Genomic DNA, 72,089 nt, shown 5'->3' with positions numbered 1-72,089 from the left:
AACCAAGTCTAGTTTGTTAAATTTTAGTTACTAGAAAGTGTTTTATCTCTTTCTCTCGTAACCATTTATAACTTTAATGCCTTATAGTTTAATTCACTTCAACTCTCTTTGTTGTTAAATAGTTTTATTCTTTAATAAAAACTAATCCAGAGTTGTGTTTAAATGGAATTACCCATATAGTTCAGGTTAAAGTGCAAACTGAACTATATGTTTGGATAAACAAACATATAAAAGCCGTTGGATTTTGTCCCTATACAGGGGCAATGAACCTAAACTATCAGATCTGTCCAGGAGAGGCTGGACAGTGTAAAACATGTTCTAGGGGGAAATTCAGGACTGGGAGTGTGTTGGGTAGTAACATGCAAGTAGTAACCAAGGCCGCTGGAAGCCAGAGTATGGGTGGTGTGCTGCTGACAGGCTGCTGGTCAGTGGCTATACACAGATACTCAGAGAAGTGACCTTCATTCTGGAGGGCTTTGTGAGTGGCCCAGGTAGAAGCCACAGCAACAAAGCTTTATGAGGCACCCCAGGTTGCAGGGCAGGTGGTGACACAACCCCTCACAGTTCTCAGTTGCACCCCAGTATGTCATAGCTCATTAGTTCTCCCTGCCTCAGGGAGCTTCTGCCTGTGGATAAGGACTATGCAAGAGTCCTGGGATTTAAGAATTGTATTTCCTGCCCCAGATTGCAAGCAGCATCCCTCTGAGCATGAGCTCCAGAGCAGAGGCCAAAACAGTTAAGCCCAAGAAACCCCTCTCATGAGAGCAGGGGACATGACCATAGATATAAGGACAGACCCCTGTCAAGATCAGCATTTAAGAAAAAGGATCCCTCCTTGTCTTCTTCCAAGTCAGGTGTGTCCTCGTACGTGGTCCAATGGAATTAAGTCCACATAATTTTTCCATCCAAGAAGGCAAGGCATAGAAGAAGGATCCACCAGGACCATCTCAGTCCCATAGGCCAAAATATTGGCACTCACTGGTCCTGTCTGGGTGCTCCACATTAGTCTCCAATTTGATGATTCTGGCACACAATGACTGGAATCCTCTGGAGGACCATTGGACACCCCAGATTTTTGGATCCCTACTTCAGGGACACCTCAAACTCCAGGAAGGACTTAAACCTTTACTTCACTGGAGTATATTTTTGCTCAGCCCTACCCACAATCCCCTTTTCTATCTGGCCCAGTCACCCTTGAAGACATTTCAATGCCAGAAAACACTTTAAAGAGACAAGGATCCTCCCCAACCACATCCACAAGTCACAGTATTATTCCACTGGTAGCACCAGTAGAACAAAAGCCTATTTTTTCATCAGATAAATCCAATGTTTCAGATGAGCCTTCCCCTTTTGAGGGAAACAATTCTGGACACAACCCAAAGGATGTCTTAGAGCTGTCCTTCTCTTCCTGGTTATGATTACCAGGGGCCAGTTGGTATCCTATGCCTTAGTCTCTCCCCCAAGCCAGTTGATCCTTCCTACTGGCCTTATTTGGACCCATGGCATTCGTATAAGGGATGACCCAGATCTGTGAAAGACTTACACTGACTCTCCTCTCCCAGTCGATACAAGCCAGCTCTATCGGAGTTTGCCGAGGAAGAAATTGAAATAGATCTGCCATTTCCTCTGATCCCAACAGATATGTCATCCTCCTCTCCTAATGAGGCAATAGTTTCATCATCTCCTTCCCTGTCTGTTGACTACAGGCAGTACCAGAAACTGTTATAGATGGCAGCAATGAAGTCCAGATACCTCTTGAGGAAGTACAGAACACACTATATTGTCTATTCGGTATCTTGCAAAACTCTGACTCTAGTAGGATGGCCCTCCCAGTCAATAAGGCCATTTTGGAAACCTCCTGGTCCATAGGCATACCCCTGCCTCCTGTGCCCCATCCTGAAAAGGGCTGAAAAATGTTATTTCATACCAGCTTAAGGGTTAAAGTTTTTATTTACCTACCTAGTACCCACCTGCTCAGTGATGCAGATGGTACAAAGAGGATCTAGGACCCCAAGACTATTCCAACAGACAAAGGCACTAAACTGCTTGATCTCTTGGGGAGGAAGGTATTTTCATCAGCAAGTCCCCAATTCAGACTTGCTAACTACGAGGCACTGTCAGCAAAGTATGATTTCCTAAATTTCTGGAATTCAGATATAAACTTCCCCAGGAAGACAGGGCTCAGTTCCAAGCCCTCATTGATGAAAGCATATTGGTGTCAAGATATTACTCCAAGGAGCAGTGGATGCAAATGACTCTGCAGTAGGACCATCACCATGGCCATAGGCATGAAGTGCCAATTGTGGCTTCACTGTTCGGGATTCCCCAGTGTGAATGTTCTCATTGGATAAGGAGATTTGATTGTTTGGGCATTGTGTTTTTGTGCTAATCTGCTTCTTTAGCTTGCAAGGAGCATCTTCTGTGAGGAAAGGCAAAAGAGGTCCTAGAGAATGTGTACAGAGCAGAGAGATGGACACACAGGCTTGTGAGGAGCCGCATCTGTAATACTGAGGTTACAGAAGAAAAGGTTTATTGCTAGAGCTGTAGTCATCTTCTGTAGAACAACCTGAAGTGTTAGCTATCATCTTCCCCATCACCAGCGGCCAACATTCTGGCACCTCCAAAGGACTATGTCTGTCTGTCTCTCTCCTACCGCCCCTAGGCAGGGATGCCACTTTTATAATCTGTTATGCTGATGCCATTATGTTCAATGCATATTCAGTAGGGGATTTTTCCCTTTTCCTTATTTGTATTTCCTCACCTTAATAATGTTGGAGTGTCTTTTTTTTTTTTCCCCTATAGGTTAGTATAACCAACTTATTGTCATATATGTCAATTTGTTACCTTTGCCCTTTTGTGATTAGATATCACATTTGTTATTTCTGCCCTAACTGGTTATTTCAGTTCTTTCCAAGTTGTGGTGTACCTGTTAAGTTTAAAGGGGTATGAACTTAGGAAAGCCCCCATGCCAACCTGCTTAACATATCCTCCCTGTTATACCTGAATCTTATGCTTTAGCTCATCAACATCTATCTAGGTGAAAGATCCTAAACACATGTATGCTAATTTTGCCCTAGCTCAACATATAGGGTATGGCCTGTCAGTCCCTTGCATTACAGCCAAAATATACTCTAATATAAACCTATTATAATAAAACAAATAATCAAACCCATAAGAAAAGATATATAGGCAAGCAAGCAGGCTAGCCTCAGATGTATCTCATATACCTATTATGTACATCAGTTCATTGCCAGGACATTTCTGTGGTTGAATCATGTTCCTGTGGTCAGAATTTCCTCTTAAACTCTATTTTCAATACTTGGGGTTTTCTGTTGGGCCATTTATCTGTGCAAAGCTTATCTGTTCAAAGTTCATAGATCTGAAGCTAATGTCTTACAGGATACGGTCCTGTAGGTTTCTTGCATTACTGCTGAATATAATGCAAAACAGAATATGAAGCAAAGTAGGGAATATAATAAAGGAAAGCTAGCCTACTGGGCTACAGAGAACAGTTACTGTTGCAGCCTTAGAACTAGTAGCCTTTCATTATTTATATTCAATAATTGGGCCCAATACATTAAAATATTTATAAACACTCACTGTCTTATGTGAAGTCCTTCAGTGTAATTTCCAAAAGTCCTGTGTAGCATAGGTTTGCAGCTTTTAAGGGAGTCTTTTCCAAGGCCTGTTCTCCGACAGTCTTGAATGTAGCCAGATTTTGAAAATACTCTCTACACGTCAGCTGAGCCAGGTGGGACACTGAGGATCGGTGCAGTGGATTTTCCCAAATTCAAGAGGAGTGATGGAGTGGTTGTCCAGGGACAGCATTGCCATGTAGGCACAGAACTCACTTTCCAGTTTTGCACTGTCCTTGTTAGAAGCCACAAAGGGGGAGATTACATGAGCATACCCTTTAAATTTATCATTTGAGGCCACACTTTTACAATGAGGGCCAAGTAGCCAAGTGACTTTCCAGAATGATGATTTGCTGTGAAAAGCTTCAGGGGACATACTGTGAGTGACATTTCTTTGACAGCTGTTTGTTAAAACTTTTGAAAGCTTTTGCAAGGTTGTCCTGCTCAGCAACATAAACATGAAAAGATTTGTTTTTTCAGGAACATCCCCAAATGTACTTTTGTGAGAAAGTTCTGCAGAGATATTTTTCACCACAGTGCCATACACCTTTGTATTAGAAAAATGTGCAGTCTGTTTAAAGTATTGGATTCTAATTTCTTCTGTGCTTCATGTAGTGATTGAAACACTTCAATCAGGAATGCACGTATTGTATGAAAGCTTTGCCTAATTTTTTGCATATCCAATTGAGATTTCAGCTTTTTGGCTTTCTCCACTGTTGAACTCTTTGTGATCTAAAAGTCGCATTAAGACACCCCATGATGTTTAAACTATTATCTGCTAACAGCTTGAAATGTGTATATGGTAGGTGTGAGATTCATCTGTATGTTCAGATGTGCATGCACTTAAGAGCCTGTGTATGTGCCTGTTTATTGTGTGTATCTTCTAGACTAATATATAACCTTACTTCAAGATGAAGCTTTCCATATGCACACAGACTAATGTTATTGTAATACCTATATCTCATGTAATGTATTCTACTTTCCTAATAAAAGAAGTTATTTTTTATATATTTGAATGATACAAAAGTAGGGTAAAATTGAAAAAAAAAAAAACCTTTTTGTAAAACATGGATTTTTTTCAGTAAAAATGGTTTAAACTAAAAATGAAGGGGCTTAAATAAATACAAAGTGTCATTTTGAAACAAAATCAAAGCATTCCACTTTCACATAATTTTGATTTTTTTCCATAATATGACATTTTGTCAAAAATCAATGTGTTCCTGAGGAAAGTGTCAATATTGATGAAATGGTATGTTCTGATAGAAAAAAGTGTTAGAAAAATTGTGACCAACACTATTCACTGCAGCATTCTGTATGCAGGGAACTTTTCAACAGGAACATAGCCACTTCTATTTAAATTGTTCAGCTGCAACACTAGTTAGCATGATTGTGTGAAAATACCCTTAAAATTGTCATAAGTAGAGCTGGTCAAGAATTTTTCCATCAGAATGATTTTTCAGTGGAAAATGACCTTTTCCCAAAATTGAAATCATGCTTGGGAAGATTTCAGTTTTGTCAAAAAACATTTATTTTCCCTTGGGAAAAGCGAAATGATGGCTTCCTAGCTACCTACCTGGAAGGGTCTTGTCAATTTCACTTCCTTTCACGCAACCTGCTGGGGGCAGTATGCCTGGCTGTCTGCCAGGAAGCCAAAACAAAATTCTCTCAAAACAGGATTTTTCTGGAAACCCCTTCCTTTAAAATATTTCAAGTGTTTGACACTTTTTGTCCTGATTTGGGATGCAAAAATCCATTTTTTTCCATGGGAAGGGTGACATGTTGGATCCCCCTTTCAGGGTATTGGATGTGCTGGGGTCCTACTGAGCCTGCCTATCCCACCAGCCCGGGTTCCCCTTATTCTGTGCTGCTGTGACAGGCTCTCAATATTTGTGTTTGGGTTATGGGGGACAGCAGCAATTGTTAAGTCAGCTTGCAGTTTCTCAGTTTCTACGTGCACTTTAGCCAAAGGCGGAAGGATTTTGTGCCCTCCTACTAAAAAAAAAAAGCTCTGCCATCTGTCCTAGCAGTATGTCTTCCTCCTGAACTAGGTCTCTCCTGACCACAGAAATTTCTGCACCAGTATCTCTCCATCCAGGGAGCTCTCTACTATTTACCTTGAAAGCCTTTATGTGCTTCTTGCCAGGCTGTGCAGTAGCCATCTTTACAAACCCTGCATGATAAGTGGCAGTTGTCTGAGGTGCTTCTGCGCTCTGGGTACCAGCATTTCCATGAGTTGTCTGCTGCCTGTTCCCATTCAGCACAGAGCATTTATTCCTCAGGTGCCCAGTAGAATTACAATGATAGCACCTTCTGGGGCTCTTCTGTTTTTACAGGAGATTTGGGATGAGGACTGGTGGAATGAACATGGGGAGGTGAGCGTCCAGCCTCCCATCTACCCTCCTTCTTCCCAGGAGTAAAGCAGGGACCAAGCTTAAACCCTTCTGCCTATGATTTATTCCTAATAAATGCTTGGGATTGTTCATAATTATCCACAAAAGTTGCAAGTTCCTTGACGGGTTTTACACTCTTTTACATCATCATTAGACATATTCAGGAACTGTTCCTGAGCACCTAAATCACACATTGCTTCAAAGCTTGAAATGCCTTTTCCCCTGACCCACTTATCCAGTAATTCTCTCATTTGGTTCACATATGCCACATTACTCAATCCAGTCCCTCTCTTAAGTCTTTGAAATTTAACTTTATAAATTTCAGGTGTAATCTGATACAGTTTTAAAACAAATTCCTTAAATTTACCATAGTTTGAAGCATCATCAATTTACATCTTATTGAATATATCTAGAGCTCTCCCAGACAACTTTGCAACCAAAGTAGTCATCTGTTGATCCTCAGGAATCACATGGAGCATACACAGCCTTTCAAAGGTGATGAAGTATTCAGCAGTGTCCCCAGTCTTGCTGTACGCAGGACACAACTGCTCCCATTTTGTGGATTTTTGGAGAGGTGAAGCCCCCTAATGTGGGGCTCTGTTTTCTCCATTACATCAAGGCCAGTTCATTCTTTCTCTCTTTTTCTTTCTCCTCCATTTCTTTGTTTTTTAGTTCCAGGGCAGATTTTTGCCTGGCTGCTTCTGCCTCCATTTCTTTGTCAGGCTCTAGCTGTTTGAGTTCCAGGGCCCTCTGATGTGCTGCCTCTTGTCTGGTATTTTCTGCTTCCAGTAATTCCATACATCATTTGTGTTCTTTTTCATTTTCTGCTGCCTGCAGTCTGCAGAGCTCCAATTTTGCAACCGTTTCACTGTTTTCACTCATCTTGCTAATTTTTTTTTCCTCTACTTCCCTTACCTGAAATAAGCAAACATGAAATAACAAACCAGGAACCACTTTGTCTGTTCTCTAGCCAAAACACTTAAAACTCACTTAAAACCACCACCAGTGTTTCCGAGCAATAAACTGTGCACATTACCCTGCTTGCTGTGCCACTGTGATGGCTTGGACCCCCCTTTCAGTGCCAGCAGATGCGCTGGGGTCCCACTGAGCCCACCAGTCTGGATTCCCATTACTCTGTGCTGCTATGACAGGCTCTCAAGCCCCCTTCCAGCACACACACAGATAGGAACACACCCAGCTATGGAATTACACAGAGTCTGTGATCAGCTCTGGGTGGGAGGACTCAGCTAGGGAATTGCCCAGCACTCCTGTGCACACACCCTCTGGACTGTAAACCCAAAATTATATTGTCTTGGTCTGTATAGAGATCTATATAGTGTAAGCTAATGAAAATCGTCCTCTCCCTTAATATGGAGGAAGATATGCACAGCTCTTTGCCCTGCCCTGTTATCGATGGCACAAACTGGGTTTTAGAAAACAAAACAAGTTTATTAACTACAAAGGATGGATTTTAAGTGATTATAAGGGATAGCAAACAGGACAAAGCAGATTACTGAGCAAAATAAAACAAACATGCAACCTTAGCTTAATTCACTAAAGAAACTGGTTACAAATAGTAATTTCTCACTCTAAATGTTGTTTTAAGCAGGTTGCAGAGTTTCTGAAGTTTAGAGTTCCAGGTATTTCTCTTCAGAGGCTAGACCCCTGTCTCAGCCTGGGTCCTAGTCCTTTTGTCACACCCCAATGGCCCCCTCCCTCAGGGGGTCTCCTTGGGAGGCAGCTCAGCATTGTATGTTGCTAACGCTGTTTCAGGCATTGCAAAGTAACCCTCTGGGAAGGGTTAAAGTGAGTGCGGAGTGAAAGATTCCTTTGCAGGTTGCGAGAGGCCAAAGAGGGAGGAAGAGAGCAGAGATTGGGTTAATTCAATGCTTCAGCTAGCTCAGTCTGAAAATAAGACATTGGCCCCAGTCCAAGGTCACGGCGCTCAACAAGAAGTCTGTAGCTGTGTTCATATCTTACCCAACCCCAGTCAGCCATGAGAAAGGAGAACTAAGCTGAGCAAGACTGCAGAGATTGCAAAACCTAGTGAGACGGCGAAGGCCAGCAAGGGGGAAAACAAAGTCTCACATCGGTGTGTTTTGGGAAAGCTGAGGAGGCCAGAGAAAGCCGGTTTGGACTGGTACAAAGAGCACGGGGGACAAAAGTCCCTGAATGACATGCCCCCAAAAGAACCCAGGACTTAAAACCCTCCTGAGAGCTGAAGCAAGTTGGAGATCAACAGCAGACCCTGGAAAGCTTGTGCACAAGACAGAACTCTCGTCCACCCTTCCCCCCACTCTTCTTCTGATGTTACACCCAGGCTTGGCCAGCCTCAGGTCATGCAAGTGTGAGCATGAAAGTGGGTTAGGGCTGGGGCACTAATGCTTTCTTCCTTCCTTTGAGTGATGTGGGGGCATTTCCAGCACTCACCACTGTTATTTTATTATTTTATTAATAAAGCTTTAAAACTTAGACCCTTGGTGTGCTCCTTCATCTCCTCCTGTAACGATCCTGCGGCCGCAGCCTGATCACCTGACGCCTCATGCAGATTGGTAATAGAAATCTGTCAAAGTTTTAGTGAAGAATTGCGGGGGGGGGTTGCGGAGTGCACCAACTGGTTTGCCCTTGGTATTTCATGTTCGCTCTGCCCAGCACGGCTGGTATTTCGTGTTGAGGATTTTATGATTAAAGGTGTGCCCCACTCTCAGCCATAGTATGACTGACAACTGGAGGGAGGTTTAGCATCCTCTCTCCACCCCGATCAGTGGGGGAAGGGTGCAGGTGGGTCTACCCCCAGCCGTAGAAGTGCCAGGCAGTAGGAGGAGGACTTAGAGATCATCACTCCGAGCCAAAGAATAAAATCCTCAGTGCATACACCCTCAGCTGTAGCATGACTGAGTGGAAGAGAAAAACTTAGGGTTTCTCACTCTGCCCCTGGGGGGTGGGGAGAGGGGTTGTATTTGGTGTATAGGCCCTCCATGGTAGAGGCCAAGTAATACAGAGGGAGGCTTAGAGTCCCTATCTCTGGCCAAGTGGGGTAATGTTGGAAGCCATGGTGCCGGCATGGGCAACCTGAAATCTCAAGTGACTGGAAAGACCTTAAAAGTTGTACTAATGGATTGTGACAACATGTTCAGGAACCAGAAGGCTACAGGTGTGGACTCGGGAGTCCCGCAGTCGTGAGCAATGGCATCATCAAAAGGTTCATGGCTGGACGCTTGGGCATTAGGGAGCACGGACATGGGAGTCCAGCTACCTGGCCCTCTGGAGTCACAGGAGGCTGGTGAGCTGGATGCCCGTGCTACGGAGGAGGCAGAAAAGAGGGACGGGACCCTGTTGCCTCTTTCACAGGGGGGTGAGGACCTCTCCCAGTTGGAGAGGGCTCTCACCAAGGTAGGATATAATCCCTGGGGTTCTGTGGCGGATCTCCAGAGAAGTGTGTATACTTAGCAGAATTTGTTAGACCTGTATGCCGAGTATGAAAAGCAGAAGGGTAAAAACCTAGGGGCAGCTGTGGGATTGATCTGGACTGCAGCATCCATGTGGTATCAAACATTGTTGGGACAGAAAGAGGAGTTGGGGAAAAGGGAAGAAGTGTGCACCTGACAGCTAGTGGAAATTGAGCAATTAAAACCGTAAATTACTAACCAGGCGGCAACCCAAGCCTATGTCCAGGACAAATTTCAGGCCTTGAGACAGGACTACCAGGCGGAAAAAGCAGAACGCACCCGCCTGGAAGTACTGGCTAAGCAAGTACCAGTACTTCAGGGACTCGTCAAAGATTTGACCATTCCTACCCAGAATATGCCTTCACACCTTTGGTCTCATAAAAAAAAAAAGTGTGGACCCCTGCTATAAAAATCCAATCAGGCCTTTGGGAAGGCTGCCTTTGGGATTGTGTGGTCCATCGTGACGTAAGGGAGGTAATGCCCCCCAATGACATGGCTAAGTGGTATGTGCTAACTACATCTTCGAACTATCAGCACATATGGATTGCATCCTGATCACCTGATGCCTCAAGCAGATAGGTAATAGAACTCTGTCACACTTTCTCCTAGATCAGTCTTAGGTGTTTACAACAGTCATCCTGGGTGGGATATCAGTGAAGAACCAGCGACCTGGATTAACGCACTCTCCAGCCTTAAATAGGATTTATATATGGTGGGAATCTTTTGTTTCCCTATTTGATCCCCACCCCTCTTCAGTGGAAAAGTACCAGGAGTGTCCAAGATGGTATGTCGTACCAGGTGTCATCACATGACCTTGTAGTGTTAAAGCAATCATGAGCCAAGGTTTTTTTGTAAAGTCCACAGGAAGGAACTCCAGGAAGATAGAAGATCAGCATCTTCAAAGACCCATTGTCTTTCCTAATGGCCCATCCAGGCTGGTTGCTTACTGTCTGGTGGGTGTTCCCTAGGTATAACCACAGTTGTAATTGTTACATAGGCAATATTCCTAACTCCAGATACAGAAATGATACATGCATACAAATTGGATAATCACATTCAGTAAATCAAAATATTTCCAGTGATACCTCATATGACCCATCTTGCATCAAATACATCTTAGTTATGCCATATTCATATCATAAGTATATTTCTATAAAGAATATGGGCATAATGTCACAGGAAGGAATTTCCATTTTCCAGACCACTCTAATAATAAATAATGTTTAGTCCTTTACTAAATAAATAAGACTAGGAAAAAACCAAGCTTTGCTGACTTTGGGAAAAAGCTTTAAAAGAAGAATTCTCTCCTCCCACTCCTACCCTCAGTCCTCTGTAGGATGAGAGCAGCTGTTCTACTGCCTTTCATCTTTATTAACTTTTCCTTTTTTCTCTAGCATTTTGTTTTCTCTTTTCAGCTGCCCCCACCTCATCTCAAAAAACAAAATTGACTTTTGGAAACGTATTTATAGAATGTACTTCTGGGAAACTACACTACTTTAATGACAGGTTTCAGAGTAGCAGCCGTGTTAGTCTGTATTCACAAAAAGAAAAGGAGAACTTGTGGCACCTTAGAGACTAACAAATTTATTAGAGCATAAGCTTTCGTGAGCTACAGCTCACTTCATCCGATGAAGTTGTTAGTCTCTAAGGTGCCACAAGTACTCCTTTTCTTTACACTACTTCAGTATTTCAATTTCTGGATGTGGCTAAAAGGATGGCCTATGCTCCTATCGCTGGGACACAAAAGCTCTGAGATAATTGTGTGGTATTTCCTGAAGTTCTCAAAACAATTCAATGCTAGAGCAAGAGCTGGGATAGCCTTGAGATATATAGACATAAAAACTTGCACTTCTCTTGCACTGCACATCCAAGGAGCTCTAAGCATTTCACAAACATTAAACCGGAGGACTTCTCAGTGTGGTTGATAATACTATGATCTGAAGTTTACATATGGGGAAACTGATGCACAGACTAGTTACTTGCCTACACTATACAACAAGTCAATGTTAGGGAGCAGTATGAGAACTCATATTGTGCCTGATTCTTGTCCCTTTGTTCAAGTCTCTAAACTGTTCTGCCTCCTTCCACCAACCACTAATGCACTTCATTTTAATTTTTTGCATTCAAGAGGCTGTGTAAGTGGCCAAACACCATTTCTTAGATGAATCAAAAAGAAATGATAATGGTACCAAATAACTGGCTCCTTCACTCTTGTGTCATTTGGTGCACTGGCCTTGTGCTAGTTTTCTCTGTATATTAATGAATTCTATCGCAAGGGAATGCAGACCGGAGTGCCATGCAAAACTAGAACCACCAACCTATACCACCTTGCAGTCCTATAAAGCAACAGCAAAATGATTAGGTGTTGTGCTGATATACCTTTTGCTCTTGTAATTTGGGTCATTCTGAACATACTGCAGTAGTTGTTTCATTTATTTCAGTATTTTGAGTAAATTTATAGATCACCTGTAAAGAAAAGGCTATAGGGATAGCCAGTGCTGCTGGAACTTTGAAAAAGAACATTTAACATTTTGTTTTCCAAGATTAAGGGTTATTTTTTTTTCCAATAGCAAACCGTAGGAAGATCTTATAAAACAAATGCTTGAATGCCAATACATACTTCTAAATAGCTCTGTTTCTTCGCAAATAGTGCCACCTAGGGTAACTTACCATTGAAGCAATATATCTACACTGAACTGACATTTTGTTATCAAAGGGATCCACTATCTTACATGCGTATTGACCTTTTCATTAAATGTAAACAAATTGAATTACTTGAAAATTCTCAGAACATTCATTGTGTACACTCAGAGTAAACACAGTGAGTCTGGGGAAGACACTATATTATTCATACTGAGAAAAACAGGCTTAATATTTATTTTAGTGCAGATCTCAAAGCACAGATTGAGTCACTGCTAGTGCTGGTTGGGAATTTTCTGATAAAACATTTTTCATCTAATGCTGATTTTTTGGAACTGAAACTTTTCGTGAAAGTGTATCAGTTTCAAGGAAACTTTTGTCAGAGAGGTTTCTTGGGACCGGGTTGGAATTTCCTGTCAGGACCAGAGAATAACTCATATCGTGGTGGTTAGAGCACTCAACTGAGATGTGGTAGACCCAGATTCAAATTCCTGACTCATAGCAGGGACTTAAACCTTGGTTTCCCATATCACTTGTGAGTGCCTAGCCACTGGGCTGTTGGCTATTTTAGACTCTTGCTCTTGTGTTTTTTCATGGAAAACTTCTAAAGGTCTCGTTTTCATTCTGCATTGGAATGAAAACCATTTTTTGAAAACTTCATATTTTTCATGGAACAGAATTTTTGTTTTCTGGCCAGCCCTAGTCACTAGGGTGTCTTTGTAATTATTTAAGGCTTACATAGCACTTTTCATGTCCAAAGTCCTTTACAAATATTATCTAATTAAAGTCTACACTCCCATGTAAAACAAATGCCACATGATTATGGTTATGTATCCAGTGTTGTAAATATTGGCTGGCAGGCACATAAATACTGACTATAAGTACTTAACTAATTGATTTGTAAATAAGAATTTCAGTGGCCAAGATTTAATGCATCAGGCTCACTGTAAGCACTGGGTTGGCCGCCTCCGTGATATAAGGTACTGTTGTGAGCAGGCAGATATCTCCATAATGTTTTTTTCTGATAAGATGTGGCACAAATTTGCTTGTGCAACATCAATTCCTCCAAAATTGCCCCTCCACCCTCATTTTAAAAGCTTCACGAGGGTGGGGGCTGTTTGGCTAACTTGGGCAAATGGGGTGAGCATGAACATAAGGGAAGGGAAGAAGGCTGGCTTTCAGAAACAAGTGGCTGTTGCCATCCCATGGCTCCTGGGACTCATGTGAATGGGTGTTGTGGGTCTTAGGAACCCTAGTATAGTAGCTGCTGCCTCCTCCCCCCACCAATACTTCCAACATTTCTATCTAATAAGATATATAGAGCTCCATTAATGTTGTGTTTAGATGATAGGCACAAAAACTTATACTTCAGCACAGTCATGGTAGAACTATATGTCTGTACCTTACTGGGTGTGATTGCATTCTGTAGAGTAGGGTATGTTTTCATTCAGGTGGTGTATCTATGGGGAAATAAGTCTCACAAGTTACTTCACACATGTATAATATTATACAGGTTGTTCAGATGCCTTTGTAATTATAAAGGCGGGGTTGATAGCATTAGCTATTAAGGGAACCCATTATAGCACTTCCCATTTGCCAAACATTAAACATGGGCTGAAATTTTCCATGCCCGGTGTTTGCCTCAGGCCGCACTCTTTAGGAAAACATCAGCCAAACCAGTTGAACTGTTCCTGGGAATGAGGCTAGGGAAGAATAAGTTGTTTAGCTCATGTTAATAAGTCCTTGAGATTTTTTCTTTAAAATGTCAGCAGGGGCAAGGGTAATAAGGAGTGTTTTAAATATATTTGGAACAAAAAAATCCCAGCAATAGTACTGGTCCATTACTAGTTGGCAATGGTAGAATTATCAATAATAATACAGAAATGGCAGAAATGTTAAATAAATATTTCTGTTCTGTGCGTGAGGGAAAAAACCAGATGATGCAGTCATTATGATGTGATAACACTCTTTCCGTTCCACTAATACTCAAGAGAATGTTAAATAGCAGCTACTAACATTAGACAATTTAAAATCAGCAGGTCAGGATAACTTGTATCCAATAATTTTAAAAGAGTTGGCTCTAGAGCTCACTGTACCATTTATATTGATTTTTAATAAAGTCTTGGAACACTGGGGAAGTTCCAGAAGCCTGAAAGAAAGTTAATGTTGTACCGATATTTTAAAATGGTTAATAGGAAGACTTGGGTAATTATAGGCCCAACAGTCTGATATCTAGTTCTGGCAAGATAATGAAGCGGCTGATACAGGACTACATTAATAAAGAATTAAAGAGGGTAATATAATTAATGCCAATCAACATAGGAAAATGGAAGATAGATCCTGTCACACAATTTTAATTCTTCTTTTGATAAAATTATCAGTTTGGTTGATAAATTTAATAATGTTGATGTAATATACTTAGACTTCTATGAAGGCATTTGACTTGGTAACACATGATATTTTGATTAAAAATATAAAATTAACATGGCACACGTTAAATGGATTAAAAGCCAGCTAACTGATAGGTCTGAAAATGCCCTTGTAAACTGGAATTATCGTTGAATGGATGTGTTTTTCGTGAAGTCTGGCAGGGACTGGTTTCTGGCTCTATGCTATTTAACATTTTTATTAATTACCTGATAAAGCTTGAAGATGACACAAACTTGGGGCAGTGGTAAACATTGAAGAGGACAGTTCACTGATACAGAGTGATCTTGGTTGCCTGGCAAAGAGGGTGTAAGCAAACAATATACATTTGAATCCAGCTCAGTATATAGCTAAAGAACAAAGAATATAGGCCATACCTAGAGAATGGGGAATTCTATAACATGAAGCACTGACTCTGAAAAAAATTGGGGCATTGTGGTGGATAATCAGCTAAACATGAGTTCCCAGTGAGAAGCTGTGGCCAAGTGGTTCTAATGTGATACTTCAATGCATCAAAAGGACAATATCAAGTAGGAGTAGAAAGGTTATTTTGCCTCTGTATTTGGTACTCACGTGACTGCTGCTGAAATTCTGTGTCCAGTTCTGGCATCCACAATTCAAAAAAGATGTTGATAAATTGGAGAGGGTTCGGAGAAGAGCCATGAGGATAATTAAAGGATTAGAAAACATGCCTTGTACTGATATACTCCAGGAGCTCAGTCTGTTTATCTTAACAAAGAGAAGATTGTGGGGTGTCTTGATTACAGTTTGTCAGTATCTACATGGAGAACAAATATTTAATAATTGGCTCTTCAATCTAGCAGTTAAAAGTATAACATGATCCAAATAGCTGGAAGTTGAACTAATACAAATTCAGACTGGAAATTATGTGTACATTTTTAACAGTGAATAATTAACAAGTGGAACAATTTTTCAAGGTTGTGGTGAATTCTCCATCAATGACAATTTTTAAATTAAGATTGGAGGTTTATCTAAAAGATCTGCTCTAGGAATGATTTTTGAGAAGTTCTACAGTGTGTTATATAGGAGGTCAGACTAGATGATCATAATTGTCCCTTCTGGACTTGGAATCTATGAAATGCTCTAGTGCACCCATACTTTGGACGAGAGACTTGAAATTCAGCAGGGGGGTGATCTTTGTGTTAGGTACCTTTTGCCATCCTAAATTGCCAACTTTTGCAACAAATGAGGCAGGGATTTTTCTACTACTCACCCCTGCTTGACTCATTTTCAAAATAAATACATCCTGTGTTCTGAATGAGGCAGGGGTCCAGTGGAAAACATAGTATGTGTACATGTAATTAAAGATTATATCATAGTCCATATGCACTAGAGGGCCACATTAAGGTTGCACAGGCAAACTCAACTCTGGCATTTCCTAACTTTTGAATGCTTGACTTTTAAACTTTAATATTCTTTTAACATAATATTTTGTGTGCAATACAGTAAGTTGTGTGTATATGTGTTATGCATGTAACATATGTATATACGTTACCTTGAAAGTCTAAGGGCTTGTCTACATGGTAGGGTAATGTACTCTCTGGAGGTGTAATTTCTAAGATGTACTAAGATGTTGTGAATTAATTGGTCCATGTAGATCCTGCTGTTGCACGCTGAAGTTCCCCTAGTGTGCTTTAACATAGTACTGTTCCAAGCATATTACATTAATATGCACCAGCAGGCTGTACACAGACCAATTAGTGCACAACACATTAGTGTGCTTTAGAAATCACGCCTCTGTAGAGTGTTACCCCACCATTGAGACAGCGCTAAAATTCCTTTTCAGGTCCTACACCAGCACTCTCAAAAACGCATGGCGGAGGGACATGAATAAGGCACCAAAGCAACCATTACTGTGTCCTGTAATGATACCATGCAATAAATATAGAATTATGATTAATATATTTTAGTAGTTGTGGTCCCAGATTAAGTTGCACTGATTTTTTAAAACATCAGATTATTTTCAAATTTTTTATTGTGGCATAACTACAGCTCAGAGTTAAAGTTGTTTGAGTGCCTTAACTGTATGTTTCTTTCCTTAATATGTTTTGATTTCTTTTAAGCATAACCTTAATTCTGAATTTCCTGCTCCTCCTTTCCTAGGAACATTACTAGCAAATGTCCCTTATTTCAATCCCATATTACTTGTGTTGCACACCACTTTGGTGTCCCCTCATTTATTATTGAAAATTATTGACATAAAAAATAACGATAATTAAAATGAAGTAACACAAGGTATTTACACTAAAAGGAATAAATCTCACATTATATTAATATTACTGCATGACTAATGGTTTTGCGTTCCCATTTTGGGTCTATGTCACTCATTGTGGCCAACTTTTAGGCCTTGGCAAATTGAGAAGTAAATCTGGGAGAAGCCTTGGAGATCTCAGACTCAATGAGGTATAAGATTTCGTTTTCCCACTTGATGTATTGCAAACATATACTCAATGAAAATAATCCTCACAAGTTCCCTAGTGTACATTAGAAATCCTGACAGAGCCGTAATGACAGCAGTATCGTTAACGCCACCGCCCAATATTCCTCATTTTATAAAATTGACTGAGTTTATTCTAAATGTTAATAATATGCTGTCAAAATACTTGTGGTTTAGATTAAATAAAAGTGAAACTATTTTTTTCAAATTACACATGAAGCTATGACAAGTTCAGATTTCAGAGTGGTAGCCGTGTTAGACTGTATCTGCAAAAAGAACAGGAGTACTTGTGGCACCTTTGAGACTAACAAATTTATTTGAGCATAAGCTTTCGTGAGCTACAGCTCACTTTATCGGATGTTTTCTTTCTGCTCTCTGGAGATAAAATGATATACAACGCTCTTCTCCTCTAAAATCCATCATCTCTTATCACAAGAGACAAAACTGTGAAAGATGCAATGAACTTTGATTTTGCCATCTTAAAGTGCTTCTCAGAAACCATACTTAACCCATGTTCCTTTGGATTATGTTTGAGCAGTACAGCAGAGTGCTTTTCCCTCAACTATATCTACAGGAGAAAACAGAATAAATCAAATCATTGTCATTCAGACTCTTGGGCTTAACAACAGCTTCACTGTAAGATTACAAGAATTTCAGGAAGATTAAAGTGTTCACTTAAAAACAAACAAATAAATAAGGAAATAAAACAATCTCTCCGTAGGAAAAAATGTAAACATTGTAAATAGCTTCATATTTAGTCTTGTGATGGGGCAAGGCCAGATGGCTATAGAAAAGTAGTGGGAATAGATATATTAGCTCCAGGCTAAACAAATCCCTGGTACCAGGATAAGTGAAATGGCAGCTGCTCCAGGTCAATTAAGATACCTGGGGCCAATTAAGAACTTCCCAGAAGGCAGGGAGAAGGCTAGGTTGATTGGGACACCTGAAGCCAATCAGGGGCTGGCTGAAACTAGTTAAAAGCCTCCCAGTTAGTCAGGTGGGAGTGCATGTCAGGAGCTGTGGGAGGAAGTTGCGCTGTTGGAGAGACTGAGTAGTACACACCATATCAGGCACAAGGAAGGAGGCCCTGAGGTAAGGGTGAAGTGTAGCTTGAGGAAGTTGGGGCTGCTGTGGGGGAAGTAGCCCAGGGAATTGTATGTGTCATGTTTCTAAAAGGTCAGCTACCATAGCTGATACTATTAGGGTCCCTGGGCTGGAGCCCGGAGTAGCAGGTGGGCCCAGGCTCACCCTCCCCTGCCCCCGCTTTACCCCCTGATTAACCTCTGAGACTGGGAGACAACAGAGACTGTGCAAGGAAGGATAACTTCTCTTCACCTCCCTCACTGACTTATGATGAAAATGACTCAGTAGACTGTGACCCTTGTCTCTAGAGAGAGAAGGGTTACGTGGAGGGTCACAGTGAGCTTCTCAGGCTAGCAAAATCCGCCAGGAAATATGGGACCCACAGAGGCAAGGACAGAGCTTTGTCATAGTGTTTTATACTAGACATTAGCTCCTGCACGGCAAACTTTGAACAATACCAAACTGATGTCCCATCTTTGTTATTCTGCACAAAAAGATAACACAAAACTTAAAAATAAATTGTGAATAGTGTCCTGGGGGAAATATTCCATGATTAATTCAAGCCAATTAAAACGTATAGCCATATTAAAAGGAATTTGAATCAACTGCACTGCATTACATTCTCCGCAATTAGTCCCACAGCTGAACAAACAAAATTAATAGGCAGTTCCATCCAAACTGGTCATTAAAATATCAATGGCCTGATAACTTAATCATAAACAAGCAAAAACTGACTCTTCAGATCTTCACTCATTATGCATATTCACATTGTTGTAGTCATGCTTCCATGAATTCCACAATTCCATGGTCGTACAATTGACTACTTTTGTAGAATTGTGCTCCAGTTATTTATGAGCAGAAGAAGCAAGTTTCTGCTATCACCCCCTATGATTAGGAAGACAACTTTCTGTGGCCAATGGGAGCTGCAGAGTCAATGTTCAGGGCATGGGCAGTGTGCAGAGACCCCTGCTCCCAGGGAGCCTGCCTTAGCCCTGCTGTGCCACTGGACTTTAAGTGACCTAAAATCTCCCGGTTTGGTTTCAGCAGCCTCCGGGAGATAGAGCCAGATTCTGGGAGACTCCCAGCAAAACTGGGAGGGTTGGCAACCCTAGGTGCTGCCTTCAGAGCTGGGCACCTGGAGAGCGGAGGCTACTGGCCAGGAGCCCAGCTCTGAAGGCAGACCTGCCACCAGCAGCAGCGCATAACTAAGGATAGTGAGGTATGGTATTGCCACCCTTACTTCTGTGTTGCTGCCTGCAGACCAGGGTTCTCAGTCAGGATCCGCCACTCTCTGGCTGCCCAACTCTTAAGGCAGCAGGACAGAAATAAGGGTGGCATGGTATGGTATTGCCACCCTTACTTCTGTGCTGCTGCTGGCGAGGCACCACCTTCAGAGCTGGGTGCCCAGCCAGGAGCCGCTGCTCTCCGGCCGCCGGCTGCTGGTTTCCAGCCACCCAGCTATGAAGGCAGTGCAAAAGTAAAGGTTGCAATACCGCAGCCCTCCTAAAATAACCTTGTGACCCCCGTGCAACTCCCTTTGGGTCAGGGTCCCCAATTTGAGAAACACTGGTCTCCCCCATGAAATCTATATAGTGTAAGGTGAAAGCACACACAAGTCCAGATTTCATGGTGGGAGACCAGATTTCATGGTCTGTGACGCATTTTTCATGGCCATGAATGTGGTAGGGCTCTATCTATAGGGAAAGGGCAAGGGGAATATGGGCTATCAAAGAGAAGGGGAACAATTGTAGCCCCACCTACTTCAAACTCAACAACACAAATGACAGTTCATTACCTCCCAATCCCAACCCACAACTCAGTTGTACAAAAGGAAGCTCCTGAATCAGATTGAAGTTCAACGAAGATAAGACAGAAGTGAGGCTGCCTGGGGGGTGGGCACAAGGAACCGGGAGATATGGCTAGGATTATATGTGCCCTTTCAACTTTTGGTATATAGTTGTCACTTGTTACTCAAATTCTTAATCTGGTGGTCTTGTTGGATCCCTAGCTGGGGTTAGATGATCATATAGCAGCAGGGGCCAGGAAGGCTTTTTATTCTATTGCTGTCTCTCTCGGAGTTAGCGATGATTTCTCTCTGATGCGGACTGTGCATTCACAATCCATGTCTCTGTCACCTAGAGATTAGACTACTGATATGTACTCTATGGTATCTGGGGCTACACTTTCATCAGCTAACAGATTGAAGCTAGGACACATTGTAAAGCCTCTCTCTTTTCACTGGCTTTTTTTGAGGGGAGGGTGAGCTGAAGATCAGGATAGATCCATTGACATTAGTGTTCTGTGGCTGGAGTGTGATTTTTTTCCACTTTCTTGCTGGTTTTAGGGAGGCTGCTGCATTTATTTTTATCGTATTATTGGGTTTTTTAGTATATAGACCCCAAAGTTACCCAAGGCCCTGGATGAATGCATTTTAATGCTTGTGTAAATCTAAATAAATTAACGAATTAAGTAGTATTCTCCCAGCTAATGTCCTAACTAGGACTCTGATTCAGGAAAGTACTTAAGCACATAAGCAGGTCCATCCCTATTCAGGAAAATGCATAAGCTTATGCTTAACTTTAATTATGTGCATGAATCCTATTGACTTCACATGTGCTTAGGTGCTTTTCTGAGTAGGGACGCTTTCCTGAATGGGTATATGTGCAAAAGAGGGACCTGAATAGACCTTTGAGGAACCTATCAGGGCTAAAGGACACATCTATGCAAAACTAGCCCATGCACTTCTGTAGCTTTCATCATCCTGGTCCTGTCTCAGTGTGTGTGAATCACTAGGCAGTAAGCAGCATGGTTAGGATTACAGATATATATATTTATTCAGGGACCTGAATGTCAAGAGCAGGACTGCTCTTACTAGCTGATGATTCCACAAGTCAGACACTTTCCTTGCATTGCCCATGACTCTATTTTATGTCTCACAGTAGATACCAAGATGGGACCCCAGGTCCTGACAGAAGGGCCCAAATTGGCTTTGCTGTCTTCTCTCCTCCTCCTCCTCCCCATCAGAGATGCATCTCTCTGGGCTCATGGCAGAGGGGGTGACCATGTGAGAGAAGTTCTCTGCCACCAGATTGCAGATGTTATTTCCTCTGGGGTACTGCATTGCTGCATTCTCCCCAACTATAGTGGACACTGCTGCTGCTCCCTTGCTTGCTGCTGCTTCCTTCTCCTGCCGCCGCATGTCCTGATACACCTGGTGCATGATGAACTGAGTTGTGTTCCTTGGTGCACGCATCCCTGGTGCACGCCAGCCACACAGGTTCATGGGTCGCAGCAGTACAGCTACAGCTGCACGCATACTTGCTGGTACACGGAATTTGGGGACCCAGCGGCGCCGTGTTGTGCTCCAACGCTTCACTTGCTTCTTCTTCCAGGATCCCCTGCTGTTGCCTCCCCCCATCCACCAACACCGCCTCCTTCTAGGGAGTTTGTAGTGGTACCACCTAGGAGAGGGATGGACAGCCCTTGGCTGCCTCTCCCCAGTGCCATAGTGGCAGTGGGAAAACCCTCCCAGGCTTCTTCTCCCCCACACCAGGGCCTTGTCTGCTGTTGCAGGCCACTGATCTTGTTGACCCTGCATAGAAAGCTGCTGCCACAAATGACAGCTCCTCCACCGGCTAGTCAGGGATATGTAAGGATCCTGTTCCACCAGATACTTCTTCTTTTGCACCACCAGCTGCTTCCTTGGCTCCACCTCCTCCTGCAGCTGCCAGTTCCCTCTGTACTGTTGATTCCTTCTGCTACCGCCAGCTCCTCCTGGCCTTAACCAGCTGGTCTCCTGCACCTGCTGTCCTTGTCTGCTGCTGTTCCTTCCAGCTTCTCCTGCCTTGGGGCCATGCCCAACTCTTATAGCGGCTCGTAACATGATGAGCCCCCGGTGCGAGATGCCGCTTGGTCCCTTGTCCCTGCACAGACTCAACAGGCCGCGGGTGTAGTGCCACCGGGGCTGGCGGCCTCCTTTTCCCTCAGGAGTCCTGTCCACACTGAACGTAGCATCCCAGTCACCGGGGGCAACGGGCAGCCAATCACAAAGCAATGGGCGGGGCTGTGACTGAACATTCCACAGGAATTTTTGTCCACAGGGTTGTTTTTCTTGCCTAGGAGGCTTAAGGAGAGCCAAATCCCTTGTCTGCTGCCTGAGGCTGCAGGGCAACTGCACCATGTTCTGACCCCACACCCCTGCCATGCTTTGTGGATGGGTTTTAACTAGAGATGGGCTTGAGACAAGATGCCTGATCCAAATACCCCAAACTCTGGGATAGGTCAAACCTAGTGTAGCAGTTACCCCTGAAGTCAGTGGATGCTGGCACCTGTCATGTGACAAGGATATTAACCTTTGTGACTTTGATACAGGTCAGAAGGCTGGGGCTAAGAAATAAAATTGGGTGTCACCCCTTTATTACCTCCAGGCCCTAGCCCCACTCCTAGCTTTAATACTAGTCTATGTTTTGCTACATATACTGAGATTTCCATCTGAAGCTCTCAAAACACCTCAAAAATAAGGATGAGTGATTGTTATTATCTCCATTGTACAGATAGGATGTCTGAGACACTGAGAGGTTAAGTGACTTCTCCATGGTAACAAGGAGCAAATGGTTGGGACAGGAATTCAACCCAGCTCTCCTGCTTCATGTCCCATGCCCAATCATTGGAGCATGTTGCCTTATGTACTCTACCTTTAGGGATTTCCAAAAATAAAACCTGGCCATGTGCTAAAATGCAGCCCACAAAGCTCTGTAATGTGGTCCTGAGATCTGCCTCCTTTTGAATGCAGAGAGGTAGCCTTGGGATACTAAAGGTTACAGCATATCTCTGCCTTCTAGTTATCTAATATATGCCCTCCATCTGTATGCCTCTTCCTGTGGGTCACTAGTTTCATGGTACCCGTGTAATTGTAGTTGTCATATGTGGTTATTATCACAGAGGGAGCTGCAATCTCTGAGATAACTAAGACAATACCCATTGAGGGCTTTTGAATATTATGCCTCAGTATTATCTCATTGTGGGAAAGGTGTCATCACGATACAGTTGTTGTAATCATTTTCCTAACCTAAATAGTTCTAGCAGGCTTTTTCTTTATTTAAATACTAAATCAGAAAAAAAACAGTTAAGAATGGAGCATGATTAAAATACTGTTTTTGAAACAGAGTGTCACAAAAGGAATTACAGTTAGTCTTTTTTCTTTTGGTTTAATAAACAAAATTTCATACTGTGTCACCTTGCTTTACTCTCAAACCAATTCCATGTATTCCATTAGTACTCAGTAAGGAGGCCACGGTGAAAATTCTAGCAGACTGATATTCTGGGACTACAAAAGGAAAGATGCTTTCAGTGATGAGCATAGCAAGCTTGAATGAAGGACAAGTACATTTATCTTTAATATAAGGCTTTGGTATAAAACAAAGTTGTATAATGTATCAACACACGATGGCAGTAGTAGTCTGTAAAATAATTAACTGAAGATGTCTAGAGAGACAAAGTTGGTGAGATAATATCTTTTATTGGACCAACTTCTGTTGGTGAAAGAGACAAGCTTTTCCAGAGGTCTTCTTCAGGTTACCTCACCCACCTTGTCTCTTTAATATCCTGGAATCAACACGGCTACAACAACACTTCATACAATGTATGGGACGTGAAACCAAACCTCATTTGCTTTTAGTTATTATGGAGACAACCACAACAAAAGCTTACATAGCCCAACAATTACTGGGGTGAGCTGCAACTAGGGTGGGAGAGATGTTACATTTTGTTTAATGCAGTTGAGTGAGGTTCAACTACAAATATGGTCTCTGAACTAGACTCTGTTGTGTATTGAACTAGTCTGGAGATGCTCTGATATATCATTCCAGTATCTGTGACATGTCACATTAATTATAGCAGATCTCCCTATTCATTCTTTATTTCTCAATTACATTTAAGCATTTAAGCATTTAAGGGTCTGACCAAAGCCTATTGAAGTTAATGGATGTCTTTCCCTTGCCTTCCATGAGCTTTGGATAAGGCACTAAGAAAGTTGCCAGACAAACAGGTCTTCTTTATTCACAGAACAGACTCCATTTTCCAAACTATATTGCTAACATACCTTAACCCCATTTCAGAAGGGCCAACTATATGGGTGAGAGGGTAATTCAGTAGTCATGATTATCTATTAAGATGATGATTTTATTTTATTTTATTTAGTCTTTGCTATTTACTTGTTAAGTGCTAGCATCTTGGGCCTCTTCAAAGTGGGCTAACAATGATGACATCTTTGCTGATGGCCTGCTCACTAGGAAGAAGACTTCTAACATCAACCCATTCCATTTAAATAATCCTACAGTTTATGGTGGTCAAGATTTTTATGTCACTACTGAGCAGAGTCATTTTGAACCTCTGATAATGATAAAAGACTCTGTTTCCCTTTAGCAGTTGTCCTACAAGAATGTAGTCCCTTGTCCTTTCATTCTTAATAGTTTTCCAGGCAACTGCCACAATGTTGAGTATTCAGCAAACAGAAGTTCCAACAAAGCTTTTGTTCACTGTTCGGTATTTTGGTTTGGCATACAATGGGTATGTATGTTTTTCAATGTGATATACAGAGAGGTTTGATATGCCATTCCGCTCATGGTGTATTGAAAGCTGTACACTTTTCCCCCAGCCACTATGTTGAAAATTTATCCCTTTGTGTAAACACCACACTATCAAGTTTACCAGAGCAGTTATTTAATGTTCACCAGGCATCTGATCATTGGGATCTTATATTTCTGATCCAGCTGTTCTTGCTATACTTTACTTCTGTAGATTAAAGAACCCTTTAGTGCCTGGTACCTTCTCTTCATGGCCAAGTCATGGCCCAGATTAAAGAATTGTGGGTCCTTGTGCACTATGAGAAGGGGGGGGTCTTCAAAGGAACCCCACTCCATACTTAATCCACCTCATACAGACCCCAAAACAACCCTCTCTCCCCCACCAATCCACAGAACCCTGAATGCCCCTCTCACCCCACATTTACCCCAACAACCCTTCACCAGTCCCCACTTATCCTGACAGGCTCTACACACATCCCAGCAGCCTGAACATATCCTACTCATCACAGTCCCCAGCATTGCCCCTAACATCCCCTGCTTGCCCCCCACCTCCCACTCTGCAACTCTCCAACACTCACCTCATAGTCCATCAACAATTGCCCCCCACCTCCTCACCAGTGCCCTGAGAGCTTCCTGGCTACTCACCTGTGCCTCCGCAGCTCAGTGTTCTGCTCCTATCTGGAGCTAGGGTGGCTTCTCCTGATCCCAGGTGCTCAGCTCTATCCATTCTCCTTACCACCCACAAAGGTCCACACTGCTCAGGTTTGGCCTGCCCACCCCTCCCTCTTGACGGGGGGCGGACTGGCCAAATTTGAGTGGGTGATCTGGTGCATGGAGTCTCCAAACTGCTCAGAGGTTTTTTCCTTTGGTCGGGGGCCCCCTGAGATGGGAGCTCTGTGCAAATGCAGCAAGTGAACACTGGTTAATCTGGGATTGCCTCTAGATCTTCTTTTTGATAAACTGACTAGATTGAGCTTTTTAAGTCTCTCACAGTATGGCATTTTTCTGTGACTAAAATAGTTACTAAGAAGCTATTTATTTGCCTCTGAGTGTATTTATTTGCTGCAGTACTAGCAAAGAAAGCAGAATATGCTGAAGCTGCTGGAGCCCTACATAATAGATCCAGCATTTCAAACGGTGAACACTGAATTTGCTTTAAAAATATTCCCATGATTAATCATAAATATTAGTAAAGTTTGAGTGTCTGTAACTGATTTTTATGTCATTGTTCTATAAAAAACAAAGCCGGAAACCATGAATCAGAAAAGACGGGTGGTTTGTATGCAGTGACAGAAAGGGAGATTCCTATTTTTCATATATTCAGATCTCAGTAAATGAGTATGAATAACTCATTCCCCTTTCTTCCAACACTCTTCCTTTGCTTCCTCTGTTTCCCCTGGACCGTCTCTCTAGCTAGAACAGCCAAACAACAGGAGGGACTGCATATTTTTCAAAATTTTTAAACAGTATTATGAAACTTATTGCACTTCACCAGTGTAATTTGACCTTGCCATTAGTGTTTAGTAGTGGGAAATCGTAATTGCCTGTGTGAAGCAGATAAAAATAATATTAAAAGATCGTTTTTCCTAACATTACTTTCCATTTGACTGCCAAAAAATTACATACAGCTTATGTCACAGTTCAGGGCAATTGCACCAGTATTCTCCCTCTATGATCCACCAAGGGCACCCACTTTCAGGGTTCAGGCTCCTCAGCTGTCCCCTCTGTTTGGTGGTGGTGTCCCACTACTTCCTGACCAGTTTTTTTTTCCAGGCTGCCTGTCTACATTGTGAATTTCCCAGCAAATCAGACTACCTAAACAGGCCTGCTTTATGCTCTAAGCAGCATAATTGCCCATAGATGTAAATTACCACACAATCTTTCTAAGCAAGCACATTTATTCTTAAAGGGAATGCATTAACAGAGGGAACATACTAAAACAATACAAATATGCTAATAAGTTTACCGGTGATCACCCCAACTCCAACAAGAGCTCCGGCAAGTGTCCAGTCCTTCAAACCCCGCCAAGGTTTTTTTCTGTGGTTACAAGTTCATAACCACCTTGTCTCAGAACAAGCACCCCCATGAATAGATCAAGTCCTTCCAACCCTTCCCATGAAGAATTGGGGTCTCCCCCCGCTATTCTTAGTTCCTGGAGCTATGATCTCCCTCCCCCATGGAATTAGGTAAAATTCCTATCCCGCAATGGTACCCAAATTTAAAACAGTGAGATCTCCTCAAGATATGGGAGGAAATCATCCTATCTGTCACAGATTGAATAATGAATGACAAGGTGGGTAAAATGAGCCACAGGGGCTAGACAAAATGGCTGCAGATCAAACCAGTGTGGAGTCCCTATCTTGTAAAATGCAATGCATCTCTGTTTGTGACCCTTGGACTACCAAACGCAAAGCAGCTGATTAAGATTTTTTGATCTGAAGTAGGGGGAGATTTTGAAACTGTTGACCCACCACTTGTTGTCTGAGACAGCAGGGCCCTGTGAGGACAGAAAGAAGCCTCACCAGTGGAAAGGCTGATGCTATAGCACATTTGGGGGGGGGGGAACATGTTTAGCGGGCTGGAGAATGCAAAAATAAACTATTTTCCTGTGTTCCGTTAGATACCAGGATTTGGAAAACTCTGAAAAATTGAAGTTTGAGCAGAAGTATGAAATGAGAACAGAGGCTGCAATCCTGAAGAATGTATATCCTTCCTATCTAGCTTTCAGAAAAATACTTTCAAGCTTAGTGGGGGAGTAGTGGAGGTAGCCTGCTATGACTGTCCAGCATTAATTTTGGCCCTTCTGAATTCATGCCGTGCACATACAAACCTACTGTCTATGTCCCCAGTATGCCTACTTCCATGTTGTGGTTCAGAGAGCATGGGAAAGGGAGATGCAGTGTTCCTAAGTGCAGACTTTCCATTGCCTGGCTCAGCCGAAGTGTACAGTTTCAGCTGCATTTGACGCTTACATGGTGCACATGCTCATTTAAGCTCAGGTGAATTTTCATACTAAATAAATGTTAGTTTTTGTAGGTGGGAAGATATTTTTTGTTATTGGCTAGCACAAACTTTTTTTCAGAAATATTTCAAAAGATTTTCAGGGTGTCACTTTTCTCTCTTTATCCTTCTGAGTGAACAGCTTCTTTGAATCCATCAGGTTGTTTTTGACCATCATGTTCCAAAGTGGAAGGTATTAAACATTCAATAGAAAACAGATTTCTTCTAAATTGCCAGGGTGAGAGAATTTCCAGATCCTAATTGTTGAGACTCCAGGAGGAATGAAGAAGAATTCAAAGAAATAGCTATATATATTTGGAGACTTAGATCATATGCCAAAACTGAACTTATTCAGCTACAATGTTCAGCATGACTATCAAGGTACCCAGGTAAAGTTCTTCAGCTTCTTTAACAGATATAAGTTAATGTTCAATATTTTCCAAACATGAGGATTTTATTATTGCTCTAAAAGAACTGGCTAGCTTAGCAAAGATAAAGAAAACAAGGCTTTGCGTTTCATCAAGATTATAATGTCCAATTATTACTACAAAGGCAATAAGAAGAATTTTATGTATATTTATTTACTTGTGTATGTTTATTCTCCGCATTTTGGTATTGATGCAAGGGCAGGTTCAATATTTTCCAAATATTTTGGAATATTATTAGGATTTCTCCAAAACAATCTGGTGCTTTAGAAAACAAGTAGAAAGCAAAGATTTGTATTTCACTGAGAGTATGAAGCCAATTAAAATGAAAATGTCATGGATATAGATCTTATGTACATGCATTTTGTGTTATTCATTTATTGTGTTATAATTAATTTAAATCTATATAAAATTATTAAATTTTAGCATGCATACATTACATCTGATTGCATCCAAGTTATACAGTTTCCGTTGTTCTGTTCCCCTCTTTCTATATATTCAATGCAGTTGTTGTATTGAATGCACTGGTATCTATAGCATTGCACAGCCTATATTTCAGTACATCTTTTAGCATTTCACATTATCGTTTGTCTTTTTCATTAATTTCATTACTGATTAAAAACCTGTTGAATGATCTTTGAAAATAATATGCATTGGGCTTTCTGTAGCAATGACTTGTTCATTTGTCATAGACACTACTATGTCAAATGACAGTGTTGGCCACTGTCGAAGCTTAGATGAGACTACCGATTGGCAAACGGGGTAGGCACATGTAAGCAGAAGGAGTCTTACTCAAGTTGATGGGATTGCCATCCAGTCTTATGTCTTCTAGAGCTCTACGGGCATAAGCAACATCTTTCATTTTGCAGAAAGTATCTTCATGCATCTCCTGAATGTTGTTGTTCTAAAAAGAAAAGCAAAAATATCCAGAAAGACAAAAATATATGTTTGACGATAATTGTCTTTGAAAATCAATGTATTGATATGTTTTCTGTGTTGTAAAAGAAAGTAACACAAGCACAAAGGACCAGGTTGTCTCCCAGACCCAGTGCCTTTTCATGCTCACAGTGCAAAAGAGACAGATTCTGGCTGCAGATAGCCAACTGACAATTCTCCCAACTAGGGGGAGCTCTCAACTGGTATAAAACTGCAGCCTGAAACAGCCCCTTACACTCTCTGGAAAAGGCCAAGAAGACAGGGTGGAGGAAGGTGGGAAGGTGAGAGACCAGAGCAAATCCAGCTGGAAAATCATGTCCAGCAGAGGTCAGCCCAAAGAATCATGGAACTATAATCCGTTCCTTGACATCCTCAGACCTCTCAACTTGCCAAGGCACAAATCTGGAATGCAATGTTTGTCAAAGGTCCTAAATAAAGGGTTTACATACACACACACAATTCATGCAGGAAGCTTAAAATTCAGTGGGATTTATTCATTTAGTGTAACTAACTCTTCCTGTAACTCCAGCTTTGTGATTCTTTTTCTGAGGTAAACAATTTTCACCAATAAAAAGATAGGACACCAAATTTGTGTGGGACATAGGTTATTTTAGAACTAAAATGACATGTCTAAAAATTAGGAGCATCTAACAGCTATGGAGAGTCCCTCCCACAGTTTTGTGCCAGCCAGATACTGGTGCAGAAGGGAATCCAGCTTGTTGCCTGTCTGTATAATTGTTCAATATGTAGTGGTGTATGTAGCCCCAGTTTAGCAATTTGAAACCAATAGAATGGATTAACATTGTTAGAATACATTTATTCTATACGGGTCTTTATTTCTTAAAAGGTCAGAATCAAAGTATGAATGTGCAATGGGGTGTTTATCCCAAAGCAGCCCAGAAGGGATTTATGAGGCTGAGGAGAGGCCAATTAATCTAATAGGCTGCACCTGGGGATGACCCAGGCCTTGAAGGGATGATTGAAGATGGAGCTCAGCTGGAGAGGAACGGGGGGCTGGTATAAAGCTAGTAAATTGACAGCAGAAAAGGGCTGCAGGGCAGAGAGTCTGATACTATGGATTTCAGTAGCCTGCAGCTTCTCCCTGGGAGGAGAGAGTTTGAGCTGGTACACCCAGAGAGTGGGGAGCTAGAAGTTGTAGGAAGGAATCCAGGGAAAGCAGACTACAGTTGCCAGGTATAGGGTCCCTGGACTAGAACCTGGAATAGTGGGTGGCCCTAGGTTCCCTTATCAGCCACAGGACAAGTGGCACAGACCAGGCAGCAGAGTGCAGACTGCTTAGGATAGTTGTCCAGTGGGACTTTCCTACCCTGGAAGGGGAGAACTATAGTGACCTGGCTGGAGGGCTAAAACATGAAGACAGAGCACCCTAAGACACAGAGAGTAAGAGAGAATGGTGGCAGGGATGCAGCAAGCAGTAGAATAGGGTGTTGGATCTGTAAAGAGCTAATCCTCAGAGCTTCCAGGAGGAGGTGCCACCTACTGGTGAGTAAAGCACCCCATGACAAATGGTAAAATGGTTTTGCTAGACTTATGTTCTGAATTGTGGGCCAGCTCCTTCTTTGGTGTAAATCAAAATGGCTCCATTGCCTACACTAAATCATATCAGTGGAGAATCTGGCCTTTTATGTTTGAAAATATTTACATTGCACAGATAAGTTTTTTAATGATTCATATCCAGATGAACTACTGGTTGGATTATTCAGATTTCATTTTTGTCACCTGACACTGAAATGAGTAGAAAGAGTGAATCAATGAGTAGAGAGAGTGAATGTATTCAATACCCTGATTAGCCTAAGGTTTCAGATGTCCCATGATCCATTTGGATAATAAGAGTTTACCTGAAGTTTTAAAAACAAACAAAGCACTAATATTGGTTTGCTCTCCCAGTTATATCTGTTCTGTTTTGCTATTAAAAAATCAATTGGTTTTGTAATCTACCTGAAGATGAAGAGCTTGGAGGCTTTCAGGGAGTGGGAGTGGGATGTGATCCAGGTTATTGTCGGTGATGTAAAGATGATGCAGATCAACCATATCCTGGAAGAGAAGGAAGGGGAGTGTTTCCTAAAAAAACCCTAGAATTTTGTAAAATCTCCAAGAAGGAGACAGTAAGTTTTACATACACCTTTGCAATGAGAAACTGAACTCACAAATTCCTTTTTAAATCAACATGACTCTAGGTTTAAAAAAAAATTACAATGAAATATAGATAGGAACATGCATTGCCAAGATGAGTTACTATCAGAGATCAGCTGTCTTGGTAAAGCAACTGAGAATGGCAAATAAATATTTAAGTGGAGTCTTCACCTCAGCATTGTTTTAAAAAGCACATACTACCTGTCACAGCTTCTGCAGAAAGCCCTTCCTTTGACCCTGGTTTTTTTTGTGTTTTTTTTTTTTTTTTTTTACTTTGAGGAGTCGTCAGATTATTGTTTGGCAGAAATCACTTTTGTTCAAGCAAAATGTTTCTAAATAATAATCTTTACCATCCTCCCCCAAAAGTAAGATGGACCCCTGCATATCAACAGTGGCAAGTCTGGGAGAAGCAGTATCTTCTAATTACACCAAGGTACAGAATATCCTGAGTTCCCATCTCTTCTGATCATCTTGGGGATGTCAGTAAACCTCCCTGTCTCAATTCCCCCATCTGTAAAACAGGCATAAGACTACCTACCTGTTTCACTGGCTATTGTGAATTCATTAATGTTTGCCAAGCTCTTTCAGACCCTAGGGTGACAGGTATGTATGTGGGGAATAATGGGGCAGATTTTCTCCCATGTCTGAGACCCCCTTGAATGCATGAGTGAGAGGTCATCAGGGAGTCTGGGGACTGGGTTGTGCATTTCCCATCTCACCCTAGGTACTAGGCTGAAAGGGAGCAGTTGGTGCAGGAGCTGATTCTGCAAACTTTGTTATGCTGTCTGAGAGCCACTTTTCCATGCAGGAATTCATAGCTGATCAGGTACAGCTAGAATGTAGCTCCTTTGGGACAACTGGACAGTGTAGAAGAGTCAGATCAGGCATGAGAATCTGGCCCACTATTTTTATTATTTAGATGTATTAAAATAGAGGCCTGGATTGTGATTTAGTGATGTGCCTGGAGTAAAGGGCAGCACATGATAGCTTTGCTACCAGGAGGATGGGTGTCACTCAGGAAATTGCAGTCTACCTGCTGCTCCAGAGAAGGAGGTAACATCTATGCACTGCAGTGTGCATTCCACAAAGTGCTGGTGTAGCTACGCTGCTGAGCAAATTGGAAAGGAGAGCCAAGGCTCTGCCCACCCATAAAGGTGGACATAGCACCTCTGTGCTCTGGTCAGGCCACAATTTCCACCAGAGTGGAGGAGAGATTTTTCTGTCAATCCCAAACTCACTTTAAATGCTTCTTCCTTTATTCCTTTGCGGCCAAGCCTGTTGTTACTAACATCAATGAATGTCAGGGTAGACGGTAACTCGGGGAGCTGCCTTATCTTGTTATCACGGAGCACTAGCTCCTGAAGCTGGGGCAGCTCCCTGAAGGCATCTTCATCGATCTCGGATATAAAATTTGATGTCAAATCAATCCTCTTTAAATTGTCTGGCAGAGAAAATTAATAAAATATTTAGAGCACTCCAGAATTTATTTCGGACTGTCTTAAAACCTAAAAAGGAAAGGGGGGGAAAAAGTAAATGCATTTTAATTACATATGAACATCCCCTTATATGGTATTTAATTACACACAAGTACTTGTATGGGAGAGCATTGATTACTTCTCCCAGAGGTCTTTAATAATGCAGTAATGCCAATTTGAGGCTTGAAGAACTTTTCCTCTTCTGAAAGGGGCCAGCTTCCATTAATAATGAGCGCAAATGCAATTTATGGGAGCTTCAAGAGCAGAACATACTTCTAGGAGGTCCAGTAAGGTCCTTTAGTGGGGGGTGTTCCACTGAGAGTGAAATTACACATTTGGAACAAGTTTTATTCTAACAAGATTCTGAAGAAAGCTGGTTTAAAAAAAAGTGAGTATGAATAAAGATTCTCCTTTTGTTCAAAATTCTTCCTATCTGAAAAATTTCAGAATGAAATGTTGTCAAATTCTCAATCTTCTGAAATTTTTAAAATTTTTCAGGGCAAAATATTTTTCATACTGGAAAAAGGAAAGGAGGGAGGTAAAAAAAGTAAGCATTTCCATCCAAACACTTTTATTACCCACTGCCTCCTTTTTTCTACCTTTTTGCAGTAGAATAGAGTAAAAAGTGATAACGGGTTTTTATTTTTGTTTTTTCCAGCAAAATGAAACAATTTTTCATAAAGTAGTTTTTCTTTTGGTCAAAAAATGTATTTACCATTAAAAGGTGTGGGGGGGAGTCACACAAAAAAAACAGTAGGTTGCTTATGAGCCTGGTAGTGTCTCTGGATATTGTAAACATGTTTGAGATGGGCAGTCTTACTCAATAAGAATAAATAGGGCATTTTCAGATTAATAAAGTAATGATATAAGTTGGTGTGTTATATTACACGATTAATTTTAAGTGCACTACTTTAACGGTTCAGTACTGGTGTTTTACTTTGCAAACAAAATCAGTCAGGACAAAATTTTCAAAATTGGGTGGCTAAAGTTGGGTTCCCAAAAACTGCCTTGATTTCAGTGGAAACCACTGTGTACTGAACATTTTTTTTAAATCAATTGTGGGGGCTCTGAACTTTTTTTGAAAACCAGGCCCCTTTAAGGCCTCATAAGTTGCTTATCTAAAAAATGGAGGGACTCAATCACTAGTTGATTTTGACAATTTAGGCCTCAAGGAGCCTAACTTTAGCACATTTTTGAACATTTTAGCCTCAATATTTCCTTTTCCGTAAGGTTTTCCTGTTCATACCAGAGCAAACCAATAAATATCTTTAAATGAAGAAACTTCTTTAAGCTTTTACATAGATTCCCTTCTTACTCTTGCTAATTACTGGATATACTACCTAAATGATGATTTTCAGAGTAGCAACCATGTGTTTGAGCATAAGCTTTCGTGAGTTACAGCTCACTTCATCGGATGCATCACTCCGATGAAGTGAGCTGTAGCTCACGAAAGCTTATGCTCAAATAAATTTTAGTCTCTAAGGTTCCACAAGTACTCCTTTTTTTTTTTTAAATGATTGCTTTCTTTAAAGAAGAGAACTAACCACTGCACTTTAAATTCTCTATGGGTTTTTTCCCCTTTAACGTTAATTAGAAATGCTAGCAAGTGCACAGGTAAACAGTCAATTATTTGTACTGTACTATTTGCACTAATTCTAGGATTGAATTTTAGTGAATCTATAGTCAAATTACTGAAGGCTTAGGCCTCAATACAGCAAAGCACTTTACCAGATGCTTAACTTTCAGCATGTGTCCCACTGACACTGATAGATTTGACATATCTTGTATGACAGTTTACCACTTAAAATGGCATGAAGCAGAAAAGGAAAAAAGAAAGGGAAACCAATTGCATCAGAACTGTCATCCATACTTTGATTAGCAAAGTCATTTTTGTTGATCTTTTTGATTCTGTTATAGCGAGAGTAGAAATGGGTGGTTTTCTTGGGCAGTGGAGGAACAGCATCGAGTTCATGATCATCACAGTAGACTGTGGTCCCCAGACATGTACACAGAAGGCAAGTCGGAAGGCCTATGAAAAAATTAAAGGAAAGTAATTATGTGAAGAAAAATGTGCAGTGAGAATATTAAGATTGGGCCAGTTTTATAAAAGCTGTATTATCTAAGAGTTAGGTATTATTAAGAAAATGGCAGTGCTTAATTTGTTCCAGGGCCTCCCAGGGCTGAGGCCTGGCACCTCTAGGCTTGGCAGTTCACAGCCCCAGCACCTCTGGGCTTGCCGCATCAGTTATGAAAGTAAAAAAAAAAATTGCTTGAGCCCTGGCACCTCTTTCATTACAGAATAAGCACTGGAAAATAGCACATTGTACAATAATTATAGAACATATTATGTTTCAGATATTCCTTCCAAACTTGAAGCTTTTTAATATTGTATACTTTAGCCTGTTTCTCTTATTGATGATAGAGATAGAAATTAAAGGAACTGTAGCTGTAAACATGTATTTTTTAGAAAATAAAATGAATAAAATAATCCTACAGTAGCTGACATTTTTATTCCCTTACTTTTAAAGAAGTATATGTAGACATGGGATCCTAGTCACAAAGGGTGAGATTCCTCCATGGTGTAAAGAGTTGATGGGAGGCCTCTATGGCACTTAAGCCTCACACAAGGGATGTGCAGGGGCACAAGGGGGTGGCCCATGTGCAGGTGGGTGCCTGAGCACATCTACACACAGAGTAAAGAATCTTCTCAACTGGCTCATTGATGAGTGGGTCAGCTGAGACGGTGATGAAAGAGGCAGGCCAGGACCAAGCCATGGGAACTGGTTGGTTTTTTTATGTAGATCCAGTAGCTTCAACATCCTGGGTGACCAGTGCAAATGGGGAGTGGCTGCTCCTCCAACCCACAGGCTGGGAGAGCAGTCACAAGAATGGAGGGATCCATCTCCATCTACTCTCGTTGCTCTCTCACCTGCATAGAGACCACAATTCACAAGATGCAGTAATGGACAGTAAAACCAAGTGCGTGTGTGTGAGGGGAGGTGATTTTGCCCTTTATTTGTTGAGATTGTTAATGCCTCTAGAAGGGAGAATAAAAGATGTTTAGCTTTCCTTAGGCAAACTGGTCAGTTGCTGCCCTGTCTCTAAACTTCCTCGTTTGTGAAAAGCAACAAAGAGGATTTTGGTGAATCAGTTCTGATGCCAGCTGGATTCTCCTGATTTCCCTGTCTCTGTTTGGTCTGGCTTTCTGCTAGTGGCAAAAGAATCAGACAGCTGCAGCGGCACAGGAGCTAGCAAACAGAGCTCTAAACAGGGGAGTTTGAGTGGGAGTTTGCAAGGGGAGTTTGGCTTGTGGTGCTTGTTTGGGGTTTGCTTTTGCTGGGGGGGGTGGTCTTTTTGGTGTGGCTTGTGTTTCCCAGATTAACAGGATTTAGGTGGGAAGGAGATGACAGATACAGAGGCAGCTGTAGGAATGACTCCTGTAGTGAAAGACACATTGAGGATGACTGGATGTGGAAGCTGTGGTATGTACATGATCCTGGAGGGGGGAACCGGTAAGAGTTTTTTCTGCATGAAATGCCGCCTGATCGAGCTGATGGAGGAAAAGATCAGAGGTTTGGAGATGCAGGTGGAAAGTCTGGTTGAGTTTAGGAAGGGGTTTGAGCAGATGATGGAGCAAAGATATGAGGTATCTGAAGGGAAAAGCTCAGACTCACAGATGGAAGCAGGGCTGGGGAATTTTGAGGAGAGACTGGGTGAGGAAAGTGGTCAGTGGAAACATGTGACTCAAAGAACCAGGCAGAGAAAAAGACGGGCTAGTGAAGGAGAAATAGAGCTTAGGAACAGGTTTGCAGAGTTGGAAAATGAAGAAGGGGCTCAGCAGGTACTTGTGAAGGTGGAAGGGTAAGGAAGAAGAGAAGAGAGGCTAGTCCTATAGGAAAAGGGAAAGAGTCAAGGGAGACTACAACAAATATGAGCCCCAGGAGGATACAGGATGGGTTGAAGAGGATTGTAAGGGAAAATAGGAATGGAAAGAACTTGCAGCCAGAGGGAACAGGGGAGAGACTGGAGAATAGCACTGTCACCAGGAAAAGGCAGGTCTATTTGATCGGGGACTCTTTATTGAGAAGAATAGACAGGCCTGTAACTAGAGCTGATCCTGAGAATAGAAGGGTGTGCTGTCTTCTGGGTGCTAAGATACGGGATGTAGACCTGAGGTTGAAAAGGATCCTCAAGGGAGCGGGAAAGAATCCCCTAATTATCCTTCATGTGGGAACAAATGATACGGCTAGATTCTCGCTGGAAAGTATCAAGGGAGACTATGCTAGGCTGGGGAAGACCCTTAAGGAAATTGAGGCTCAGGTGATCTTTAGCGGGATCCTTTCTGTTCCTAGAGAAGGGCAACAAAGGTCTGACAAGATTATGACTGTCAACAGATGGCTTAGGCAGTGGTGCTATAAGGAGGGCTTTGGGATGTATGGCCACTGGGAGGCATTCACAGACAGAGGTCAGTTCTCTCGGGATGGACTTCATCTGAGCAGGGAAGGAAATAGACTTCTAGGATCGAGGCTGGCACAACTGATAAAGAGAGCTTTAAACTAGGAATTGGGGGGAGATGGATGGGAGATGTCCAGAAAATCTCCACGCCAGATTTTAGCATTGAGAGGGAAGAAGATGAAGTAAGAAAGGATACAGCCGTGGGTAGGAGAATGTATATAAGGAGCGAGGGCGGTGTGGATACTAGTCTAATAGGTTATACTGGCTGTAGAATGACTGTGCCTAATAGGGTACAAAATGTGAGCGAGGCCAAACAGCAAAAATTAAGATGTTTGTACACCAATGCGAGGAGTCTAGGTAACAAAATGGAGGAACTAGAGCTACTGGTGCAGGAAGTGAAACCATATTATAGGGATAACAGAAACATGGTGGAATAGTAGTCATGACTGGACTACAGGTATTGAAGGGTATGTGCTGTTTAGGAAAGACAGAAACAAAGGTAAAGGGGGTGGAGTAGCATTGTATATCAATGATGAGTTAGAATGTAAAGAAATAAGAAGCGATGCAATGGATAAGACAGAGTCTGTCTGGGCAAAAATTACATTGGGGAAGAAAACTAGTAAAGCCTCTCCTACGATAGTGCTCGGGGTGTGCTATAGACCTCCGGGATCTAATTTGGATATGGATAGAGCCCTTTTTAATGTCTTTAATCAAGTAAATACTAATGGAAACTGCGTGATCATGGGAGACTTTAACTTCCCAGATATAGACTGGAGGACCAGTGCTAGTAATAATAATAGGGCTCAGATTTTCCTAGATGCGATAGCTGATAGATTCCTTCATCAAGTAGTTGCTGAACCGACTAGAGGGGATGCCATTTTAGATTTAATTTTGGTGAGTAGCGAGGACCTCATAGAAGAAATGGTTGTAGGGGACAATCTTGGCTCAAGTGATCATGAGCTAATTCAGTTCAAACTAAATGGAAGGATTAACAAAATAAATCTGCAACTAGGGTTTTTGATTTCAAAAGGGCTGACTTTCAAAAATTAAGGAAATTAGTTAGGGAAGTGGATTGGACTGAAGAACTTATGGATCTAAAGGTAGAGGAGGCCTGGGATTACTTTAAATCAAAGCTGCAGAAGCTATCGGAAGCCTGTATCCCAAGAAAGGGGAAAAAATTCATAGGAAGGAGTTGTAGACCAAGCTGGATGAGCAAGCATCTTAGAGAGGTGATTATGAAGAAGCAGAAAGCATACAGGGAGTGGAAGATGGGAGCGATCAGCAAGGAAAGCTACCTAATTGAGGTCAGAAGATGTAGGGATAAAGTGAGAGAGGCTAAAAGTCGAGTAGAGTTGGACCTTGCAAAGGGAATTAAAACCAATAGTAAAAGGTTCTATAGCCATATAAATAAGAAGAAAACTAAGAAGGAAGAAGTGGGGCCGCTTAACACTGAGGATGGAGTGGAGGTTAAAGATAATCTAGGCATGGCCCAATATCTAAACAACTACTTTGCCTCAGTCTTTAATAAGGCTAAAGAGGATCTTGGGGATAATGGTAGCATGACAAATGGGAAGGAGGATATAGAGGTAGATATTACCATATCAGAGGTAGAAGCGAAACTGAAACAGCTTAATGGGACTAAATCGGGGGGCCCAGATAATCTTCATCCAAGAATATTAAAGGAATTGGCACCTGAAATTGCAAGCCCATTAGCAAGAATTTTTAATGAATCTGTAAACTCAGGAATAGTACCGAATGATTGGAGAATTGCTAATATAGTTCCTATTTTTAAGAAAGGAAAAAAAAGTGCTCCGGGTAACTACAGGCCAGTTAGTTTGACATCTGTAGTATGCAAGGTCCTGGAAAAAATTTTGAAGGAGAAATTAGTTAAGGACATTGAAGTCAATGGTAAATGGGACAAAATACAACATGGTTTTACAAAAGGTAGATCGTGCCAAACCAATCTAATCTCCTTTTTTGAAAAAGTAACAGATTTTTTAGATAAAGGAAATGCAGTGGATCTAATTTACCTAGATTTCAGTAAGGCATTTGATACCGTGCCACATGGGGAATTATTAGTTAAATTGGAGAAGATGGGGATCAATATGAACATCAGAAGGTGGATAAGGAATTGGTTAAAGGGGAGACTGCAACGGGTCCTACTGAAAGGCGAACTGTCAGGTTGGAGGGAGGTTACCAGTGGAGCTCCTCAGGGATCGGTTTTGGGACCAATCTTATTTAATCTTTTTGTTACTGACCTTGGCACAAAAAGTGGGAGTGTGCTAATAAAGTTTGCAGATGATACAAAGCTGGGAGGTATTGCCAATTCGGAGAAGGATCGGGATATTATACAGGAGGATCTGGAGGACCTTGTAAACTGGAGTAATAGTAATAGGATGAAATTTAATAGTGAGAAGTGTAAGGTTATGCATTTAGGGATTAATAACAAGAATTTTAGTTATAAGTTGGGGACGCATCAATTAGAAGTAACAGAAGAGGAGAAGGACCTTGGAGTATTGGTTGATCATAGGATGACTATGAGCTGCCAATGTGATATGGCTGTGAAAAAAGCTAATGCGGTTTTGGGATGCATCAGGAGAGGCATTTCCAGTAGGGATAAAGAGGTTTTAGTACCGTTATACAAGGCACTGGTGAGACCTCACCTAGAATACTGTGTGCAGTTCTGGTCTCCCATGTTTAAAAAGGATGAATTCAAACTGGAGGAGGTACAGAGAAGGGCTACTAGGATGATCCGAGGAATGGAAAACTTGTCTTATGAAAGGAGACTTAAGGAGCTGGGCTTGTTTAGCCTAACTAAAAGAAGGTTGAGGGGAGATATGATTGCTCTCTATAAATATATCAGAGGGATAAATATAGGAGAGGGAGAGGAATTATTTAAGCTCAGCACCAATGTGGACACAAGAACAAATGGGTATAAACTGGCCACCAGGAAGTTTAGACTTGAAATCAGACGAAGGTTTTTAACCATCAGAGGAGTGAAGTTTTGGAATAACCTTCCAAGGGAAGCAGTGGGGGCAAAAGATCTATCTGGTTTTAAGATTCTACTCGATAAGTTTATGGAGGAGATGGTATGATGGGATAATGGGATTTTGGTAAGTAATTGATCTTTAAATATTCAGGGTAAATAGGCCAAATCCCCTGAGATGGGATATTAGATGGATGGGATCTGATTTACTATAGAAAACTCCTTCCTGGGTATCTGGCTGCTGAATCTTGCCCATGTGCTCAGGGTTTGGCTGATTGCCATGTTTGGGGTCAGGAGGGAGTTTTCCTCCAGGGCAGATTGGAGAGGCCCTGGAGGTTTTTTTGCCTTCCTCTGTAGCATGGGGCATGGTTGACTGGAGGGAGGCTTCTCTGCTCCTTGAAGTTTTGAACCATGATTTGAGGACTTCAATAGCTCAGACATGGGTGAGGTTTTTCATAGGAGTGGGTGGGTGACATTCTGTGGCCTGCGCTGTGCAGGAGGTCGGACTAGATGATCAGAGTGGTCCCTTCTGACCTTAGTATCTATGAATCCCACTGCATTCATTGATAGTGACTTCCTCTCTCAGGAAAGGTTTCAGAGTAGCAGCCGTGTTAGTCTGTATTCGCAAAAAGGATGCATCGGATGCATCCGATGAAGTGAGCTGTAACTCATGAAAACTTATGCTCAAATATATTTGTTAGTCTCTAAGGTGCCACAAGTACTCCTTTTCTTCTCTCAGGAAAGACCGTTAAATATCCATGTTGATTCCTTTAGCTCTGGCAGCAGCCTTCAGTGCCAATGACTGTGTGTTACACCTTGCTGGGATGGATGGGATCTCCTTCCTCTCTGATCTGAGATGATTGGGGTGGGGGATCAATTGCTTATCCCCTTTGAGAATTCTCTTATGTAAAGTTCTGTTCTGTCACCTCCTTCTATTCAGCATGTTTGGAAGGCTGGGGATGCTTGTCACAGTGGCTTTCTATTACCAGCAGTTTGTGGATGATACCCAGGTCTACTTTTTCTCTTTTTTATTGGACCCAAATGGTGCAGCCTCTCTACTTCCAAGTGTCTGGCAGTTAGCAGGGAATGGATGAGATTAGCTGATTAAAAGTCAGTCCAGATAAAATAGAGGTGATGCCTATAGGTAAAGGGAAAGCATGTAGATTGTATGCCAAAGATTGATTGTGTGTGTGTCAGAATGAGGCTCACTATATAGGGGTGGTCCTGGATCCCTTACCACTTCTTGATTTCCAACTCATAGTAGTGGCCAAAATGCCTTTTTTCATCTATTTTTGAGTAAAGGATGGTGGATACTAATCTTCTGAGGATCTTGTCACAGTTATGTCTCTCTGACCTCCAGGTTAAATTATGACAGTGTTTGATATGAGGCTAGCCTCTAACACCATTTGATGTCTGCAGCTAGCACAGAATAAGTCTGTTTCATGTCCTAGCTATAGAGTGTATATTATGTCATCTCCAAAGATCTCACTGGCTTCTCATTTGCTTTGAGGAGCAATTCAAGGTATTGACATTGATCTAGAAACCTCTGCATGGTTTGGAAGCTCACTCCCTCTCTTCCTAGGTGTTGTCATGACCATTGAAATCATTTGGAGCCATTTGGCTCAATTCTTAGATTCATCCTCTGCTATATTGAGGACACTCCATTCTGCTGTACTCCCCCAATCCCCTTCACCGTCATGAATACAACGCTATTGATTACTATAACAAAGTGGAAAATCAGGCCCAAGCATTTTTCTCAGACTGTTTACCTTCAACTCATGATGCAAGGCTTGTTGTCTCTCTTCTTGGGGCTAGACTGTGGTAGCAAGCCACAAGTGTTCAGTAGGGGGCAGTAGAGAGCTGTGCAGGCTTCTGCATGCTCAGGGGCAATACTGGGGAGATTGTCCTTCATGTAGGCATGAGCTCCCCTGAGGCTGCAGAGTGGGTGCAGAATGCTCCCCTTGGTATTCCTGACCTTTTCTGTGGCCTGGTATGGTACTCTGATCCTCCCTCCCTCCTACCACCTGCTCTCCCACAAGGGTAAGAGTGCAGACCCTGCTATTGTAAGGAATACCTACCTATATGCTTCCCCTGTACCATGAGCAAGGCTGGCTCTACAGTTTTTGCCGCCCCAAGAAGTGGGGGAAAAAAAACTGCTGCCGCGGCCGGCAAAAGGAAGAAGCTGCCGCTGATTTGCTGCCGCGGCCGACAATGAGGAGAAGGAACTGCCACCCCTTTCTAACTGCCGCCCCAAGCAGCTGCTTGGAACGCTGGTGCCTGGAGCCAGACCTGACCATGAGCAGCCATGCCAGGGGTGATAGCTGCTTGCCCACTACTATATGATTATGCTAGTCCCACTCACTAGTCTTGGCCTTAGGCTTTTACATAAAGAAGTTAAAGTCCAGAATCTAATAAGGTGTAGTTTGGGATTGAGTGGGGGTGCGTCTAGCTTTAGTGACAGTTGTCCACATGCTAGGTTTTGTAGTTATCTTTACTATATATGTCCCAGAGATTGTAGGATCCAATTTTTTTTTTGTAGAACTAACATAATTATATGGGGAAAATGAACCTTGAATCCTCACACATCCCAGATATCCCCTGGTCCTTAGCATTCCCAGAAGAGCAGAAGGTTTAAAACTTCAGTGGAATGGATCTAGTTCCTTTGATACAATCCACATTGTGTGCAAATTTCATTTTTGCTATAACTTTGATTACAAAGATTAGGTATGTGAACTAGAATTCATCACCTCACTTATCTGTATGGGTTGCCGCTGGACAATCCTCTTTGGGTTTTTAATAGCTAATTCCTTTCCTGGATTGTTAAGTCTTATTTAACAGTGGACCAAGACATGATATGGCCAATCAAAAATTAGTGCTTCAAAGTTCAGTGTAATGGAACCCATTGAACATGAACTTAATATACAATAATATGAAACATCTAAGTTCCTCATAGATTTCTTTTGTGATTAAAACTGTGATAAGAACAGCAGTCCCAACAACTGCAATCCACTGTCATAAGAGTTTCATATGAGAAACAGAATTAGTTTGACATTTCCTTCTTATTAGGGTTATGAGAGTATAGCCACATTGAACTCCTCAGATGCTATGCTGCCCTAAAGTTTCAAATGTGGTGGCTTTGAAACTTATTATAGTTACTTAAGTTTAGTTCTGTAAACAGTATCTTTTGGATGATTATTGAGGAAATGAATTTTTTCAGAGACTTATAGAGACAGGATATCAATTTCCTTCCCATTGGTTTTTAATTAACATTTCTGATCCAGAACCTTGACATCAGGAAAGATTTCTCATCCCTTGAGCTAAAACTGCTTGAAAGATGTGCATTTTCAAAGAAAACATTTAGCTGCCCCAGGAGGAGCATGAAAATCAAAACTCAAGCCATTTCACCTCATTCACAGACGTTTTCTGCTAAAAGATGTGGGATATGGAAGGCTAGAGTGGGTTCTTTTCCTGATATTTCCTCCACAGAGCCAAGTTATGGAAATCATATGCTTGGCCAGATGGCCTTCAGACCATTTTGAATAGGGAATATTAGTGGGCATGTGCATATTCCTGAAACCTAACATTTCACTGAGGGTATAAATATTCCTGCTACACCTTATCTGTTTCTCACCTGTTTTGGCCACAGAACTAACTGTGCATTTTGTGCTGGATAGTTTTATTTGTAAAATGTATTTGGTCAGTTTTACTAGACAGTTGAGTTAGTAATATAGTTAGTGAAAGTTAGAGGAACTTACCATTTAAAAGTTCTTATTAGATTGGCTTTCAGATTTTTTTTTTTTTTTTTGAATTGCCTGTTTTGGCTTGACCTCACTTGGCCAACTAGGATAAGAAGGCTTGTTTTTGCAAAAAAGGTCAATCACTGAAGACCATGATAATTGCTAGCAGTGCCTAGCTGAGGGACACCCCTCCAAGGGCATACTAGGTCTGCTACCTGCTCTCTTTAGACAAGCAGAGAGGAGACACAGGCTAAAATCTCCCCTTATTCTAGAACCTCTGTCTGCAGTGCTCAAGGATCCAGGAGAAATATCTTAGAGGCAAACTCCACTCCAGCCTGCCCTCTTACCTTCCTTCCCACTGGGTGATTTAATCTAGCTTCAAGGAGCAGTCACACCTCCTCAAACTTCCTTGAATCAGTTGTAGTGAATCTGAGCCTAAGTGAGTTTAGAGTAAAGCTGTTCGGGGGAAGAAAATTGACAATTTTTCTGGCAAAAAATACCATTTTGTGAAAACAATTTTCTGACAAATGTATCAGTTTCACCTAAAATGGTTTCTCAGGTCCAGGATATAGAGATGGCCACAGACTTTAGAATGGCCAATAGTGTGGTGATCAGGGCACCCACATGGGCAGTTGAAGACCCTGATTCCAGTCCTTGTTTCACATGGCATTGCAGGTGAGTGCTGGTCTATAGTGTCAGTCTCTGTCTCTCTGCTCTAATGGCTATTTATATATAGTGGAACAGCTTCAACAGGAGAAATGGAGAGAGAGACTGCCTCTATAGCCTCCAGCTCACCTGATCTATAGGAGACCCACGTTCAAGTCCCTGTTCTGCCTCATTCAGAGCATCAACCTGAGTCTAGATCTCTCACATCCCAGGTGAGTACCCTTATCATTGGGTTGTTGGCTATTCTGGGGTGGGGCTCACTTTTTTTCTGAAAAATATCAAAAGGGCTTGGTTTCATTCCTCACTGGAGTGAAAACAAATATTAAAGCCTTTAAACTTTTCATGAAATGGAGTTGTTGTTTCCCAACCAGGCTTAGTTCAGAGTCTTAGATGACCACCTTAGACAGGACTTTGCAGCTAAAACAGGAACAGACTTTCTCCTCTTCTCCCTCCTTCTTGGACTACTATTTCTCCTGGGCTGGTGTGGACTTAGGAGGCAAGGGACTCTGAAGTGGATTCAGCAAGAGAAGCTGGAGTACCTGGGTCTCTCGGACTTCCTGTTAGTTGGCAGAGCAGCACCAACACCTGACATAAGAACAGGTGTTCCAGGCAGGAGTTCACTATTCACATTTTCAAAAGGAAGATCTCTTTCTGCTAGATCCTCCTTAACCCCTGTGAAGTATGATATTCATAATACATAACATAGAGAAATTTTGCATAACACCTCTTTTGAAAGGTTTGAAAATCTAAAATGGAGGAAATTGCATTGGATATTTCAGAATTGTCCAGAAAACCTCCCACCCCTGTTTTGTTTTGACATCAGTACAGATTCTTTATCCTGCTTGAGTCCAACTGGTGGCATTTAAAAAAATAGGTCTGTGAGTGATTCCATTCCATCCACTAAACATACACATTTGGAAATAGGAACTCGTCTCTATTTTTGTCCCCCTAGGCACTTGGATACAAAACAGAATCTGCAGGCACCTCCCCAGCTGCATCTCTGTCACAGCATAACATTGAGACCTGTCATGGCAGCCACCAGAATTAGTGAACCCTCCCTCCAACTTACACGTACTTGAGCCTATAGCAATTACTGATTTTTGGTGTAGTGGTGTTTGGTGGGCTTGCATTTTATTCTAAACTTTTTTAAAGGAATTTCCCTTGGGACTCGTCAAGAATTTCTGTATGACTAGCAATAGTATAAGACACAGGAAATGCCCATGTTTCCATTTTGCAAGTTAAGAATGGAAACTTGTCTGTCTTTTCCCAGAGTTGCCACAATGTTTTAATCAATATTTTTAATGGAAAGGCTTACTGAAATTGTTAGAAATCATCAAACATGTGTTCAAAAATGATACTGAACATATTGATGATGATTTCAATTGTCACAATTTCACAAAAAATGGAAATGTTGATTTTTTTCATGAAAAGTTTTTGTTTTTGAACACTCCACTTCTGTTTTTTTTTTGTTGTTTTTTGTTTTTTGTTTTTTTGGTGAGAAAAAGTGACTAGCTGTATAGAGGACAACTCATCTCAAATTAGATAAATGCTTAATTAAAACAAACTCACGACCAGACTCGGTGCATCATGGAAAGCATCCCAATGCAATGATATGGCTTTTTTTCCCCCCCACTAACCATCATGTGTTTGGGGCCCAAGAACTCCTGACCCCTGTGGTGAAGAACCATCAATTAGTTTTGGTGTTGATGCTTCTTCCTCAGCTTCTTCTGGCAGTGGTGGTGGGGAATGAATCTCTCTAGTTACAGAAGGTAACACGGTTCCAATCTCTATCTGGGGAGAAACATAGTTATATTAAGGAGGTAAATTACATGTTTGCATTTCACTGGCTGGTGGTGGTCTAACAATGCTTCATTGATCAGATTCTACCACTAGAGGCCAGACATGCTCTGACGCTCAATGGTACATCTGCGTTTTATACTGCAGCTACTAGATGACTTTGACTTGGTCTGCAGCTGTAGAGCTTATAAAATTGAAACACATTTATTCACTTTGCACCTCAGATACTTTCTTTGTTAGGGAAAATATTATAAACATTCTGCATTAATGAGAACTTCTATTAACCAAGTTCTTTTCACACTTATTCAAAGATAGAATTAACAAACCAATTTTGTGATACAGCCAGTGATGTTTTATCTGACAAATGAAAAGTTACTAAGAAGCTACTGAGAAAAATGCCAATCATCTGGCAAAATCTGCCAGAATAAATCCACAAAACATACCAGCACGTATATCACATTTGAACTGTAATATGTTTAAAAGAACCCTCATCTTAAAACAGGAAAGGGAGTCAGTGCTTGTAATAATAAATTAGCCTCAGTGTTTGTCAACCTTTTTCACTGTCTGAATGGTTGACAGCACTGTGTAGCTTTATTCATCAGCAGTTGCAGAGGATACAAAAAGGAAGGGTTGAACATAAAAAGCATTTAAATAAGCATGAAAACCTCCACTCAAGAAAATCCTATAAACTTTGGTAAACCATGCCATGGCACTAGAAAACATTTTTTTCCTTCCCTGAGTCCCACCATCTAATAAGTTGGAAGAACCAATTGTTACTATACTAACTATAAAGCTGCATTCTGTCAATGTTGCTCCAAAACTACATTAGGTAAAAATAAATGTGGCCAGTTTCTAGCAGAGGAGTTGAAACAATTTGTATAGTGGGGATGTTAAAGTCCATTGAACTAAACAGTAAATGCTGTATATAATGGAAACTCACCAGGGGATGAGGCAGCACCCCTGGTTCAGCACCTATGGGTTCTAGTGTCACGTCTGCGGCTATCACAGAACAAAGCAGTGTTGGCAAGTGAGTATAGGAGAAGCCTACCATTGCAGACAGGCAGTGTCGTCTGAAGGAGTGAACGCAGGATTGGGAATCAATTGGTCACAAATTCTACTTTGGATTCTGCCACCACGGACTGACTGTGTGGTCTTTGACATCTCTTCACCTCTCTGCCTCCATATCCCCATATGTAAAATGGAAATAATAATGCTTACCTACCTGAAAAGCCCCTCTGAGGATGGGTGAACATTGGTATTTTCATTTGATCAGGAACAAGTAGTTAATGTCTGTCTAGTGCCTTGAACATGTAAGGTGCTAGATAACTGCCAAGTATTTATAAAATTCAAGCTCAGCTCCCACTGAAGTAAGTGCTTAGAAAGAACTGCTGGTTTGGGCCTTATGTTTGTACACTGAACCCCAGGGACTTGGGCTAGAACTAATTCTTCCTGTAAACTGTTCAATAAATTGGCATACATTCCTCCATATTAAGGTGCATATTCCTCTTAGTGATTGGACTCAATTGAAATGCATCATTTCGTGTCCCAGTTCCATAAATCATTACTTTGTGTAGGCATTTAAGGATTATCTTTTTTTTTTGGGGTGGAGGAGGGACAATGATGAATTTTAGCTCAAAAGGGTAAAGTCATCTCCACAAGACCTGACACTCCTCTCACCATCTCTGTATTCGCAAAAAGAAAAGGAGTACTTGTGGCACCTTAGAGACTAACAAATTTATTAGAGCATAAGCTTTCGTGAGCTACAGCTCACTTCATCGGATGCATTTGTATTGTGTTTAAAGAATGCTTTATAGATTAGAATATAGCTGCCTGTCCTTGCATCAGCCCAGACAAAAAACAAACATCACATGCTGGTGTGCTGGCCATAATGGACTCCCTAGTTAAACCACTTTGATTTATTTATTTTCAAACTAGAGAAGCTGAACTGAAGAATAGTCCAGATTCAGAATTGTAAAGTGTTATGAAAATTAGAAACCAAACCACAGACATCTGTGTGCTGTATGTAATTATTATTGGGCAGCCTGCATCTAGTCCTAGAGCTTTCTTCTCCTAGTAAATGGTTTATTTTGCGATTTGGCTGGGTGCTGTTAAGATGATGGGCATACTTAACCAGCCTTTACAAGTGTAGAGATAAGTCTCTCCTGCAAGTGCAGGGTGGTGCAGTTAATACTCACTCCCCTGTGCCCATATGTGAGCAATGCTGGAGTGGGGGCATTCGTACCACAATAACTGGTCAGTGGGGGTTGTGGGATAGCAGATTTACAAACTAGTTGGGGCTTTACACAAGTTGCACCAGGTGACATGGGAGAGGTGCTGAATCCCTACATCTCCAAGATGATTTGGCATTGCCCCTTCTTGCCAAGCCCATCAGTTCTTGTCTCCTTGGCTCCAGTTGAGTGTGGTTTGCCGTGTTTTAATGAGGAGGACTTTACCGTTAGGATTTTTTTAATTCTTTTTTTTAAATCAGGCCTTTCATGAAGGACATATAAGAATAAACATACATAGCACTTGGCCTATGTCCTAAACATGAACAAAACTGTGCATGTTCCAGTGCTTGCCAACTTGGGGTAATAGGAAGTAAGGATGCACTTTATCAATATATCTACCAAAACCACATACTGTTCCAATCTGTTGGGCTAAGAGTGAGACAGCTTTAACAGAAATGGACAGGGGGACAAATCAAAAGAAGACCAAGAGAACACAGGAAATAGGGGCAGATGTTCTCTGAACGAAGAAAGCCTAGAGGGAGAGATGCATTCCAAACTTATTGACCTACACTGGTGTTGTGCAAAAGTGTTTGCATATGTCTGTCTACAGAAGTCAACTTCCTTTCTTTTGTGGACATCTGTAAAGTTTCACTTTTTGTAAGTGCAGATTTGGAAAAGTTTTAACACATCCAAAGTATGTTTCCAAACTCAGTAATGGCTTTGTGCACATTTTTATTCAAGTAAGATATGGAAATTGTACTGCAAAGAAAATCCTGGGGAAGAAAGCCATTGAGGTTCAGAGATAGTAGTTATTGACAGATGTCCAATAACTTCTTGTAAACTCGGTCTAGGTTATATGACGGGGTCAGGTCATAAAGATAGGTTTCCTACCAACATTCCTGTCTACCACACCATTATTATACCCTATGATGCATATTTTTAGACACATTATTGGAACCTGTTTATAGTATGTAGTCTTTCTACTTACATATTCTGAGGATACCAAAGTATTTCACTGATATGAATTAAGTCCCACAAAACCCCTCTGAAATAAGTATTATCCCTGGTTTTCCAGTTGGGAAACTGAAGAAAATTGATTAAGAGTGAAATCCTACCCTCATAGAGGGCAATGACAAAATTCCAATTGATTTCAATGGGGCCAGGATTTCACTCTAGGTGATTTGTCCAAGGTCACAGACAATCTTTGGCAGAGTCAAGAAGTAGAAGCTGGAATAGCAGAATTTACTCCTATACCATAAGCATAAGATCACCATTTCTCCTATTGTGTTCCTGTGTAATATTACAGGTATTTTTATTTTAAATATAGTGCTTGTGAAAGATACATGACTGAAACTGTGTTTCTTTCAAACACAGCAGTGATAGCATGGGCAGTGGGAGCTTTTCTACACTTGTCTTGTCAATGAGTTTAAACATTGATCTGGTGAGGCTATTGCCAACAGAGAGTGGCTGAGACATTCTTAATTAAGAATTGTTTAATTGTTTAAATTAAATTAATTAAATTAATTGTTAGCACCTCTGCTGAAGTTGTCAAGGAAAATGCCAGTTTAAATGATGGTTTTTATGTCGACACTTCTCCACTAGAAAATGGACAGAAACCACTGATATATATTACAAACAAGTCACAAAATATGAACACTTCTTGGCCACTACACAGGGGCTGGATTTGAACCAGTGACCTAGAGGTAAAAGTCTGTTTCTTATTATCAAGCTTCTGAGTCCTGCAGGCCTCCATCTTTTACATATTTGACAGATCATGCAAAATTTTAATAAGAGAAAGATGTTTCCTAGTCTGTCAAAAATGACCTTTTGTCTTTCAGATGTTTGTTTTTGGCAGGATTTGCCTTATTAGATATTTCATGAAAAAACATTTCTAGATGATTTAGTAGGTTTTTTCTCTGTAGTTCTCTGCAATTCTTTTCTTATTTTAAGAAAGTGAAGAATTTTACAAAGAAATTGCAGAGGGCCAAAGTATGTGGGTTTTTTTTTTCCTATAGGAATTTGTTTTTCTTTGTTAAATACTGTGATTCTTTAAATCGTTACAAAGCTCCTGTGCCTTGCATAACATACCACAACATAAGCAAACAGTGTATAAATATATCCCTGTGCGCACACAGAACATTAAGGTTGCACACTTATACCCTTAAAGTTAAGCAAAGGACAAATTTAAGGCTGCACATGTTACTCCAACTCTGTTCCTTTGTGCATACATATTATGACTGAATATTTAACCACATGGTCAAACTATTTCTCAAGGAATATAATACATGAAATCTTTTAAGCTCAGATACCCACATAGCATCTTGTAATTTTCCCCCTTGTGTATTTACACAGTATGTACTAAATTTTCATAAGTGACAACTAAATTTGGATGCCCAACTTGGTATGCCTAAAAGGAAGTGCTGAGCACCAACTTCTGAAAATTAAGCCTTTCAGGCATGGCAAGTTGAGCACTTAAAATTACTAGCCACCTTTGAAATTGTAGCTCTATGTCTTAGATAACTTAAGATCTGGTTTTCAGAAGTGCTGAGCACTCCCAGCTCAGACTGATTGATTTTGGTTTGAATTGTAGGTGCTCAATACTTCTTAAAATTACTCTCTAGTTAGACTTTTTGTATAACTCTTCATCTCAGGTATGAAATTTGCTAATGTTGGGCCTGATCCAAAGCCCATTAAAATCAATGGGATTCTTTCTATTGAAATCAGCTGGCTTTGGAGAAGCCTTGTAGTCAGTACCAATGTTCTATAGACTTTCTCTTCTACCAGCATCCAAGCTTTGTTTAGATGCTATTCATGGAATGAGGCACTCAAAACCAATTTTCATATGCCCATATGCACAGTATAGCATTTTGTAGGCAGAGTAAAACTGTGGGAGAGTATTTTTATAACATAAATTAATGTATTTACATTATTTTTGTGATGTTTATGAACTTTATAGTGAGGCACAAAAGAGAGCAAATACCCCTGAACAGAAATGAGTGATGAAACACTAACTGAAAGCAAATGAGTTTTGGGGAGGCATTTGAAGGAAGAGAGGGAGATTGCATGGTATAGAAGATGGCAGCTACTATACAAGAAAATGCCTAGCAATTAAGACGTTTATTACAGAAGTAACCTGAGCCTAGTTTCTTTCTTTGTTCCTCTTTATCTTAAAATCTATAACCCAGAGAGACAGCAGCATGTTAAAGTAACATTTCTTTAGATGGCAAGTTCTTCAGGATAGGCACACTGTCAATGTCATATGTATAGCTCTGTGCAAACAAAATTAGTTGTATTGTGATTCTTCAGAAGCTAACATCTGTGGCAACTCTCCATGGAGACTTCGGAAGATTCCTGGGTTCTTCCACTGACTCTTATGGGAAGCAAGAATGTTCCATCCATTCATCTTTGGCCATTGAATCATAAATAGGTATCCTGAAGCACCTCTTTCCAAAGGCAAGAGTCTGGGGGTTGCATGCTGATCTCAGACATGCTGCTATAAATCCTGAGTAACCACTGATTCTACTGGTATGACTGAGGCTTTACTTAACACTTCTGTTGTACTTGTACCAGAATTCTGAACGGTCCATTGATTTAAATGGAGAGACACTAGGTTTACACTGATACCAATTGAATCAAATTCTGACTCTAACTCCATCCAGCCTGATTACCAATTTCATTTGCCGTTTCAGGTGCCCTAGTTTCTGGTCCTGATGTTTGTTTAGAAAAGTATTAGGTGGGTGAAATAAGTCAGCTTTCAACATCTCTTTTGGTTGGACCAATGCTAGAAACCCAGTGGTAACAAGTGCTGTATAAAGCTGAACAGGGCCAGTTTTGATACTTAGATCTGGCCTCTTTGCAGCTCAGAAGGTGCAAAGGAGTGGAATGACAGATAATTTTCATGGTGAGAGTGGAACTCCCTGCTCATGCAAGTCATGGTCATAGATTTTAAGATCAAAAGGGACCATTATGATCATTTTGTGCCAGCTCAAGATCCTGTGCATGCCCCTTTCCACATTTGATGTAGGGGTCATATGGGGGGAGGGAATAGATATACTGATCTGCTGCCCACATGATTTATGGCAGAATTTGAATTCAGTTTTTCCAGGACTTCCATCAATTACTTAGTTACAGATTTTCAGCCATGTGACTCCACGACTATCCTTTAATATCCATGAGCTTTGATAGTTTTTGGAAGTGCAAGTAGATGAAGGCAATCATGAGTAACTGAACGAATTTAAGAGCTGCAGTTAAACCTTGGTGTGAACACTTACTACCAGTGCTGCCTAGTGCTCAGGTCAGCATTTGGGAGATGTAGTCTTTCCAGGTGTTCCCCTTTCCCACTATAGCTTCACCTGGTGGTGGAGCTCTGTCCTTTCAGAGGCTCAGCCCTCTGTCCAGGTCACATGTTCAAGTTCACCCCTTTTGTGGTATACAAAGTCCAACAATGTGAAAATCTTCTAAAGTTAGCAAGGGCTTTAGAGATTCCTCCTTGGGTCAGTGTCTTCCCCAGATAGGTCTTCACTGAGAGATAGACATCTGTTATAGTCTACTCTTTGAAGCTTGGTAGGGGAGCCTGGGCCCACCCTCTCCACCAAGCTCCGATCCAGGCATAGGCAGCTTAACCCTACAGTTTGGGGTGCTTTGTAGCCTCCCTATATCACTTCCTACCACTGCCTGCTCTTCCCACAGGTTAAAGTAAATAACAGAACACAGAGATAAAATTTCTAACCTTCAAAAGTCACCAGTCCCTTCTTTGCAAGTTGGTCAGATCAGTATCAGCAGGCCTGACGCAGCAAGAGTACGTGTGGTGTTACTTCCCGGGAGAGGAGGTCAGGTCACCTTGCTGTGTGCCACTGAGATAATTTGCTTCCCTTTGTAAGCTCTTCCTCCAGCCTGTGAAGGCTTTGTAACTGGGGTAGGTCTGAGTCACCCAGGCCTAGAGCAGCTCCTTAACCCCTCCCCCAGTGTGGGGTTTGTATACCTCAATCACAGTTGAGCTACATAAGCTAATAGAAAGCAGGAGATTTCCAATGTTAAGATAAAGGACAAATGGAGTCTTGTGAAAGCTGTAATTCTCATATTTATTATTTCCCAGCTCCATGTTAGCTTCATCAAATGGAAAGTCTTAAATGCATGTCATGCTCATGAAAGGGGTTGGATTGTCAGCCTGAGGCCTTGTCTACGCTACGGGGGTAGTCTATCTAAGTTGCACAACTCCAGCTATATGAATAACGTAGCTGGAGTCGATGCAGCTTAGGTTGACTTACTGTGATATCTACATTGCACTGGGTCGATGGGAGATGCTGTCCCATCAACTTACCTTACACTTCTCATTCCTGTGGAGTACTGGAGACGATGGGAGAGCGATCTGCAGTGTGTGGTGTTCTGTCCCATCTAGTAGCACTGAGACTACTTAGAGAGAGAGTTTAATGAGTCTGCTCTACAGTCTTAGCTAACAGCCATATGGCTTTTAGCTCATGCAGGAAAAGCTCATATATTTAGCTCCAGAGGTCCCAGGTTCAATCCTGCCCACCTACGACCAGGGTCTGTCAGCGTTACATAGCAATACCCTGAGGTCTTCTATTTAGCTCAAAGTACAGCATAGGTAGTAGCAGCAGTACAAGCTTCCTCACACTACCCTGATAATGCACCTCAGCCTTCACTTGTAGGAGTGAAGTAATAGCTTCATCTTCACTTCTATTCAGCCCTCATCTTCTCAAATGAGATTGCCAACAAGTGTGCCAATTGCAGGTAGATTTTTGTAGTCATGTGTGTGTACACTAATATCACAAATTTGTTTTGTGTGGGCAGCTGAGAAATAATAACTTTATCAAAGTTAAAGCCAATGAGTATGTGATAAAATAGTATGTAGACAATTACCAGTCTTCTGAGCCATCCTCTGTGTAGGCTCTTTATTCCCCAGTTTTGACTATTAAGGCCCTAAAATTAAGACACCCCTTAAAATACAATACATAGAAAATTACTAACAAAGCTTTTTTGTAATGATTTGCAAACCTAGGGTTGTACTGAGTTAAAAAGTCTCTCAAAACCTATGTTTAAAGAAGAGAGAAATTTTAAGCCTGTGGCATTTTTTACCGCCTATGGATATATGATAATACACACATGCTAAATAATGATATTGAAATATAAAGATGAAGAATTGCAGAATGCTCAGATTAAGAGTTTTGTTAGTTACAATTTAGTAATTTAAAATTATGGATAGTAAATGAGTTTAGATAAGGTTACATTTAAGCCAAAGCTTTGCCTGACATGAGTGGTGTTCTTCCAATTCTCCTTTTACATGGAATTGCTGATGTAACTGATGACAGGACAAAGACAACATGTGCTGGAAGATTTTAGGTAAAATATGTAAACCTATAATGACAAGAAGCCCACTTTACTGGGCAATCCCAAAAGCAGGGTGACACAGAAGTAGCAAAAGTTGTGTAAATTGAAGCTTGCACATGCATATTACCTAAAACAAATGATTAATGTGCTTAATGTTGATTGGAGAAAGGTTAAGTAATGCACAATGAGGAAATATATAAAAAGGCCCAAGTGATAAAGACCCAAACTGGGCAAGCACCAGGCCAGAAACTGAAGGAACAGGACTGAAGGACCAGATCTGAGGCAGTGACTACCATCATGAAGTACAGGAGACCTTCCCAGAGCCCAGGGATGTGGTAACTTGCGCGCTCTACCAAGTCCAACTTATCTGTTTGTCTGGCATAAACATATGGACAGACATAACAAATCTGTCTGAAGTTGTATAAATTAAGGTCAAAATTAAGTCTAAATTGGATGGATTTGTGACTCAGTTTCCCACCTTGCACTCCCAATACCAGTCACAGGATATTTTGTTTTAACCCTTTTCCTGCCATCAACTCCCTAACCCAATTTCTTCACTTGTCTTGACCTGGCCTCATCTGTGTCCATTCTCTTAAACTTGCTACTGTTTCCTTAGCTCCTGTCATCTAGCATAGCCATCTTGTATCTCTCAGGCTCACTGATTTTCCTCATCTCATTTTCCCATCTCAGTTGAAAACATTTTACTTCCATCTCAATATCTCTTAGGCTACATCTACACTACAAGCTGGAGTGTGATTCCTAGCTCATGTAGGCATACTCTTGCTGGAGCCCATTGAGCTAGCACAAGTATAAATAGCCCTGGTAGCATGGGCAGCAGCAGTGGTGATATGGCTTAGTGGGGCCAAATACATACTCACCTGAACCCCATGGGTAAGTACTTGTCATGGCCCATGCTACCACAGCTACACTACTATTTATGTTTGTGCTACTTCTCAAGCTTGTGCAAGTAAGTCTACAAGAGCAGGGGATCATACCCCTAGTTCATAGTGTAGATGTAGTCTTAATTTGTCCTTCTGCTATAAAGCAGCTTTGTCTGCTGTAAGGGAGAGAGGTTGGTCATGTTTAAATATACTCTAATCAGACTGCTAGGATTCTTTGAGTTTACTAGCTGAAATATGCATAAATCAGTCTCCAGTTTTCAATAGTCTTTTATATGCTGTTCAAATCCAGTTTTCATTTAACAGATTCAGTGCAAGTCCTCTTTGAATGAAAGTCTCTGAACCCCTGAATCAGTGATCATTTTACTCACATAAGTAGTGCCTTTGACAGTCTGGTCTTTTGATTATACCAATTTTGAGGAAGAAAATATGACTTTGTATATGGTTTTTATAGAACCTAGTACAAGGAAGCCCCAATATTGATTGGGACCCTCTGGTTGCTACTATAATATAAATAATCATTAATAAAAACTACTATGAGGAAAAGATTTGGTATTTCAACATATTTAAACTATGATTGTCTGTCAGTTTCAGAAGATAAACCCTATTAAAAAAGTTTCAAGGCTGCCTTTTAAATCTCTCCTTCCTAGCCTCATTGTCAGGACCTCAGCATTTCTTCCTGGTTCTTACATTCATTTTCTTTTGCCTGTTGTCTGTGGGTTAGCGCTAGTCTGTTTACAAACACCACATAAATTTCTCGTGGAGTTACCTCTTTTCTTTACTTAAGGCTCTGACAATAAATTCCCTTCAGTTGCAAAGCCATAGAAGAACTTGCAGGTCTCAGGGCAATGGTGCTAGAAGCAACTTTGGGTTTCATAGCCAAAATTTAGCCTTCCCTATTATACTGCTTCCCAGTTAGGATTAAGGATTGAGTACATTTCTCCTAAATAATACAAAACCTCAGCTATCTTGTCCTTCTAACATCCATATACTGTGTTTCCCCACCACACTAAGAATACCAGACGAACACATTGAAGGAGATGAAGTTAGGTCTGTTATCCACATAGAGTGGAAAGGGACTTCAGGGGCTCACTGGCAGTATGGCAGGCTCACCTTGCAGCCTGTTAACTCTACAAACCTTAAAGTTGCACTAACAAATCAGAGGCTTCACAGGAGATCCCTTCAACAACCACCAGCTAGGTAACATTATTCACAGAAAATAGTCCATGGAGTCTATAAAAATACCAGTATTCATTTATTTTCATTGGAATACAAAGATTCCCCAAGGAAAGAATTTCTAAAACAGAAGACACAGAAATGAACCCCTAGACCTGTTTCTCTAGCACAACATTTAAAGGAAATATACTCTCCTCAGAATCAGAGGAAATAAATTGATAGGATCTTTAAGGCCATCTTTGCCTCTAGCAGGCTGCTTAAGTTACCCAACCAGACCTCTTCTCTGAGCTCCCTTACTTAAAAATAAATAAATCTAGCCAACAAAGTAATTTTTTTTAAAGTGTCCACAACTCCAACCATGATCTCTTCCACTAATTATAGCTGCCGTTTTCCTCACCTACCTCCAAAATGGTTTCCTTCTCACACCTTCCTACCAATACCTCTCTTCGGGCTCACTCATCCCAATACATCCTACCAACAAACCTCAAAGGGCAGAGGGAAAGTTAGTGACTAAGTTTCTCAAACATTCAGTTCTGAGAACACACTCATATAACTTCACATTATTGCAAGATCATCTGCTTATGCTCCTTTCAGCAGCTTCACATCAGTGGACCCTTGTAAGTCTAGAAAAAGTGACCAGCTCTTTATTTGTGCTCATGTTCAAGATAAATGTCTAAGGGTTGTCATTTCCGCATCTATTAATTCAGTGTTGAGATGGTGCTCACTTCACAGACATGATCTCCAGTGTGAAGAGATGGACTTCCATAAAAGAATATCAAGTACACTCTCTCTTTTTAAATAAAATGGACCTGAATTTCTTCTCACCCACTGTTTACCATTGACCTATATGGTGAATGAACTCAGACTTTCAATTTATTTCTTTTCCCAGTCTGCAGAAATCTAACTGAACTTGGTGCTTGCATATTTGAATACCCAGGTATAATAACTGACTTCGGTGTCTAGGTCTCATTGAAATTTAATGGGATGTTGGTGTGTAAATCGGCATTTGAAAAAATTACCCTTCATCTACAGGCAAACAGGCTGTTCTAATAAAGTTAATTCAAGTTCACAGGTCACTTGACTTTAAAGTCCTTAATGCAAGAGGTAGAGTAATTGTCTATGCTATCTTAAGGGTCTAAGGCTTGATCTTGAAGTGAATGGAAGTGTCAGGACCCTAAAGAGCAGCCATCCATAAATGGGATAGACTGTGATTCTACAGCTAGCCTGAGGTTTTTGCACTATCACTCATCACTTGATACCAATAACTATAATCTGTGATCTTGCATGAATCATTTCGGTTAAACAGAGCCCTTTTTGTAGCTCAGATCTATACGTACAATTGGATTCCATGTCAGATAGGAGGCATAGGAGTGATGGAATGAGTAGATATATTTTAATTGCTACAAACAATGTAATTTATGACCACAATTTTTAAATTTAGGTTCCTAGGCACCTAAATCCATATTTAAACACCTACTTTATAGTGGCTTGATTTTCAAAAGTGCTGAGCACTCAGAACTCTCATTGACTTCAGGGAACTATGAGTTCCTTGACTTGTTCAGGATGGGACAAGGAAGGAGTAATGAGATGGAACTAAGCAAAGGAAATTTTTGGCTAGATAGCTGGAAAATGTTCTTACGAGGAGGTCTTTTAAACTACAAAACCTTCCAAGTGCTGTGATGGATGATGCATCACGAAAGGAATTAAAAGTGACTGAATGAGCTGCTCAGTAATAGGAGACAATCCTGTCTCAGGAGAGAGATTGATGAAACAATTTAATAGGGCTTTTCCATCTCTGATTTCCTTCCTATTTAGGGGCTCTCACTCCTCCCATTTCTTACTTTCATAGGGAAGTGTAGGGAAATTGAGATGGAGAGAGACTTCTTCTCTTTGGTTGGTGGGAACAAAGATTGGGCTGAGAACCCTGCCAGTGCTTAATTTGTAATGAAAGAGGTGCCAGGGCTGAGCTCTGGCAAGCTCCAGCACAAATTAAGCAGCCAGAGAGTGATGGCTGCTGGCTGGGCACCCAGCTCTGAAGGCAGTGCTGCCACCAGCAGCAGTGCAGAAATAAGAGTGGCAATACACCGTATCCTGCTATCCTTATTTCTGCACTGCTGCTGCTGGCAGTGCTGACTTGACAGCTTGGCAGCTGGGGAGCAGTTGCTGCTGTCTGGGAACTCAGAAATGCCAGGGCTATGAACAACCAAGCCTAGAGGTGCTGGAGCTCAGTCCAGACAAACCGTGGCACAAATTAAGCCCTGAACCCTGCACTTCTATTTAGCAGGAAGTGAGCCGCAAGAGGCTAGCCCCGTTTCGATCCTTAATTGTTGGAATTTGGTAAAGAGAGTCACTCCATGTCTTGGTGAGATGGGAGCTTACGGGGCAACTCACAAAGAGAACAGAGTTCATGGGATTCATTAGATTCACCACTAACATTCGATGGTGTAATACATCTACTGGTTTAATTAGGACATCACAAAGAAAGGGTAGTAGGTGCAAAATTGTCTCTTAAATATGAGAAGCCATACAGTAGTGGTCTATGTTCCTTTTTTTTCCCCATATGGCAGCAAGGCATAGGTATCACATATCTACATCAAATATATTCAGCTTATATATATATAAATATATGCATCTGGGGCGTTCAGAGAGTGGAGGTAAATTATTCAGGGGAGACATGCAGGAAACATGAGTCTGGGGAGAGCTGGGTGTCTGCAAATGGGGGCTGTGCACTGGGAAGATAGACTAAGGTGAGTTATCTCTTTAGGGGAGAGTTAGCCACCTTTCACCATGACTGTGTTGCCTCTGAAGCAGGGAAGGAAGATGGTCATTAGCAGGCTGTTTGCAAACATCCCTGAGAGCAACCAGCTCATTGTGGACCTTGTATTTTGGGAACATTTTAAACCCATTTCAAACACTTTTGCATAAAACCTGATCCCTGGCTTAGCAGAAATCTTCCTCCCCATTTTAAAAGGAACAGTACAGTTCCCCTGCACTACATCAGTGAGCTCATGAAAGTGTTTATGATCTTAGGGCCAGATTCTCTGCTAGTATTCAACATTAATTTCAATGGACCTATGCTAATTTACACCATCTGACCCTGGCCTACTTTTTTTTTTAGTAAGTTGTCCTTTGACTGTTGATTTCTGGGAAATGTTTATTACATAGTTACAAGTTACTGTCCTTGATCATGAAACAGTAAAACAATAACCATTCCTATAAACCTATATAATTCTGTTAGGTAATGAGCACCAAAACTTTGTGGGGTGGGGACTGCACCTTGATGCAACCTTGAACATTCCAATGACCGTGAGAACTGTGAGGGTAAGAACTTTTACTCCTGCCAGGGCCGTCCAAACTAAGCATGTCAAAGGGTAGGGACCAGAGAAGAAGCAGCTCACTGGTGATCCAGGTTAGGAGCTAAATGAGAGGCCAAAAACCTGTCCCCATAAAGAAATTATAGAAACACAACAAGCTAGTCCTTCTGGCAAACAGCGTGATAGATAGGGATGGCAGAGCTCTGTTTGTGCCCTAATCAACATCTGATGGCATGGAAGGGATTCAGATTCAGAACCCCCAACATATAATATTTAATAAAAATCTTGTTTTTATTATCTAAGTCTAACATTATTTAACATTCTTTTATTCTTCATATTTTCTTAGCACCCATTGTCTCTATGGGAGTTTGCCTAAGTTCTTACAGCAGGAGTGGACTATAATCTGTTTAATCATTTTCTCTTTTTTCCTTAATTATCTTTCTTCCATTCTCTCTTTTCTCTTATTTCCCTTTCCTTCCCTCCTCCTTTCCTTCATCTCTGTTCCAAAAGTTATAGAAAACTTGTGGGCTGAAATACCTGTATCCTGTGTATCCATTCTTCCATAATGCAACCTCAGGAAACAGCCTTGCTCTATCCCACTTTATGGGGAGCTGTGGATGTTTCTTCCATCCCAACTTTCTCCATTTCTCGGTTTTGTCCCACCAACATAGTGGCACCACCATGAGAGCCTCCAACATGTATCAGAGCCAAGTGAGGAGAGCTAAGGGAAACAGAGGCTATTGGCTATAATCTCAAGGATTAGCTCAAAAAAATTCAGGGGCACATCTTGGACCACATGTGAAGATGGGGAGAAATCACGTGTTAAATATGGTATATTAAATTACACAGAAAACTGTTGAGTCAACTCTAGGCAATAGCCCCCACACCAATTGACTTGTCTCAATGATGACTAGTTTAAAAAAAATCCTAAATAACCACTGCATTTATGCATTGTACTTTTTGGAAAAGCAAAATAAGTGAAATTCAGATTACCTCTGCCTGGTCCACGGGGAGGTTTTCATTGTAGTCATAAAGATTATCCAAGTCTTCCAATGCTACATCATAGGTTTCAGAGTCATAAATTAAGGTATCTATTGTAGGAGCAGCCACAACGGCTTCAAAGATAAAGAGTCCCAGAAAAATATTTGCAAATGCCTTCATTGTTCAATTCTTTCTAAATGGAAATATAATATGCATAAATACATAATTGCAAATCACCTGCAAAATTTCAATCTTATACAAGCAGGATATGCAATTCTAGCAAGAATTCTGAAGGCTAAGGAGCTTTTTAAAAAATTCCAAGATCATTGATTGAAAGTATTTATTAATTGATTATGTTAATGTGAAGATACCTTATGATTTCATTTGAATCAGGATCATTTAGTCAGATCCACTGCCGGTATATATCAGCATAGCTCTGCAGACTTCATTGGGCATGTGCTGATTTACAACAGCTTAGGATCTGGCCCACTGATTTTCACGTGTTTCAGGAGAGCATTAACAGAGGATTTCTTGACAAAACTTGCCTCTATGAGAATAGCTGTGAGAAGCTGAAAGAGGAATACATTTTGACTCTCATAACATTGGCCCTTTCAATTCCACCATAAAATGAAATTTGAGAAGCTAATCAAGGGCCAAATTAGACTTTTTATACATCACAGTAACAATGATTCACCTTTTAAAATATCCAGCAACAAAATTCTATATTTCCCCTATAAACCCAACAAGAGTAGAACCTTTTTTCCACAATTCCGGTAGTACCTTAGTTCAAGTACTTTTAGTCTGTTTACCAATATGTTGAAATATGGCATTTCAACTAATTGGAAGGCAAGATATATTTTAAAAATATCCCTTCTGCAGATTTCCAACTGAAAAAAATAAAAGCAGTTATGTCCCTCCCACTGCTTAAAGGAATGGTATGCTCCATTTTTTCTTACCCACTCGCTCCATTTTTTTAACTAGCTCCAATGAGAAGTGGTGGTGTGACATAGTCACCTCTTCTCCCCAGCTAGAATATCGAACACGTGAAATTGATTTAAATGTTCCATATTTTAATAAACAGTAGAAAATCCACAATAGGATTGAATATTAACATTCCTTCCCTCTCATGCTGAAATGATCCATTCACTGTTATCTAAAATATCCACATGTAGGGCTCTATTTAGCATTCCTTATTCAATCCTTTACTTACCTATAGCTATGATTGATTTCAAGAGGAGTATTGACAGTAATAATTGCTGAATAGGTCCAATAAGGACTAATAAACCATACTCCCTATGACGCTATGTACAATCCTCAGTTGTATTATGGTATTTTATTATTTCATTTATAAATTCTAGCTGCTTAAACTACCCAGTGTATGAGAGAGAAGAAATTCATGAGAACCTTTTCTTTTGAGGTTGCATACTTTGAGCAACAGATTGAACTTCAGCTCCTTGAAAGAAGGTCTTTATGAAGCATGTTTAGGCATGAGGATATGAAATTCCAGTGGGGATGATGAACAGCACAAGGCACTCATTTTTCCTTCCAGTGCTTTTTCAAACAATTTTTTTATCTGCTTCTGGGAAAACACAGAGACAGCTTAGCTAGTTTTTTAGCAAGTCTTAATTGAATAGCAGCTTTTCAGTGCTGTCTTACAAGATTATTAAAGTTGGTTTGTTTACAAATAATTCTATTGCAGATCCTTCAAATATAAGAAGAACACATTCGTTACGGCCCTCACTCAGTTCTGTAATCCCAGGTTTTTTAAATTTTTGGTGCTGGTTTAATAGCCAAAGTAAACATGAAATAATTTGTTTTTCCCTGTCTTTATTTTCTGTTCCCTATTTTTGTCAGGATTGTTACTGGCCTCATTTTATGGTTGGCTTGATTCTGGCATTCATCCCCAAAGGTCCAACAATAAAGTATACTGTGTATTATCACTAATGTATCAGGCATAGGTTTCTTTTTGCCTTGTGTAAACTTTTCTGAGCCATTCCTGTATATCAATATTACATGTAATTAATCATTTAAGAATTGTCTGTTTTCTTTATGTTCAAATAATTTTAAAACCATTTTTACATTTCCTAGATATAAAAGTTTAAATGTATGAATTTTTAAAGACTTTATCTCACGTAACAAAAATATCAGCAACAAAATAAGTAATCAATTATCTTCTCATCTCTATAGCAGTTACTGTAGTACCTGGACCTGCTTGCAAAGTTTGTCTCTTTACTTTTTTTAAGCATCAGATATTGGAACACACTGTAATTATATTGGCATCTACTGTAGCTGTCAGTTCAAATATTTTGTTAAAGATCGTGTACACCTTTCACAGGAAGGAACTAAGAAATGTTTAAAGAAGAAAAATAAAGTAAATAGCATCAGTAATCTACCTCATTTGAATTAGTATTTTCCATGATAGAATAAAACAAATATAAAAAAAATTATTTCCATCTTTAAGAATCCAATTTACCAATCAAGTAAAGTAGTAGTAAAACTTACCTTTGGCTTCCACTTTCTCAAATGGCACAGAGTTACTCAGAATGCAGAGCCAGTGGTATTTGACCCTGACCAATGGCAGTGGGATTTTGGACCTGTGGGAGGGTGGTACAATTCTTACCCTCAAATGAAGACCTCATTCTGAGAAGGTTTTTGGTCTTGATATTAATTTTGCTGAATCAAATTGAAGTGAAGTCAAACAATGCTAGTATTGTAAGCAAGTACAGTTTACTTCAGAAGTTACAGAGCATGTTACAAAAAAAAAAATCCATCAATGTGCCTCAAATTTCAGGAGCAGAAAGAGAGACTTAATTTTCGAGTCCATTCATTATAAGTTCTGCAATAAAAGAAAAAGCAAAATATTTGCATTCTATGTATTGCAACTATGCAAGGATGTACTGGATGCTTTAATGCAGTGAAACACATGGAAACAAAGACTTAGAACAACAAGGTTTTTTACATTTAGAAGAATTTGTCTTTATTACTATTTAATATTCAGATATAGATATTAAGTAAAAAATATACCTAACTACAGGATATCCCTGATGGTAAAAGAAAATGTAATTTAGATGTAACAAAATCCAGGATACTATCTACTTACTTTTAAAAAGGTATTTGTAATGATTTTAACTTTGGGCCAAATCCTGATTTATATTATACCTGTATGATTTATTCCAGATTCAGTTGAGTTATTCTGGATTTACAATGATTTAACTGAGAGTTGAATGTGGCCCTTTATTACCAAGTGGAAAACATGTTTTGGCTAAGCCATTTAAAACATTCAAAAAGTAACACATAGCCAAGCAAACACTATGAGTCCCATTGAATTGGGGATGCATATTTTCCCTTGCTGTAAATGCAAGATCCTAGCAAACTGGATTAAATATTAAATAGTTCTCCCTGCAAGTAATATTTCTTTTTTGGGTCAGCATACCTGACAGTGTGAACTGAATTTGAGCCTAGTATAGATATTGTGCATTCAGATGTACTGCTTAGTATTTTCTTCCTACATTTCACTGAGCACTCTTGCAGCAATATCCTTAGAAAGCACCTCATCCAAGTATTCTTTTCCCAGTCTTTGGGAAATAGCTCTTGTTTAAATGATGGGGGGTTCTGTCTCATGATAATATCCCCTCTCTTCAATTGCCCTTTTGTTTTAAAAAAAACATTCATTCTGCTCTGCTTCTATCTGAAGGTAGGTCTTAACTAAGAGAACAGGGTATTTGTCATTTCATTTTCCTGGGTCTCCTCCCATTATAACAATAGCTTCCTCCATTAGACAATTGGGATAGTGAATGCTGAAGTAGGCCCACTCTACAAATACTGTTTCTACAAATAATTCCATCTCTTTGCTCTTGAATCAAGCAGTACTGGCCTAAGGGATCACACTTGGGCTCTGAGAGGGGTGAGCTGATTTTCATTTTGAGCATTTACCACTTGGCCTCAAAGCAAGCAGTTGTACCTTTCATGCACTGTGCAGCAAAATGAGTAAGCACCATCCTGAGCAATCTAGTGCTGATTTTCTACCTCCAGTGGCTATACAAGTGTTTTTTTACCTGCTGATTGGGTACTAGGGTGACCTATGCTCTATCTTTATATTAAAATTTATTTTGAAGTGATTTATTCATTCATGTATTTAAAGGATTTTCTCTACTTCAGTTTACTTTCCATATGTCTTTTTCCTTTACAGAATTATTCTTTCCAGACAGGCACGCTGTTCAATGATTAAATTTCAGGTACACAGAAGGCCCTGATCCTTCACGCTTTGGTGAGCCTGTCTAAGGCAGGTAATTGTCTAAGGTAAGCTCATCATAAAGGGAGATCCATGATTCTAATACTCCTCACATAGTAAGGTTGATTTAGACATACTTTAGCTAGGAGCTGTGACTTGTTATATCTGTAGGAGTGTTACTTTGGTGATTTGCAGTTATCAGGACAAACAATTTAAATCCCCTTGGCTGCAGGCCTCAGCTTAACTAATTTTTGTTGCTTTCTGGACTCCTCCCAGACTACAAACATGATTTATTGACTATACAGCAATACATTCACTCTCAAACATTATATTATTATTATTTTAGTAGCCTCTGGAAGGCCCAACTGAGATCAGAGCCCCATTGTTCTAGGCACTGTGCAAATTCATGGTAAAAGACATTCTTTGCCCCCCTCACCCCAAATGCTTACAGACTAAACAGATAGAAAAAAGGAAGTATTGTTAGTCTCATTTTACAGATGAGGAACCAAGGCATATAGAGATTAAGTGATGTACTCATAGTCACACAGGAAGTCTGTAGATGAGCCAGAAATTGATCCATTTCTGACTCCCTAGCTGACACTTAGTGTTGCAGCCTGTTATCACAGAGGATCATGAAATGGGCTACTGGCTAGCATACACTTTTAATCTATTTTTCCATATACAGTATGTAATTAACAGGTCTTTCTTGTGTTAAAGCACCACGTTACTTTGCCTTATAAACTTTGCCAATCACTTGCCAATCTTGCTCTCACATTTCATAATTTAGGGCCTGGTTCATAGCCCATTTGAAGTCCATGTAGGGATTCTTATTCCCTTCTTTTGTTTTTGGTTCAAGGCCTTAGATGCAACTACACGCAGCTGTGGTTTATGGCCTAACACATTACTATCTAACATGGGTTTCCGATATCTAATAGCTGACAAAGTTAAATGAGTTAGTTTATTTATTTGTTTTGCTGAAGTTTTTGTTTGCATTTCAGCTTTATTGGAGATGGAAAGACCTCTGACTGAGAACTTGAATTCAGTCCCAAAGCTTCAGTGTCATCTTGCTGTTCAAAAATGTTCAGCATGTGTTTCCAGCTGTCAGCATCCATTTGATTAAGGGGTGGTTGTTGTTTTTTGCTTTGTTTTCTTTTGGGATCATAGACTTCAGATCTAAAAAAAAATTTGCATCTTAGAAAGAAGGTATTATGTTACAGTAAAAGCTGAAAATTAGGTCAGTCTCTAAAAGAGATACGTTGTCTTTCCTATTAACAAGGGCCAGATCCTACAGTCCTTATGTGACCATTAGGGTCCAGGTTTGCCACCCTCTCTCACGTGATGTAAGTAAGTGTTCAGCATAATAAGAAGGGCGGAATGGAGCCCCAGGTGAGGGGTTGCTTTGATTTCATCAGGATTATTCACATGAATAAGGAAGAAGTAATTGGCACAGCTAAGGTTGCACGATCTTCCCCTAGATCCTACATCATATAGCAAAAGCAGTAAAAGATCCATAAAAGATGAGAACAATAAGCTTAAGGCCGCATAGTCTCCTGCATGTAGTTCAGTTCTATGCAGGGGAGTAATTCCATTTGTCTGGCCTCTGTTGAAGTGTTTAAGGAATTGGTTAAAGGGGAGACTGCAACGGGTCCTACTGAAAGGCGAACTGTCAGGTTGGAGGGAGGTTACTAGTGGAGTTCCTCAGGGATCGGTTTTGGGACCAATCTTATTTAATCTTTTTGTTACTGACCTTGGCACAAAAAGTGGGAGTGTGCTAATAAAGTTTGCAGATGATACAAAGCTGGGAGGTATTGCCAATTCGGAGAAGGATCGGGATATTATACAGGAGGATCTGGATGACCTTGTAAACTGGAGTAATAGTAATAGGATGAAATTTAATAGTGAGAAGTGTAAGGTTATGCATTTAGGGATTAATAACAAGAATTTTAGTTATAAGTTGGGGATGCATCAATTAGAAGTAACAGAAGAGGAGAAGGACCTTGGAGTATTGGTTGATCATAGGATGACTATGAGCTGCCAGTGTGATATGGCTGTGAAAAAAGCTAATGCGGTTTTGGGATGCATCAGGAGAGGCATTTCCAGTAGGGATAAGGAGGTTTTAGTACCGTTATACAAGGCACTGGTGAGACCTCACCTAGAATACTGTGTGCAGTTCTGGTCTCCCATGTTTAAAAAGGATGAATTCAAACTGGAGCAGGTACAGAGAAGGGCTACTAGGATGATCCGAGGAATGGAAAACTTGTCTTATGAAAGGAGACTTAAGGAGCTGGGCTTGTTTAGCCTAACTAAAAGAAGGTTGAGGGGAGATATGATTGCTCTCTATAAATATATCAGAGGGATAAATATAGAAGAGGGAGAGGAATTATTTAAGCTCAGCACCAATGTGGACACAAGAACAAATGGGTATAAACTGGCCACCAGGAAGTTTAGACTTGAAATCAGACGAAGGTTTTTAACCATCAGAGGAGTGAAGTTTTGGAATAACCTTCCAAGGGAAGCAGTGGGGGCAAAAGATCTATCTGGTTTTAAGATTCTACTCGATAAGTTTATGGAGGAGATGGTATGATGGGATAATGGGATTTTGGTAAGTAATTGATCTTTAAATATTCAGGGTAAATAGACCAAATCCCCTGAGATGGGATATTAGATGGATGGGATCTGATTTACTATAGAAAACTCTTCCTGGGTATCTGGCTGGTGAATCTTGCCCATGTGCTCAGGGTTTGGCTGATTGCCATGTTTGGGGTCGGGAGGGAGTTTTCCTCCAGGGCAGATTGGAGAGGCCCTGGAGGTTTTTTTGCCTTCCTCTGTAGCATGGGGCATGGTTGACTGGAGGGAGGCTTCTCTGCTCCCTCGAAGTTTTGAACCATGATTTGAGGACTTCAATAGCTCAGACATGGGTGAGGTTTTTCATAGGAGTGGGTGGGTGACATTCTGTGGCCTGCGCTGTGCAGGAGGTCGGACTAGATGATCAGAGTGGTCCCTTCTGACCTTAGTATCTATGAATCTATGAATCTATGAAAAAGCTAGGGGTTCCCCTGCACATTTACAATACAGGCTATGTCTACACAGGGATTAAAAAAAACCTGCAGGTGAGCTCAGGGCTGAAAAATCACTGTGTGGACTCTTGGGCTGAAGCCAAAAATCCTGTGAGGTTGGAGGGTCCCAGAGCTCGGGCTCCAGCCTGAGCCCAAACATCTACACAGCAATTTTTAGCCCTGCAGCCCAAGCCCCACGAGCCCATCAGCTGACCCGGGCCAGCTGCAGCTGTGCCAGGAGTCTTTATCCATGTGTAGATGTACCCCATGGATCCCCTAACACTCTCACAGATCTTGCTGGGGATTCACCAGAGGCAAAGGGTGCCACCTATTCTTAATCAGGCCATTGTTGTAAGTGTGTCATAATAGAAATGCTAAAACTTTTGTTTCGTCATTTTAAATTTGATTTCTAAACTTGTTCTCTAAGCAGACATTTGGCATCCATAGATCCAGGCAAGGAGCTACTTTTTTCTTTCTTTTTTTTTTTTTAAACAGAAAGAGCTAGTTTGATTGCATTAAGAGACCTATATAGTATGTAGTACATTTTGCCTGTAGTAGAAAAGAATTAATGGCTGAAGTGGTAATACTACTTGTTTTGCATCATGTTTTTGCTTTACACATACACCTTTCTTTCTGTAAATGCTTGCACTCTTTTTCTTAAGTGTCTATAAATAACTCCAACTGTAACCTATTTATTTTGAATTTCTGATTTTTCTGGTGGCGCACACATCCTTTATTAAAGCTAATGTCCTCGAGGAATTCCTCCTCTTTAAATTGAATTTTAATACAGGGGAAAGAGTTGAAAGTAATCAATTGAAGTTACAAAATTCCAAATCAATGTATTTCATGTTGGAAAGTACCAGTTCTTTTGCAGTTATAAACTCCCCTGGTTAACAGATATAAAGTTCCACTGGTTGCATCTGGATTTTTAAGAAATGATCATCTCTTAATTCCCTAAATAATAACAGCACTCAGCCATAGTATAGTGCTTTTCATCCATAGATTGCAAAAATTTTTACAAGGGAGGGTGAGTATCATTACAAATAGGGTTATTGACATGACATGAGTTGCCCTAGATTAAACAGCAGGTCTGTGGCAGATCCATGTCTCTTTAGAATCATAGAATATCCGGGCTGGAAGGGACCTCAGGAGGTCATCTAGTCCGACCCCCTGCTCAAAGCTCAAAGGACTAATCTCCAACTAAATCATCCCAGACAGCGCTTTGTCAAGCCTGACCTTAAAAACCTCTGAGGAAGGAGATTTCACCACTTCCCTAGGTAACCCATTCCAGTGCATCACCACCCTCCTAGTGAAAAAGTTTTTCCTAATATCCAACCTAAACCTCCCCCACTGCAACTTGAGACCATTACTCCTTGTTCTGTCATCTGGTACCACTGAGAATAGTCTAGATTCATCCTCTTTGGAACCCACTTTCAGGTAGTTGAAAGCAGCTATCAAATCCCCTCTCATTCTTCTCTTCTGCAGACTAAACAATCCCAGTTCCCTCAGCCTCTCCTCATAAGTCATGTGCTCCAGCCTTCCAATCATTTTTGTTGCCCTCTGCTGGACGCTTTCCAATTTTTCCACATCCTGCTTGTAGTGTGGGACCCAAAACTGGACACAGGACTCCAGATGAGGCCTCACCAATGTCAAACAGAGGGGAATGATCACGTCCCTCGATCTGCTGGCAATGCTCCTACTTATACAGCTCAAAATGCTGTTAGCCTTCTTGGCAACAAGGGCACACTGTTCACTCATATCCAGCTTCTCATCCACTGTAACCGCTATGTCCTTTTCTGCAGAACTGCTGCCTAGCCTCTCGGTCCCTAGTCTGTAGCAGTGCATGGGATTCTTCCGTCCTAAGTGCAGGACTCTGCACTTGTCCTTGTTGAACCTCAGATTTATTTTGGCTCAATCCTCTAATTTGTCTAGGTCTCTCTGTATCCTGTCCCTACCCTCCAGCGTATCTACCACTCCTCCCAGTTTAGTGTCATCTGCAAACTTGCTGAGGGTGCAATCCACATCATCCTTCAGATCAGTAATGAAGATATTGAACAAAACTGGCCCCAGGACCGACCCTTGGGGCACTCTGCTTGATACCGGCTGCCAACTAGACATGGAGCCATTGATCACTATACATTGAGCCTGATGATCTAGCCAGCTTTCTATCCACCTTATAGTCCATTCATCCAGCCCATACTTCTTTAACTTGCTGGCAAGAATATTGTGGGAGACTGTATCAAAAGCTTTGCTAAAGTCGAGGAATAACATGTTCACTGCTTTCCCCTCACCCACAGAGCCAGTTATCTCATCATAGAAGGCAATTAGGTTAGTCAGGCATGACTTGCCCTAGGTGAATCCATGCTGACTGTTCCTGATCACTTTCCTCTCCTCGAAGTGCTTGAAAATTGATTCCTTGAGGACCTGCTCCATGATTTTTCCAGGGACTGAGGTGAGGCTGACTGCCCTGTAGTTCTCCAGATCCTCCTTCTTCCCTTTTTTAAAGATGGGCACTACATTAGCCTTTTTCCAGTCATCCGGGACCTCCCCCGATTAGCATGAGCTTTCAAAGACAATGGCCAATGGCTCTGCAATCACATTCACCAACTCCTTTAGCACCCTCAGATGCAGTGCATCCGGCCCCATGGACTTGTGCTCATCCAGCTTTTCTAAATAGTCCTGAATCACTTCTTTCTCCACAGAGGGCTGGTCACCTCCTCCCCATACTGTGCTGCCCAGTGCAGTGTTCTGGGAGCTGACCTCGTTCGTGAAGACAGAGGCAAAAAAAGCATTGAGTACATTAGCTTTTTCCACATCCTCTGTCACTAGGTTGCCTCCTCCATTCAGTAAAGGACCCACACTTTCCCTGACCACCTTCTTATTGCTAACATACCTGTAGAAACCCTTCTAGTTACTCTTAACTTCCCTTGCTAGGTGCAACTCCAGTTGTGATTTGGCCTTCCTGATTTCACTCCCATCCAGTTCCCTACTCACTGCTATTATAGTCAGTTATAGTCAATAAGTTGCACAGAAATCCAGGGAAGGATCTTGAGCAAGAGAGTATCTCCCCAATAAGTGTGTGCTCATTCTCTGAATGCTAAATCAAGCAGTGTTATGAGTTTGGGCATTTCTCTGGGGAAGAGGTGACATCAGTATGAAATTCCTGGACTGTCAATATGTTATCAGTGATTTAAGAGAAAAGTGGTTACTAATCACTTTTTGGGCAATAGTGCAAAATACGTTTGGTCTTATGAAACTGTTTATGCTCATTTCTAGTGATATTATTTATAAACAGTTATCTATGGAATAAGATTCCAGCAGAGAAAGGAGAAAATGGGAGGATCTAGGGAGATGCCAGAGGCCTGAGAGTCAAAGGGGGGCTGTGTTAAATACAAGCCGTGGGGAAGCAGTACAAGAGTGCTTGGAGTTAACAGCCTATCTGAAAAAGCAGACCTAAGTGCTTAATACAGGGTCCCTGAACCAAACCCAGAGTAGAAGGTGGGCCTGGGTTCCCCTACCAGCCCCTGAGGAAGGGGCATGCAAGCCCAACAGAAGGAAA

At 41.0% G+C, this 72,089-nt stretch overlaps 1 protein-coding gene and 1 long non-coding RNA gene across 2 annotated transcripts; one reads left to right on the top strand and one right to left on the bottom strand.

Moving 5' to 3' along the window:
* Positions 1-27,561: 27,561 nt before the first annotated feature.
* EPYC (epiphycan) lies at positions 27,562-61,432 on the bottom strand. The gene is made up of 6 exons (XM_038372005.2): positions 61,256-61,432; positions 46,138-46,291; positions 34,527-34,685; positions 32,420-32,622; positions 30,987-31,082; positions 27,562-28,995 (listed from the first exon to the last, which is right to left on the bottom strand). Exons 1-6 carry the CDS (start codon positions 61,421-61,423, stop codon positions 28,825-28,827), a joined length of 951 nt encoding a protein of 316 aa, XP_038227933.1. The 5' UTR covers positions 61,424-61,432; the 3' UTR covers positions 27,562-28,824.
* Positions 29,958-35,875, top strand: LOC122455799. The gene is made up of 3 exons (XR_006274274.1): positions 29,958-30,556; positions 31,548-31,614; positions 35,458-35,875. It is a non-coding gene; the product is annotated as an uncharacterized LOC122455799 (long non-coding RNA).
* Positions 61,433-72,089: the final 10,657 nt, after the last annotated feature.

Source organism: Dermochelys coriacea, chromosome 1 (genome assembly GCF_009764565.3).
Source record: "Dermochelys coriacea isolate rDerCor1 chromosome 1, rDerCor1.pri.v4, whole genome shotgun sequence".
In the NCBI taxonomy this organism is placed as follows: Eukaryota; Metazoa; Chordata; order Testudines; family Dermochelyidae; genus Dermochelys; species Dermochelys coriacea.
Note: the sequence above shows the minus strand (reverse complement) of the source record. Positions and strands in the feature narration are given on the sequence as shown.

What these genes read in the sequence shown, in the direction of transcription:
- EPYC (XM_038372005.2), bottom strand. Translation starts at nt 61,423, where the DNA reads ATGAAGGCATTTGCAAATATTTTTCTGGGACTCTTTATCTTTGAAGCC. An exon ending in AAATGACTTTGCTAATCAAA is followed by an intron (nt 32,623 to 34,526) that starts GTATGGATGACA and finishes TTTCTCTGCCAG; the next exon opens with ACAATTTAAAGAGGATTGAT. An exon ending in TAAAGGAAGAAGCATTTAAA is followed by an intron (nt 31,083 to 32,419) that starts GTGAGTTTGGGA and finishes CTTCTCTTCCAG; the next exon opens with GATATGGTTGATCTGCATCA.